At 39.7% G+C, this 53,932-nt stretch overlaps 1 protein-coding gene across 1 annotated transcript; it reads right to left on the bottom strand.

Moving 5' to 3' along the window:
* Positions 1–12,962: 12,962 nt before the first annotated feature.
* OBFC1 (oligonucleotide/oligosaccharide-binding fold containing 1) lies at positions 12,963–38,683 on the bottom strand. The gene is given in 9 exon segments (XM_009700895.1): positions 12,963–13,120; positions 17,152–17,224; positions 17,824–17,940; positions 24,926–25,088; positions 25,828–25,975; positions 27,264–27,425; positions 29,203–29,274; positions 33,798–33,893; positions 38,551–38,683. Coding segments are annotated over 9 exon segments (1,122 nt in total).
* Positions 38,684–53,932: the final 15,249 nt, after the last annotated feature.

The raw sequence follows: 53,932 nt of genomic DNA, 5'->3' as shown, positions 1-53,932 counted from the left end.
CCGAAGCATCCCCTCCGAGCGGCCGGCCAAGGTCACGCCGGAAACCTGCGAGCGAGCGGGGCCGACCCTGCAGCCCCCCAGGCTCCAGCTGGGAGCTCAAGGCCGGCCACTGCCTGGGGAGGTCTGCGCTGTCCTGGCCCGCGGGGCCACAGAAGGGTGAAAGCTGGAGGAAGGTCACACAGACTCTCTGTCGTGTGGGCTTTTACAGCGATAAACCCGTTTCAGCTTTGTGTATACATACATAGATAAATGAGCATCATCTCCAGTCACGCTGCAAGAAGAGTTTGCCCTAGAAATTTCAGGGTTTGGGTTTTGTTTTTTTTTTTTTTCAATAACACATCATTACTTTGCATATGATTATTTGAAAGCTGCATCAGAAATGGGAACTTACGTGTGATCTTCCAGCCCTCAGCTCATTTCATGACACTCATTAGCTATTCACCAAATTAACTGAAGTCACTAAGATCTCTTATTCCTCTGAAGCCTCTTCAACAACAGCCCATGCAGATTTTCCAGTAAGCTTCCAGAGTGCTGCTGACAGCTCCAGACCTGCAAGCCTAGGAGCGCAGAAATGTCCCAGCTCCTGGCCAAAAAGCCCCGTATTTACAGTGAGAACAGTCAATCTCAATGTGATTTCACTATATGCACTACAGGCACTGTTTCTGAATCACAGCTTTTACAAGCACTATTAGCCCAGCAACAGTGAACATGAGATAGACAACTGGAGCCACAATGCTTTAAATACTTGAGCCTGAACGCTGACATTCGAAAGTGGTTGGTTTCAAACCATAGCGGGTTTCCACAGACAGCTTAAAAAAAGAAGGAAAACCGGGAGCAGCACCATCAGCACGAAGCTACCGACTGCTGCCAGGTGGGAACCAGGTACCTGCTGCATAATGCCAGGGAAAGATGCTCTGAGCCAGCCTTCTCCTCCCTCCTCAGCTGCTACACACAGTTTACCAAAACCAGTGAACTGACACAAAATGCTAAAATCCTGGCATCGCACCCTGGGATGTGCAGAGGTATATACGGGACCAACTTTTGGTGACGGGGAAGGCAACAGAGGGGAGAAGCTGATGTGCCCACCTCTGTTGTCACTTTTCAGGCTTGTCTTTTCTCCTTCAGCGCACCCTCTTCCTTCCTCTTCTTTCTGGGACTTCCCACCTCTAATCCTCATGCATGACAGGAGGCAGCAGAGCAATTATTTACATTAGAAACCTTTACTGTTTAGACTGGCCAAGAAGTCCCTGGTGTGCAGAGCAAACAAAGAGGATTCTTCCTTGAAAATGTAAATATTCAAATAACCCATTGATAAAAATATGCCTGGCGTGGCCAGTCTTTTGGTCTTGGATGCCTCTTCCCTGTGAGCTGTCATCAATATACATCACACATTCCATCCCCTTCTCCTATCACCCAGTCCAAAAAAGAATAAAGTGTCCCCTCCATTGTTAAAAACACTCAGGGTTTGTTTTAAATCAGCTTTCAAAACATGTCATTGTTTTTTTTTACAAAATACAGCATTCTCCAAACACTCTGCCCCATCCTTCCTGACATTCTTACTAATTGCCATCTTGTTAGGGGTACTCTTCTCATCTGCTCTTGTAAGGAAGGAGTTGCTATCTTCAGTCAAGCTCAAGACTGGTGCTTTGGGGTTTGTGCTCCCTTTGTCTCTACCCCATACTTTCACAGCATCTGGTCCACGGCTCACCTTTCCTTTCTTCCAGACAACTTGATTCTCCACTGCTCTAGACAACCTTCTCCATCTGCGAAGCCTGCCCAGCCCTTGTACAGCTCTGGCTCCCCTCCTCCTCTGTCATCTGACGGTTTTTTGCTCACCACCACCTTCTGCTCTCCTTGTTTGTTTGCTGCATCCCTCCATCTACATAGGAAAAATGTATGTTGCTAGGGGCATGGATTGTTCTTTTAAAATATGCATAACGCCCAGTCTAGTGGGAGTCCAATCCCAGGCTACTGCAAGGCTGGCAGAAAAATAACTGAAACCCCTTATTATGCTGCAGGCTTGGGAAAATCTGCTCCTCTCTTAGGCAGCAGCTGGGAAAATGAAGCTGATGGCGCTTCCCAGCCCTGTGCTGGAGAGCCAAGCTCCGGCTGCTGGGACGGAGTGAAAGAAAGACTCCGTACGCAGTGAAGAGCACGGCAGGCGTGGGCTACTGCAAGGCTGGCAGAAAAATAACTGAAACCCCTTATTATGCTGCAGGCTTGGGAAAATCTGCTCCTCTCTTAGGCAGCAGCTGGGAAAATGAAGCTGATGGCGCTTCCCAGCCCTGTGCTGGAGAGCCAAGCTCCGGCTGCTGGGACGGAGTGAAAGAAAGACTCCGTACGCAGTGAAGAGCACGGCAGGCGTGTTGCATGACCGACCCCACGGGTAGAAAAGCCTGTACCTGACTAGGACCATGAACACACAGGCTGAAGCACCGCAAATTTGTAGGAAAATAACTAGCTCTAAGGATCTTAATCCTAAATTTTCTAGTATATATAGTTTTTTCTTAAAGTCTCCATTACTGAAGTCCTATCTTTACATGGGAATATCACTGCTAGTAGTAACAATTTGAATACATATATTAATATCAATATTAACAGCTGATTTAATAATTCACCTTTACTGACTCATGTTTTCAATAAAATTCACCTGAGGAATATCCTGGGAAATTCAGACTTCTGAAGACTTGAGATAAACTAGCTATTCTAAAAAGTTTTTTTCCTACTCATTTGCTAGGTTGGTACTTGGGCAAAGAATTTATTTTTCTTTTTTTGACCAGACAGGTAATCACATTAGCCTCACAGGTCTCACACAGCTACAGCCCGGCAACCTAGACTCTGCTCCAGTTAGAGCAAAAGCTGATGTGTGACAGAACATGTGTGTGACGGTCTCAGAGCTGGAGCACAGCTTGAGTTTTCATATTTCCAGAGAAATTTGTCATGCTGGCAAATTTTTTGGTAAATAAGCATTTGAGTTGTAAATTGAAAACACTTGGATCGTGAAATCGGTGAGAAAATAAAACAACGGACAGGCTTTTCTGTGCTCCATTAGGGCCATTTCTAATGCCTCTTATTAATTCATGGCATATCACTGTAGACAAGTAAACCCCCATGAATATTAACCTTAGCATGATCTAACAGCCCTGTCTGTTGTGGCTGGAGTTGTTAAAGATGATTTTTCTTTCTGGTTTTTGCTCTTCTGTTTTCTGGCTGGACAGCTAGGTCGAACAGAATGTTTGTCCTGCTAACTAGGAGAGGCTCTAAGGGTGCTCAGCACCCCGGAGGAAAGCAAAGTGCCCCGTGAGCTCAGCCCCTTGGGGGAAGGGGAGTGGAGCGTTGCAGTGCTCTGCATGACAGATTAGCCACACAACTCATTACTGGCAACTAGAGTTGCATGCATAATCTGCTAGGCATGGTACTAGAGATGTGCCCCTTAGGGTTTTTTTGGCTCTGATGTGCAACAGCACAACACAGAGCCTTTGTTACACTCCCATCTCAGCTTCTGTACGTACAAAACCTCAGCTTCTTAAAAGGGCTGCTTTCCATGCAGTCCTTCCACTTCAGGGTTTCAACATACGCGTCTTTTGATAGGAACGACAAGAATAGTACAGCCTGTCTGGCATTCAAATCTCAAACTCTGAAACACAAAGCACGATGTGATCTTTTATTCCTATTTTTTAAAAGCCAATTACGTTTAATCTTCTTGGGAGATTACTGCTCTTCAAATGAAATTCACTCTGGAGATAAATAGGTCCAGCTAATGTGGTAGAAGGGAGCCGAAGAAACCAGCTGCAGGCCTGGAAGAGCAGCCCCCCTGCCCGAGCACAGTAGCCTGCCCCTTCCCCTCCCAGCCTCCTCACCAGAGAGTGCTGCTTTATCAGCCCCTGTGTGCAATCTAGTATAATGGAAAAAACAAAATAATCATTCCCCCTGCTAGCAGCGTACATGTTTTCCCAACGGCATAACTGCTTTTACTGACGTTATGAAAGAGCTGCTTCACTCTCTTGACTTAAATTATAGATTATCCTTTTCTTGAAGAAGCTATCTTACAATTTAACCCTTCCATGACTAACGTTATTCTTCAGTCCTCTCTTACCAGATGTGGATGAAGGCTTTCCAACCACAGTAGTGCACTGCATGCCCCGTTTAGGGTAGTAGCAGCAAATTGCAGACTGCTTTTCATTCATGTACACCTTTTACTTTTCCATTGTTACAAAGGCTTTGTAGATGTCTGTTGACATGGTAAAAAAAAAATAAAGCAAGCCCAAACCACACTTTATGTATTATATACATGTCAGGCTTACATTCGAAACAGCTGAAGTTTATCAAACTGATCACAGATTTGGATTGGGATTCCCCAGGTTTCTTCCTGGATGCTGTCCCTGACTTCAGTCGCTCTCGCTGTTCTCAAAATAGACCATTTTGAGTTTGGCTTCTGCCTCATCCTCTGCAAAAAACTAGTCAATCCATTATTGAAAATGCAGGCTTGCTACAAGTAAAGGCGACCTAGGAAGAAATAGTCTCTCTTTGCATTTTCTTCGCATGTTACCTCTAAGTATATACATGGACACCAAGTCCTCCATATTAACAGAATTAAAATTTCCATAAAGCCCTTTTAAAACTTTAATTTCCTTGTTCACTATTTTTACTCATTTAACACCTTCTGAAACCAAACAGTAATTTTATTTGGTTGCACATCCCCTAGAGAGAGAAGAGTTTATCTGCCAATATCCAAACCAGACAACATTTGACTGAAGGACTGTGAATTATAAAACTGTATCAATAAAACCTTATGAAAAGTTAGTCATGGAACTCCAGTTAGACCATAGATGACAAAAGCACAAGCTTGACACTGTAAGGAGAAATCTGTAACATGCAACCTCTACTAATCAGCAGGGGAGTGCATTGATTTTTATTTTTTTTTAAAGTTACCTTCATGCAAAGGCAAAGTGGTTTTCCCAGCAGAGACAGTTCTTAAGGAGGAGCACTTTTGGACTTCCTCAGAAGCAACATCATCCCATGGCTAGACACAAAGAGTAATTTTTCCCATCATTCCCAGGTTAGACTTTGTAGGGCAGTAGCAGAGGTGCTTGGAAAACCAAATGCCATGTAGGATGTTTGTTTGGAAAAAGGAGTAAGACAATCCCAAACCAGAAAACATCCCATGGAAAGTAGAGCTATAGTTTCTCTAACAGGGCCTGGTGTAGGTGTCCTTTTCAGTTTGGAGCAGTGAACACACAATCCACATAATTCCAGGCATTTATTTGGATCCAGGCATCTGATAAGCTATGGCCATGCAGCACCAGGGATGCAATCCTAAAGGCCATTTCACTAACAGAAGTCTTTCTCAGCCACTGGTCTAGTGACTGAGGGACAGAGAGACCACCTACAAGACAAGGGCAGCTTCTCCTTCAGGACCATTTCCATCAGTTAGCAACAGCATCTGGGTAAGTGACAATTACATTGCCCTGAACATTTTGATCTTCAAAGGCATTTTGGTTGCCAGCTCTTACTTTAGCATCTAACTTTGAGCACCCAAGGCATTGGTCTTTCAGAAAGGACAAAATAACCTGTAGAACAGAGGAACTGTTAAAGGACAGTACAAGGAAGGCAGAGGAGGAGCATATAAATATTACTGTGCTTTATATAAGTTTGTCCAGCTGTTTATGGCAAATGTTCTTTCACTCCATTTTTTCCTGCCTTCATTTCCTCTCCTGATTTCTAATTGCAGAAAATAAAATAGTACAAGTCCTTGCTTTCATTACATCCCACACCTGCTGCCTGTTCTGAAACAGATGTCTAAAGCATCATTAGGCAATTATTTCTTTAGCCTTTTTCAATGGGACTAATTTCAAACATCTTTCTGCTAAATCCTCCTCCCTCAGCTTCCTCTGTATTTCTCATCCTTTCCCACCTTCAAAGTTCCAACAAAAACTCCTCTCTGTATCAGTCTGCTCTTGTTACGTTTGTCCTGGATCACTGTACTCACAGAAGGACAAAACCAGAGACTACAACTACTTTGAACCAGGAATTAAGTTCAAGAGATTTTACTGTGGAAGAAAAGACAAGGTGAGGGAATAAAACAATGAGAGTATTAGTCAGTAGAGTAGGCAGTAGTTTCAGAACATCAGCTGGCTGCTTGTACAGCTATGGGTTTTTTTGTGGACATGACAGCAAAGAAGTTTCACATGCACGCAACGACAACTCCTGCGCTCTCAATGTGAATGTCTTAAATTTTGGCAATAGGAGAAAACCCCAGCTCCAAGCACCCTTTTTATTTCCCTACCGCCTTTGTACCCGGCCAAGAAAATCACGTTAGAACCAGGTAGGCCTGCAGGGCTATTGTTGGGGAAGACATTTGAGGTAACTGATTCCTCCCTCCTATTTCCAAGTATCACTGTAATATTTGGATGAGGTCTCCACTCCTGGGAAGAACCATGAGCTTTCCAGGTCAATAACAGACTTAGCACATGCTTCATTTAATGACATTGGCTGTTATGCAGTGACATACATTTGCGATTTACCTTACCTTATTCACAGCAGCAGTGGGATGACTTTCCTGTCTGCTTTACTTTTAACTTGGGGAAATTAAAAAGAACAAAAGGACTACATGTCTCAGCCTAAAGTTTCTAGGGAAGCAGTGGCTTAGCTGCAGCCACTCCTCCAGTTTTCAAGCAAGATGAGCAGATGTTTTGGCCTTTACAGGTTTGTAGATTCATAGCTTGTTCATCACAGGTTAAGGTGGCAGAGAGCTCCAGTTCCAGCTGGTAGGGAAGGAGCGTTCATTCCTCCAATCAATAACAAAAAGCAAGCTAAAACAAGAGCTGTAGGACATGCTGTGCCAGGTTAATTGGCACCGCACTGTTCAGTGACTCAACACTTGCTGAAAATTGTTCCTTTAGGTTATTTCTTTCACTAGCAAATTCCTGGTTATGTTATGCTCAGGCAATCTTGTTAATCTGGGCTGGTTTCAACTTGTAAATTACTGTGACTTGATTTAAAAGATACTAGTGGGAATAGGCTGGTGGCATCCCTAACAATCAGTTACTCAGCTTTGTACCCTGAGGTAGATGCTATAACTTTACCAGATTTTAACGGTCTGATTTGCAGTTTCCCATCATGAATGTCTGCCTTGAGGTGACCTCTATGAGCAAACTTCAAGAAAAACAGTCCAGGCATTTCTTAAAAGAGCAGTGCAGAACAAGTACTTCTGGTGGCAGCTGAAGTTACAAAAATGGGTTCCTTGGGACTGCCTCGTGTGCGGTTTCTCTAGTGTTATATGACTGAGTTTCTCCCCCTTAATGAAGGCACTGATTTGGGCTTCCCTCTTCTATTGGTGCATCCATTTTCTAAAAACGTGCAAGACCGTAACAGCTCAGGGTCCTTCACCCCTCTTAACTAGCCAACAGATTACAGAGTCACTTGTGGAGGTGGGACAGAAGTTGGTAAATGCCCAGACACACAGTATAATTCATCAGAGTATAATCACACTTTCTCAGGAAAAACAGGCTGAAAGGAGACACACTAACTGGTAGACACACAAACTAAAAGTCCACATCAACTTTATAGATCATGCATGCAATGAAATCTGCAAGGACAGGAGGGTGGCATGCAGAGGCAGGTTGCTTCTGTAAGGGGCGTGACTTGTGCTTGCTCAGGTTTGGGCAAGCCAGAAGTGTTTTATTTTTTAATTCTATTTATTTTGTACTTGGATACCTGCAAGAAAACCACCACTAGAATCTTTGAGGGTGCTACTGGGTCTTTGGGAGGGTGTGGTGGAGAAAGCGTTGCTTTCCTGAATTTGCAGCTCTTTCCTGCTGCAAACTACATTCTTCCCAAAAGCTCAAGAGTGAAGTGGATGGTATCTGCCTCTTCTGGTGCCTAGACAAGGAGTGAAGCCCAGCCTGCTGGAATCAGAACAGGCTGTGAACAGTGCCAGGTCAGTTAGGCAAGGGGATTATACCAAAACTTTCAATTGCCAGATGCTGACAAGGATATTTCAGTTACGAAAGAAAAAGGAAACCACCATAGAGAGGAAGGAGGTTTGACCAAGATCGGTGGTGCAGAGATGAACCATGAGACTGTGAATGAAATGAAGGGCCTGAGAAATGGCAGTTAGGTGTGAGAATGGAGAGCAGAAATAGATGAAAGAAATTAGGTGGGAAGTCTGTGTGCCTGACAGGGCATACTGCTGGGAATGAAACCCAAGATCCCTGGCTCAGCATTTCCCTGCTGCCAACAAACATCCATAAAAATGTTTCTGTAACGCTGGAGCTCCTGAAGGATGGTAACCAATTATTATGACTATTCTTTTATCTTTGCGGCTGAACTTTTGTTTGCTCACTAGCCTGTAGGGTCGGGGCAAGAGGGCTGGAGACTACACTGAAAGATGGCAATAAAGAACGTAGCACCGCACTGACAGGAAATTTCAAAATTCACATTGCCCATGGGATCTGAACTTGCTCCCTTCCCATTTAGAAGTAAGTATAAAGATACAAATCTTTGCTAGGCACATCTTTTCCCCACAGGATCGTCTTACTCCCAAAGTAAACCAAACTGCACCTCTTTGACAAGCAGATTTTCGATACTTTGTCTCGTAATTCTCCATGTGGCTCCATGCCTCACTGGCTGCTCACTGATGAATTTTCATTCTGAATAATGAATTAGCAACTCCGTCTGTTTATGGTGTTCATCACCGGATTACACAAGTATGGACAGATCCACAAAAGTAACAGTTTTCAGTCATGTAGCCAGTCTTTAAATTTTTCATTTATTACTTTGAAAAAAAAGCTTCATTTCCCAGGTAGCTTGTGTAAAATACATATCCTCATGGGTACAAATTTACAATCCAAGGATTTGAGAACAAGAACACTCAGAAGTCATTTATCTGGATTTCTATTTTTAAGAAGTCATAAGAAGGAAGAGGATTCCAGGAAAAATATTTGATACAAATAAAAACAGGGAGACCATCATTGCTTCATAGGACCTAGAGAGCAAAAAGACAAGACAGGCAAAGCAATATGCATGAAAATAGAGGCAGAGAAAGATAAAGCTTAAAGAAAGATTAGCAAAAGTGGGGCTTGGATTAGAACTAAGTCCCACTCCAGCATCTATCTATTCACCCTTTCCCACATAGCCACAGAGTTCTTCTCTAACTCCCACTGAGAGATCTCAAGAGCTTTTAATGACTAACATTAAGAAAAATTGAGGCTTATGCCCTACACAGGGAGCTGTATTATCCCCAATTTACAAAAGAGGGAAACCAAGGCATGAAGCAACTACATGTCTTCTGCCACCTAAGCAGATGGAAGAGACTGAAGGTAGAGTTGTTCCTACATTTCCTCACCAGAAAAACAATCACCTTACATTTTGCTAGAATAGAGTTTTAAGATTCTTTGGTAATTTTTGTTCTCAGATGCTGCATTTCTATGGAAACGTACCTTTTTAGGGTAACATAAAAACGCTGACTGCTTTTTAAAACTTGATTTTACTTACCTGCCTTTTACTGCCATAACTGTTTCTATGGAAACTGGAACTGGCCATGAAGCAGTCCTACAACATGAATTCTCACTTGTAAGTTTAACATTAAAGTGCCACCTTCAAAGTCCTTTAATACGCCAGTAATAATTGTGTTGCCTAATGAGTTTTCAAATTAAACAAACCAAGAAAGCGTGCTTTCACTGAATGTTCCTCACAATATTTTGTAGGTGTGGTCTAAGTCTAAGAATTTTAACAGTGTGCATGATATGACTCTCTTGGTTAAGGATATGATCTTTAAACAGAGAGACAGTTTATTAGCAGTAAAAGCCCTAGTGTGTGTAGTTAGACTTACATAAAGGTGACTTATACCAATATGGGTATGTCTAGACTGCTGTCACAGAAGCATACTGTAGAGATAGAGTAAATGGGTAAATCAACCTACAGTGAGCTCTGTGCTCCCACAGCTAGCTGGGGTACTCCTGTGCAGGCATATGCATATGGTATTCCCTGTAGATACAAGAGAGGGAATGCACTCAACCAGAGCAAGTGTTAGTCTGTGTTGGGTGGCTACTGTGGAAAAAATAAAGCATGAAAGCTTAAGGCACACCTATTCTGTACAGTTACTGAGAATTAGAATCTGTGTAACTTAAATCTAGGCTCCTCCATTAACTCTACCTTAACCTTTCCCCTTGTAAAAAATGTAGGCTCCCTTGTCTTCATTCATATTATTTCTCTGAGTTAACTCAAGTGAGAATAATCCATTTTCACAGAATGCACCCTCCATCACAAGAGTCCAGCATTGCCAGCAAGGAGCAACTTAAAAACTTCCAAGGACTTCTTTTCAGAGTGACTTACCTGTCTTTCCCAAGATAAGTTCCTCCCACCTCATCTCTGAGGCTTTGCAGTTGATCAGTGCTTTTAAGTTGCAACAGGGGCAGGACAGAGACACTTTGTGTCTGCACCAACCTCCAATGCACAGAAAATAGGTGGCCAAGCGTTTTAGGCAGACTTTACACACAGAAATACATCTAAAACACCAGAAGTGCAGCATCAAAGCTGGAGGCAACAGAACCTATTAGAAGCTGCATATATGACTATACAAGCTGCAAAGGACAAAGATGTAATCCTATTTTGGTATGAATTTATTTTAAAGAGACCCTAAAGAGCAACATGATCTCCAGATTATCTTTTCCTCCAATATTTAGCTGAGCAAAGCTCCTCCCAAAACTCAGCCAGCCCACACACTTGGCTGACACCCCCAGGAGAAGCAGGGTCTTTCTTTCTTTTAACCTAAGAGAAGAGAGATCACCTTTCCCACTGAGCTAGCAGTGTTCTTTTAACCATTTCCCAGCAAAATCAGCTTCTGCTAATACAGAACATTTCAAGAAAATGGCCAAGCGAGTCTCTTAAATTCGATGCCATGCTCTTCCATATGGTTCAAGACACCACATACTTTCCTTTAAAATATCCTCAAACTCATGCCAAGCAGACAACTTGTCCATAATCAAGCAGTAACATATGGTTAACTCCTCAAGTGAGTCTGAATTTAGGAATCAGTATTCCGAACTACTTCTTCCACGGATAGCCTTCGTTTTTAAGCATCACTTCAAACTGATCAGGAATCAGAGCAGGAATCTGAAAAGCAAATCTCCCCTGGGGCCAACTAGACCTTTTTGTAGGCATAAATTAAAGCTTCAATTCCCCTCAGTACCACTGCACTCAGAATCTGAACTTATTTCCCTGATTTCCAGAGACATTGGGGGGGAGGGGGAAAGACTTCTACAATTCTTCCTTAATCCTCTTTTATCTCTTTCTGCACGGGTACATCCTTTCAGCACCTGTTCAGGCCCATATTAAGATCTGACTAGAAGGTACCCAACTCAGAACAGAACAGCAACGCTAGGAGTAGGGCAGCCTGCAGGGAAACCAACTATTGAGCCCTGCAGCAAGTAGGGAATTTACAGCAAAAGAATGATTCATACATAGTTTTCCACTACAGACAAATGCACCATCTCTTTAAGGCCAAAGTTTTCCACAGGCCTCTGAATGCAAATGCCAAATATTTTGTCATGCCTTTCTCTTAGCCTATACCTCACTGCAGCCAGGGCTTGGAATGAGGCATATAATATAACAACAAACCAGAGACCTGGCACACATGGGGCTACTCACTGGCTTTCCTCATGCATATGGTTTATTTTTCCCTGCTATGTCAATCCTTATAGGGTTTTACCACTACATCTGCCTCCTGGGAGTCTGCTGTTTCAACTGTTATAGGGAAGGTGCAGAGGAAAGAGGAAGGATACATTCAATCCTTTCTACTCTTTTCAAATTAAAGACCTCGCCTCCACACCATTAATTAAACAGATTAATTAAATAGACAAGCCCCTGCAGCAGCAAGCCCTCTCTAAGGACAAATACTCAACAGCTCTGGGCTTTGAACTGTGGCACATAACAGAGTTGTGATTATTCCAGATCAAATGTCTTGCATGGTAACCTTCTTTAGGCCAATGTTATTTCATCAATGTCTTGTGTTCCTCTGCAAAGCACAGATATGGACAGTATTTTTCTCCAAAGGTGACAAGGAATAGAAGATACAAAAGGCAACAGAGAGCATGGAGATTACAGTGGATCTTGCTGGCTTTCGTATTTTCTTTTCCAAAGCATCTGATTTATGGTTTACCATTTGTGATATAGGAAGCAATTTAAAAATAAACAGCAAAACGGTGGCTGATTTTGAGAATTCTGCTCTGAACAGAATCCACAACAACATGCACCAGTAGCACACATGGTAGCCAGGGGAATCCAGCCATGCTTGACAAGCAGTGGGCAAGGCTGCAGTATGGGGAAGGGATGCAAGATCCCATTCCTGAATATCACTTTTCAGAGAAAAGCGAGGACTGTTTTAGTAGTGGGAAAGCTGTGCACATTCAGGAATACTTATATACAGACAAGGGTACACCAACACTGCCAGGAAGGACAGGCAAATCTTTTGATTGTTTGCTTGCATGTCCTTTCTCTAGCTATTATAAAGTATACATAAAAAGAAAGATCCACAGCTATTACCGTATGGAAAGATAACAAGATCAGTCTTTAAGCCAGAAAACCGAGTCCTGACATGACCACTGCTGTAAGCAGCACTCTTTAGCAGTGACTTCTCTTTAGGGCTCACTGGATGTAAATGTGAGGATGGCCATGTCACATCTTACTGCAAGGAAACAGCCCAGTTTCTTTTCCAGCTCCCCTGATGTATTAGGATGTCCAGAATCAGTTTGACTAGGAACAGCAAGGAAGTCAGTAAGAATTTTAAAACAAGTATTTGAACAACTTCTCTGGAGCTGGTCAAAACCAGCATTTGGAGAATCAGAATGCTCTTTTTCTCCCCCATCTAGATCATATCAGGTATTAGCAGCTTTTCAGAGTCACCCAACCTCTCCTTCTTCCCTCCTGAATGGATCAGAACGAATGTATCTTATCTTCTCTCTTTAAAATGCCATATAATATCCTTCCATAGTGCTGACAATATCACTGCTACACTCCAGCAGTTCCAAGACGCGGTGCATCACCACTTCAGCCAGAGAGGGGTTGTAGCTCTGACGAACACAGCTCAGGATGTGAAGGAAATGGCAGCCTTTTTCAGCATCTGCAGAAAAAAAGGAAAATGCAGCCAGGCATGGAGGAATGACTTCAGTCTAACTGCCTCTTTTAAACTAGGAAATCCAGATTAGTCATGAAAAACCCCACAGCTGTTGGAGAGGAAGAATGCCCTAGGTACTAAAGCAGAGATGCATATATTCAGAAGGAAGAGATCCAGTCTGTGCCTACAGTTCTCCAATTATAAACTGTTCCCACTGACTTTTCTGGGGAGTGTCAGGACTGTAATATCAGTCATGAGGGTGAAAGATAATCAGTCTTGTGAACCCTAGTATACAGGGCTTATTCAGTACAACCTGATGATGAAGTTAATAAACTTAAGGGTACTTCCACTGTCCACCTATACAAATTTCTGCAACTACAGAAGAAATAAAATGAAAATCCTTTTGCTCATACCCAACTTCAAAACACGCCTAGGACAGAAGGGAGGTCCGTGGCCAGGACCTGTAGCTGCTTGCCCAATGCTGGCATCTTGTGGAACAACTGCTACAGTGCAACTTTCGTTCACCCAGCAATGCAATCCCATCCCCGCACTTCAGACTACTCAGACAATTACAGGAGTAGAAAGTCACAGAACACCAGTATCAAATTTTATCTTCTTTTAAGAAGAATGAACCCTGAAAAAGTACAAGAGAACAGAAATGTAAAAATAATCCCTCTTCCTAGAGGATAGGCCAGAGACAAAGGTCCTTAATGGCTGCAGTATTGTACGCAGCTACTGCATGCCTGGTGGAGCCATCATTTGAAGTTCAGCTGTCCCAGTCAACATTTCCTCCAACAGACCCTGTAAACCCACTAATCATCAGTGCTGCAGGCTCCCAGTCTCCCCAAGTGCTGAACTCCACAAGAGATTTCTTTCTTCTCTGTGGCTAACAATGGAAAATTAGCATAAATGGGACATATCAGCACAAAGAACTTTCCTGCCCCTCAGCTCACATGATGTAAAGTAAGTTTGATAAGGGTATCGAGCACCAGAACTGCCTTAGAAGCTGCTGAGAAGCCACTGGTAGATAGGAGGCAACGTAGAGTGCTGGTAAATAAACAGTTCGGTCTAATTCCTATTAGGCTGTGAATCCAGCAAAGATACTTCTAAAGAAGTCAGTGATCCAGCATGATAAAAGACCTTTGAGGATGCTAGCCAAAAAATGCGTCCACCACCCTAGGATGGATAAGTGCAGAGAACAGAACAATGCCTCTACCTGGTCATTGTGCCTGTTGTTGCAAACAAAGTGGGTAGCTGCATTTTACATTAGTCATAGGTTTGTCATAAGAAGGTCAAAGTGCCCATCCCTGATCTACAGTAACTTGGCTTAAGTCTCGATGAATTAGATTAGTCACTCGAGTGTTACCCAATAGTACAATACATATTTTCCTTTTAGATGCTGGTAGAAAATGGCATTTTGGGGTAGTTGCAGGTGTGTCCAATCATTAAGTAATGCAGAAACACTCCTAGTCTACGGCCCAACTTTGAGGGAATATGCTCCTTGCAGTGGAGTGATGCTGTCCCTCTTTCATTGAAATACTGGGCTCTAGCTTTTGTTTACCAGCTGAGGTAAGCCAGGCTGTGTTTAACTGTCTTGCCTGATTACCAATATCAAAGAGGACAGAGTTATCTAACAACTACCATTTGCCTGCTGTGGACATCTCACGCAGGGTCCATTCTGACATATTAAATTTAACTTCAAGTGATTCTGTTTTTTTCCCTCTCTACTATTTGCCTCATCTAAGCCTAAAACCAGAGCAAATTTGTCAAAAAAACCCAAACCAAAACAAAACCAACCAAATCTGGACTAAGTCTAGTATTTTGCAGTTCAGTCTGGAGTCAAAGTGATGTACCGTCATCCTTTTCTGGCTATCTTAAGCCCCTAGATAGACCCACAGTGGCCTCGCATGACGGCATTTAAGATCGGCTGTTTGGAATTACAGTTGGAGCCAAGGACCAGGATTGTCATGTAGGCATATTACAGATCAGGGTTTGTGGAGCTCTGACTAAGCACACTAAGGATTTTTTTTATTTGTACAATAGTTCCAGGCAGCGGGGTTGGGCCTGAGAACGTGTCACAACTAAAGCAATGGGGTGAGGCATTGCCTTGAAAACAGACAGAGAACTCACTCATTGGAGAGAAGAGTTTGGTTTATCATAAATCAGTCTTCCTGTCATGGAAGATTAATATTACTCTTGAAGGAAAATGGGTAGGAATTTCCTGCAATAAACAAGAAAAAGCCTTTGCGGTATTACCAGTTCTTATTTTCTCACTACGAGCCTGCTCCCTAGTCAAGGTCAAGCAGTGGCTCAGGCTGCCATCCCACCAGCAGAGGGGGGCCCAACAGTTACATTGAGCTCTGCGCTCTTGCATCATTCAGCGACAAAATAACCGCAGTACCCTGTTGGTTTTGATGGAAGCTTTTTGCTTTTCTTCTCAAAATATTCTATTCCTAGTGACCAGGACATTGAAATGGTCCTTCTGAAAACTAGCAAAGAGACACTGACCTGGAAATTGTCCTCTTTACAAGTATGTGGAAAGCTTCAAGGAGAATAAGAGACTATGCAAAGCAGTTGCTATTTTTAACCTGCTCAGTATGGAAAATACGGGTTTGAGGACTCAGGACTCAAAGTCTTTTCTGTGGCTGATCTACAAGTTTCTCTCTGCTGTTGACTCCTGCTGACAGGGAGAAAGAACTTGCCAACCTCTCATGCAGCACAGAATATGTTACCGGTGTGATAACGCACAGGAGGGGAGTTAAATACCAGGCAGTTGCTCAGTGCGCTGTGTCAACTGTATACAGGTTCTGGCTTTTATAGTTGCACAATTATTAAAAAAAAATAGGGTTCCTAGGAGAACTAGCAGATGTATAAAATGGGCAGAGGAATGATTTGACTCTTACAGAGAAGATGTTTGTATTTGTTAATTGGATAAAAGACAAGAAAACAATGTCATATGGTAACTTGTTGCATTGAAACAGCCTCAGGCAAATAAGCCCATCTTCACACCTGCATGCCTGGTAACATCCATTCCCTCCATCCCCCAAAGACACAGAACTTTTACCTCCACCTACAACCTTGTCTAACAATTGTATCACTGCTTAAGGCAGCCAGTTGAAAACTCAAAAATAATACTACTTTAATACTACTTAGCTTTTTTTCACTGCAGGATAACCATCGTATACTAGGCCCCGCAAGCACTATCATAGTTATGATAGTATAAGGATATGAGCAATTTGAGATTATATGGCTTATGTTCTAGTCAGTCATTTATTCCGTACAAAAGTGCATTCGACCCCACAAATAGCTGCACTCCTGCATCTGCTGACACATTCTGCCCAATGGATTGAATGAAACTCTGTAGCAATGTACCTGTGTAATTAGCAGACATTCAAGTCAAGCACAAGCTATTACTATGGCAGTAAGACACAACAGGCTTGAGGGACAGTGATAACTCAGAAGACACATGAGGTACGTGATCTGAAAAGAAGTGGATTTTGTTAGACTGAAATCCCCACCTGCAAAGAACAACCACCTCAGCTCTACCTGAGTTTAAAATCTACAGAGAATATCCTACTGACTTAAGTAAGTTTTATTATTGACTTAATGGAGGTGGGGATTTCACCTTTCTGTACGGTCACTTTTGTGTCAACTCCCCTGTAGGAACTGAACTAGCAAGATTTGCTACTTATCTAGAATGCAAAGCAACAGCTGCTAGGTGCTAACCTAACTTCATTACATTTGATTCCTTGCAAAATCTAAGTATTCTCAAAAGATATAGATCTAAGATAATGGCTGTTTATTTCAGATATGAGAAGTTTGCTTCCTGCTGGGCACACCTGGTCCTTCTCTCTCCATGCTCATAGGAAGCTGCTGTTGCACTCCTGCTTTTAGCTATACTGATTAGCTACACCAGCAACTTAGCTGCAAATTCAAGGGTAAGGACAAGAAGCGTATCTAATCCAGCAGCAGGAGGAGATATTGTCATCAATATATCAGCATCAGCTCATCAGAGCCCTGATCACGCTGCTACTTACGCCTGGGTTTTCGACAGTCTTCTTTAATCACATCAAGGGTCACTTTAAGCAGCTCCTTATCATGGTCAGTCACCTGGAGAAAACAGAAGAAACTGGCAATGTCTAGCAGTCTATTTCACAGTACATGGCATGGCTGTTGAAAAGCAATCCAAGGCTATGACGTATTCTAAACTAACACTGTCGTAACTACAGTCTGCATTATATACTGCCTCCAAGACTAATAACGAACATTAAATGTTCAGTTATTAGTTTTAGTACCATTAGCAGCATCCATGAGTTAGGCAACGAACAGGATATAACAGAATTCAACCTGAAGGAGGGTGACCACTTTAGCAGAACACCAAGTTTCAATTCACTTCGATAAAGCGAACTGTCCCAGGTCCCAGGCTTCGGTGTGCTCAGCTGCATCAGCGCACAGTTTGGGAACCCAGTGAACACAGACTGTGCTTGGAACAGCAGCAGTGCTTAAGTCTGGTGCTGAGTTACAAAAAGATCAAATCAGTGGATGATACAGAGATAAAAGCAACAGTGAAGTAAGCTGCAGATAAGACTTTTGAGTAAACAGACAGCACTTGGAAGTCCAGCTTCTCTTTCTGAAACATTTCTACCGCTTCTGCTGACTATCAAAGTCATCCCCATGAACTTATTTGCAACCACAGCTCAGTTCCTTACATGGTATAAGTCCTTGGAGCTACTAGGTTTCTGGAAAACCACCCCTTTTTCTTGTAGCATCCTTATTGCTTCCTTAAAAACACTGTGAATCCTTTTGGAACTGGAGTTACTTTTTGACTTCACCTAGATGGGAATAAAGGAATGAAACAGATTGTGAGAAATCTCAGCTCAACTAAAGTTACCAGCAAAAGCTCCAGATGCTTTCAAGAGCAAGAGGACTTCAGGTGATTTTGTTACACATTTTTCTTCATTTAGTAATTCACAAATCATATCTGTTATGTATGAACTAACCAACATCCCATAGCTTTTAAAACAAACAAACATACATACACCAGAAGCTTGTACTATTCTTAAGGAACCACAATCTCCTAACTCAATCTCCTAACTGCCATCTTTGTATCTAGGAGCTATTTGATTATGTACTGAGAACTCTCTTCTGGAATAGGCTTGTGATGCTCACAGAGCATTTGACTGTTTAGCTAATCAAGCTTTGCTCATATTTGGAGTTTTCCCGGTAATAAGTGTGGGAAGATAGGGAGATCAGTGCTTTGTACGGTGATATTCAGGAGGAATCCAAGTGCTGGGGATTGGGTTCCTATCTCCCAATTTGAAACTGAGGAAGTGTCCAAGGAAAAGGAAGAAACTGGCAAGCACAGTATTTGTTTCTTGACCCCTTCATTCTCAAATATTTACACACATTCTGGTCATGCTCTCCAGACTTTCTCCACAGCCTAATGAAATAAAAGGTTGAAGAGCAAGCAAGAAATTAAGACAGGTATATGAGATAAAGGAACAAAGGATTCAGTTTTGAGGGCAGGTGGGAAACAGTCTCTTGTGAAATGAGAACAATTTGCCTGGAAGTCCATAACTGAGGAGGTTATTTAGAACAAAGGGTTCTGTGTTTGGGACACATCTAACAGAGCAGGAAGGAAGGAAGGGGAGAAAACAGGGAAAAGCAGGGTTTGTTTGGAAGTAGAACAGAGCTAAGACAGTGGAATGACAGCTAGGGAAGTGGAAGGAAATAAAGAATCAGTTGCGGAGAGGAGAAAGTATGGGTAGATAAAAGCAAGACCATGACCTACTCTTCACCATCTCTATCTGTCCTACTATATCTTTCAGCCTCCCCTTTATCTACACAGACCGCTTCAATTCCCCAGTTATTGATTCCTCATCTGTTGGGAGCACACTGTGCTCCCTGTGGTTTTCTTTGAGAACAGAGCTAAACTGCTTCCCACAAACTAACATATGATAACTAAAACCACACCAGAGCAACCAAAGCAGGATTTGCCAAACCATTTCTTCAACTATCACTGTAAATGCTCCCATCCTGTTCTGAACAAAAGCATCAAACTTCACATATCCTACTTCACTCACCAGATGCCCTCACAGAAGCCTTGGGAGTGAGACAGGCAACCACCTTGCACAAGAATGAAATCACATGAATATGTGAAACAAACACCACATTAGCAATGGAAGAATATCTTTTCACAAGACATTAATTCAATCCCTTTGCAAGTCTCAGGTGAAACGCCAACTGTTTCTAAGCCTGGAAGCTGATGTGTCTAACTGGGAATAGTTCAGAGATCCAATAGGGATATTAGCATTAGCATGCATCACAAGTTTCTCCATCTCCTTCCTCCAGCTAATCCTCAATATTTCAACAGGCCATAGTCACATCTCCTCTCTTTCTGTCCTACAACAGCTAACTATCTTCTTCCTCTCAAATCAACAGTGAAAAATAATTGCCTAATAGTTCAAGATAATTAACACAGAACAATGGCTATTATTCTCAGTTCAGTTTTATTCTTCTGTTCCAGACTGAAGGACTTCAAGGCCTGAACGTTTGTCTGTACCCCGTTCACCACAGCTATATCAGTTTGGATAACAACAGACACTGCTTCTAATTACAAACTTGACCATACATCTGGACATCATTCCAGTCACGGCGTTAATTCCACTATTGTATTTCTCTTCATAGTGCCTCTTCTGATGAACTGAAGAAACAAACAAAAAGTAGCAGGAAGGGTTAAGTGAATAGTGAATGTTTTCTCATGGAAAAGCACATTCTCATACCCAAATGTAAAATGAAGAGACGTTGCCTCTCACTCAAATGCAGTAATAAGTCCTGAAGAATCTAAGAAACTGCTAACAAAGCAACCACCTCAAGACTCTAATCAATTTTTAATGTGAAAGCAAACATTTCGGGAGAAAAAAAGATAAAAATATCTCCAAAGAAGCATAATAATTATTCAGTTTGGCTTAACACTGAGATCCTGTCAGAAAAGGGAGATAATTAAAAACAGACTCTGTGGGAACTGACACTCAGCTCAGCCTGGATGGATACTGAAACAGAACCACTAAGAATGCAAGTCGAGACATTGACAGAGCGATGGCAGAGGGGCAGGCCTGGGAGCGAGAAAATAAGCAAGCAGCTGCTACATATCAGCACCCTCATACGTGCTGCAGAGTCCAAGGGAAAGGGCTCCATGGCAGAAGGACCATTCCTGAAGAACAAATGAGGGCTCCTGCCCTCTTCAGGGGCTTTAATATTACCCTGAAGTGACAAGAAAAGTTTGGGGTTTTTCCCTAGTGTGTTCTAGAACACACTTCCTCCTCTCCATCCCTCCAAGTAAAGCAACAATTGAGGAGTTTCGTTGTGAACATAATCTAAAATTACTTAATCTGTTCTTCTGGTCCACCCAACATATCTCCAAAATCTCATCCTGCAAATTCCTAAGTCAAGAGTACTTTTTCCCAATATCTTATCACTTTCTTTTATGCCAAACCAGGCCCTTATTTCCTCTGGACTTGGATCTCCCCTTAAAGGCAATGTACACCTAAGCTTGTGATTTAGTCTACTGAGCAGAAATCTGCAGGAGACTGAATATGGGGCTATACACAGAAAGAAGAAATCTAGGAATATGAAATCCTATGTGATTTCACATCCCTGCTTTTGTTTCAGGAGGAGATTGAAAAATGCTTGCATTTCAACAGTTATAAAGATGTATTGTAGCTGTTAACGTAGTTTCTTCTGAGTCACAGTTTATTAGCCATCACTTCACTTCTACAAAGCTTTTCATCTAAGAAATTCAGATATTAAGTAGTTTAACTGCTTATCCAAAACACCAGCAAGATGTGAATCTGGATTTTGAATTCACCTCTCAATGTTCACATCTCAATTTGCAAAGTGTCCCGCTTTGGCACGCCTTAGTTTCAGGGTGCACAATTTCAGGTTCCCTGAAGTGCTAACAGCAGGGGTTCCCCCATTCTCCCAAATCAGGTCCTTTGCAAATAAATGAAGCTGTTCATCCAAACACAGGAGCATTCAAATATCATTCATTACTTCTGCAAAACATGTTTCTCCCCTGCCCCAGAGAGAGAAGCAACTATTAAATAACAATTTTACCATCACTACCCTCCCTCCCAAGATGAGCCAAGGACTCTGTAGCAAAGCCAACAGAAGAATCCATGTCTCCAGAATTAAGTTGGTATTTTAATCAATATATTCCATCTGATGGGTTTCATACAGCTTAGTGGGCTGGTGCTGTGCAACTAGTTATTCTCAGATCTTTAAAACAAGACAAACTCTCTGTACAATCAATAACAGGTCAAAGAATGAAGTGGTACAAGAATTAGTCAGTCTGTTCAAACCATTGAAAGTATGTAACCTTTGGCTCATTATGAATCACAACACACCCTGATGGTGTTAAAAGTTTCCTGGTATAACCACACACGTGATTCTACTCATGGAATTGCCCTTTGCAATTTCTCATGCAATGTTTAATCCTTAGCTTAGACAGGTGACAACTTTAGTAATAGTGATTCTGAACATTTCAGTCCTGAAGTCCTATAATAAGCTTTGCAATATACCTATTTAAAGTAGCAGTGAAGCTTCTACCAGAGGCAGGAAAACAAGCACATAGCATCAAGAATGTATAATGCACTATTTTATACCTGCAGTACAATGTACAGGGTATATACAGTAAGCATGAACAACACTGTAAAACTCCCTGCTTGTCATTGCTAACCTTGAGGTAATATTCAAATCAAAAGAAGTACAAACAGCAGAGTCTGGAAAGCACAACCCCAGTTATGTGTCGAAGCTAGTGACATATACAAACTGGAACGGTAATACTAAAATAGCACACACTATAGCTTATGCATGGAAGAAGTGCATAAAAATGGTTAATCAACATTGGCTGGTTGCAAGTAGTATTTAATCCAGTTGAGAAACTGGATGGATCAAGTTCACATGTAGTTTTCTTTTAAAAAAAAAAAGGAACTAAAGGCTTGTCCATTTGCCAAACATAATTGCCTAAGTCCAGCAAGTATACTCTTTAGGTTCTCCAAGCACAAGATTACTCTTCCTGTTTTTTGCTTGTAGTCTTCCTTGTGGTACCCACCCCTCCAGTTTGAAAAGTAACTTGTTTTAAGGAATAAGAGTAAGGCTACAGCTGAGGGACAGAGGGGGCACTGGTTGTGTGAAATAAAGCTCCACTGGTTTTAAAAAATCATGACAGATTTGTTAATTTTTAAGTACTTTTAAAAACAGTAAGCCTTACAAATCTCTTACCCATTCTCTATACACTATAAAATTAAATGTTCTCTAATATATGTCTCAGCAGAGGACATGATTGGAGTTCTGCCATGTGCATCTGCTAGACGGAAATTTATTCTGGAGAGTGAGAAGACTGCACTGCTGGGGAGCCATTAGAACTGGAACTAGGTATTGTAGGACATGTATGGATTGTGGACAGGGCTCAGGTGCAGTAATGCTGAAAAGAAATAGAGAGATGCTGCCTCCCTCAAGCTATCCCAGCTACCACTGCCAGTGACTCCATAGCAGTTTACCACCTCGCAGGAGAAAATATTCCATGGGCAGATACCCTCCCACTACGATGAACACTGTGCAAGTACTTTAAAAGTTGGGAAAGAGATGAATGTGGTGCACCACATCTCCTAAGATCAACAGGGAACGGAAAAGAGAGGCAAGAAAAGAGTTTAATAGCAACAGTGCTCTGGAACACTGGAATCAGGGTAAAAAAAAAAAAAAAAAAAAAAAGAAAAAAGTTACACATCCAAATAACTCATCCTTTCACATCAAGGAAAAGTACAAGAAATGAACAAATGTGTATATTGTGGTGTGGCCTAATTAGTTTGGTCCACTCATCTAGCTTCTGCCTTGCCAAATAGGCATGAAATAACATCTTTCCACATTAGCTGCATCCTTTATCCTTTGGGATTGAGGTCAATGCAAAACAGAAATCTACAGAGGGGGAAAAGAAAGGAAGAGGGACAGAAATCAGATCTATTACACTTATTTTTGTGGATCAAACTGAGTACTTGACTCTTTGCTAATTATGAGGAGTGACACCTTCAAGAGACAGAGCAGAGGAACAATGAAATGCATTTCCAGAGCATTACTAGGCATTCCTCTTAAGGCATTCAGGTCACTTGACAACTGCAGGTTCTTTCTTACGCAAAGACGTATAAGCCTCTTTGCACGGAATTAACACCAAAGGGCAATAGGGAGAACTGCAATTTCTAAATGAGCATCTGTGTGCCCAAATTCCTGGGACATATACTCACACCCTTGCATCAGGGTCAAGAGCAACTATTAATTATTATGATAGCTCCTCATGACTGCTAACTATGCTGATGCTGCATTGTTTTTGTTGGTTTGGGTTTTTTGGTTATGGGGTTTTTTTTGTGCCTAAGTTCTGCACCAGTTCCTACTTTAAATGGCTTTGCAAGTTATTATCTTCATCTTTCTATAAATGCTGAAACTTCAAAGATGGAAGTTTCCAGTATTAGTCACAATGACCGCTACTTCCTTTAATGTAAAGTGTTTGGGAACTTTTAATACTGTTCCAGATAGTTTAGAAAAAATACCCTGTCCCATGTTGGATATTCTAGTATCAAATTTTTCTGTCAAAAATGAGACTAGCTCCTGTTATTGTTTATATCCATGCTTGCTTTACAGAAAAAAAAAAAAAGTCTTTAATAAAAATAAAAGAAACAGCTATCAAGAAGCAGCTATCAGAAGCAGTTCAATGAGGCCATCAAGAATAGAGCTACTTTTCATTACTATTTGACCTCATCTACAAGGGACTGTTTTTTGTGGGGGGTGTTTTTTTTTTTTCTTAAATTAAACAAACATCATATGTTAACATAACATAGCACCTAACTTTACAGTGCATATCAGAATCAGGCAGTGAAAATGACTGCCATGGATTTACTTCTGTACAGAAAACCAAAAAGTAAACAAGTGAGTCACAACACTAGTTTAAGTTTCAGTTGCCATTGGTAACATGTTAAAAGCCATAACTCCATTACTTTTGCAGAAATTTACCACTTCATACTAGTCAAGAATCTGGTTTGTAATTTATCCAAATGACACAGAGTAATAAGAAGCCATTTTGTTCAACAAATGTCTTTGTTCTATTTCCCATTCTGCAGTTGATTAAGAGTATATTATATCACTGGAAAGTTTCTTAACAGTTTGGTTACATGCAATTGCATGTAAACTGATTTCAGTTAAATCCCACCTTCTGACCCTTTCAATCATGGCCTTTCACGACTACGGATTTCCAACAAGAGAAACATGTAGCAGGGAGCACTGTTCATCCACTCATTATAATCTCCTTCTGAAAGCTGCATCTCTATTAATATATTGAGCTTCAAATGACAAATAAGACAAAGACTTTGTGCTCCTTTCTCCTGATCGAATTCAGAATTTCAAACATTTGTCCCAAACAGCTCAAGCACCTTAAAGGCATCTCCTTTGCCGATGCTGCCACTATTTACAGCTCTAGGTAAGTTAGTGCCTGTTGTAGACTGTAAGATTACTTAGCCCTAATATAAGATTACCCTTAACAACAGAATTCTCTCATATGGCTTTGTTCAGTTCAGTTTTATATGTCTCAAATGACAAGGTTTCCTCAAGCTCTGTAAATAATTCATGCATTAAACTAAAGCTAAAGCACTTGTGTGTTTTGAATCCTCTGAAGTCACCAGTCTCTCATGTGGTTGTTTATGCTTGAAAAAAGTACATGGTATTATTTCCCCCAACTAAAACCTTGAAACATTTACATTCACTCACCTCCTGACAGCTGGGACTGGGGAGATGCACACCAGCCAGCGATACCAGAGTATCAATTGTTTCCAACTCCTGTTGGTAAAAGGTCTGAATTTTGTTTTCTAATAGAAAGCCTTTCACCTTCTCATGCAGCATATTGATTGAGAAATTCTGACTCTCCAGGTCACTACAAAGATACATAGGACATGTCAAAAGGCAAGAAATATACTACTAACATTTTTTAGAACAATGCTAGACTTTTTTAGAACCAGCCTGCTAGACTGGTTTTCAAAGGTCAAAAGGTATTTTACTGTCCTTAAAGAATCTGAATTTAAACTCTTAATTAAAACAGACCATTTTTATATGCAATAAACATTCGACTGTTCCTCTTCAAACATTTGCTGTAACAGTGTTGTGATTTTAAGACCTGCAATGTCTGAAAACACACTACATGCATCAGACCTGGTAATAAGCATCCCGCTACCCTTAAACAGAATACAGGAATGGGTGTTTGACTCAGTTTATTGAGGTTATGTATTTGTGATTTGACAATGACAAGGGCAGCAGAAGTTGAGAACATTTCGATGGAATAGCTCCTTAACGTCACACATAAAATAAGGCAAGGACACTACTCCATCTAATTTGTCAACCTCATCCACAAATCTTGCTCAAAACCCCAGCTTTTTTTACTAGATGCAAGAGGTCTGTACACAGTATTTTACTACCTTCCCAATGTTGACTTTGGTTCAGCATTATATTTCTTTTCTCAGATTATGGACAGGTATGTCATCTGTAAGGATCATTGATTATTTGGGAGAAAAGCAGGCTGCTGCTGTATGCCTGTGCAGTCTAAATCACAGCTCGGCCCCATTCTAACTTTCTCCACAGTTATTACAATAACAAATAAATAATAATAAAAATCCCACATCTTGCCCCAAGACCAGTCTGGATACTGCATTTACCTCTGTCCCTCCTCGGGGCCTCGGAAAGTTTTATCATAAACTTCTCTATAGAGAAAGGGCAGCTCCAGCATTCTTGAAATCTGAACATCACACACAGGATCATCCACTTTATCTGGAGCGGCAAAAAGAACACACATACTTGGCCAGGACTGCCATACCAATCTTTCAAGCAAGCATACCTGAGGCAGCACAACAGAGCTTCACATGCCAGTACTAAATTGGCAAATTTTGTTCGCTATTGTTTTCATAAAAACAAAACCACAAAGGCCACTCCCGCTTTTACAGTTTACAAGAAGTAAATGACCTATTGTGGTGCATTGCAGATTATGCTTTTGTCTGACAACTTAATTAACTGGAATTTATGATCTCTGTTTTACCTTTCAGCAGTCTTTATCCATTAGATGAATTTAACACATAGTAAGGAGCTTTATTTGGACCAAAGTGAAAGCAAATTAGAGGCTATTTGAATTGCGTGGCTCTCCTTTAATGAAACAATGGTATTATTGCCAGCCTTTGAGTGGATTATATATTCATAAATCTTCTGTCTGGATAGAAGGGTTGAATTCCCTCTCAGATTTTAGCTAGAGCTGAAAAATCTAGGCTTTTTATCTGAGTTGCACAGGGTTTTTAAAAGACAGGATTCCCTCCACCAAAGGAATCATTTCAGTATTGTCTCTGAAAGATTTCACTGGGGAAAACCAACTCTTACACAACAGCACAGACAGGGAGGAGAGAAGAAGTTACATAACTGGCATCTCCTAGGGTGTAAAGAGTGGGACTGCAGAACCCTGCTGCCCAAAGATCTGTCAGACACATCTGCATGCAGATCTGTGCCCAGCTGACTGAAGATGAGGAACACTTCTCAGTCATTCTTCAGAGCCAGAGAGTTAAGAGAATCTGGGCTTCAGTGCTGCAATGTGCTTATACTCTGCTGTCTGCCCATGGAATGGATCACAGAAACTGCAGCAAACAGCAACATTTTCTCCAGAGCAGCTAACACACTTCTGTGTAACATACTGTGTAACAAGTGTAACATAAAAGGTCACCAACTCCCTTTCCATGGGCTTTGGCTGTTCTACTTCAACACAAAGAAAACGGAAGAGCAAGTCACTCCCACAGATACCCAACCACAGTATCTGCATAGTATTCTTGTATGTGTGCTAGTCAACTTTTATAGATTTTCCAGGAATGTCTCATTGACAGGCAATCTAATGCCACACATTAAGTAGTGTGTCTTCTTACCTTACACTGCTAAAATTGAAATACATACAGATTAAAATCTCTTTAGAAAAATGAGATGCCAGAAAATAAAGTGGAAATTATTCAATGAATTACATATAGCTTAGATCTCACAAATTCAGACAACTAAGTTATGTACATCACAGATCCATAACACTCACAGAAACATGAAGCCTGGATTTCTCTTTGTTGCCTATAGGTTCGGATGTGACCTCTAACCCTGACAACATCCCCGATCTCCAGCTTGGTTTTCTGGCTCACCATTTCTTGGAGTTTCTTCATCTGTTCAAGCACAGTAAGACTGTTGGGTGTGCTTGGACGACCTGTAAGAAGTGAGGGAAAGGAGATCAGGCCAAGAGGACTGTCCTTTTGCATTCAACCAAACACCTAAGCATCACAGGAGTCATTATTAAAAAAGGGGTAAGGTCCCAGGCACCATGTGTCCTGGGTAGCAAAACTTTTGAGTGACAAAGTTAGTTTACAGTATTAGATTTATTTAAACAGTTCACCTGGGGAAAGCGTAAAAGGGAGGAGATACTGGTTTACCACTGAAAATGTCATAGATGAGTTGCAAAATGGAAATTTTAATTTGAAATGGGTTTCTTCGTTTTCTGATTTTGTCATGATAAGATGGATGAGAGGGGAAAAGAAAGGTCAGCTGAACTTTTTACATAAAAGAAGAATGAGTCATCTGAGGTGGGGCCAAAGTATTCATGTGATGCAATTTGATGTCTACATTGAGGTGAATGCAACTTGACAGAACTTCACATTTACATAACACACCTTTGCAGAAGAGTAAATTCTTCATAATTTAAAACCTGAATAATGATCAAAGTATCCCTGGTTACAATTACAAAAGGCTGGAAGAGAGTCTCCTGTGCCCCCTAGGAGCTGTTTTCTTTAGCAGGTATAAATTAATTAATTTCCATTCATAACAGAGTGTCCATTCAAGCACTACTGATGTACATGTAAAATAAGAACGCAAGGCTGAAACAAGCATTCTCAATCCTCATTCTATTTCAAGCAGTATTTAATGCAATTTCTTTAATGAATTTAAGTTCCTCATAAAAAACTGATTTGACTGTGGGTCACCATTATTTTTTTGGAAAGCTGTGCCACAGCATCACCTCTCTAAAAGCAAGAGCTGTCTTCTAGATTCCTGTTCCAGTTAGGATCATCTATACCACTTGTCATATCATTGTTAAATGTAAGTAAGTATGAATTATCTATCTGTATAAATGGACTTGTTATACAGACATCAGTTTTAACTTTTACATCAAGTTTTCCTTTCCTCATTCTATACGTACGTAACCCTAACACTGGCAGATGATAGTAATAATATTTATTTCATTAGGGTTTGAACAGCTCCATATCAGGGTTGTAACCTACTACTTGAGCTTTCAAGAAGGTCCAAAATATTCCATACTTTGACCTATGAGAGATGGTGGGAGAAAAAGCAAAGAGAAAGCCAGACACGAGTGAGTTCTGTTACTGAACACAATAATAGATTCATTTCAAATGCACAATTTCTGCACATTTAGAACTTTCCCAAACAGAGGATGACTGCTGGCATACTGCCACTGTGTTTTAAGCTACTTTCAAGTTCATCACTGACAGTACATGCATGAGCAGGAGGAGAATATGAATGCAAACAAAGAAGAGAAGATGAATCCTGAAACCACTGTATCACAAGGGTGGGGAACATATACCAGGTTGCTGGTCAATGGATTGACTTTGGAAACAGAAGTTGTGGCATGTGGCAGATTTCCAGCATAGTTTCTCACTAGATGAAGTCACAAAAAGAACATTAAGAGGATTCTCTGAATAATGTCACAGCACAGAATTGAAATACCATATTACTCAGGTAAGGAAAAGGCATGACAGGTCATAACGGAGTGGGTTTATTGGCATCAACATTGGATGCAACACAAAAAGTAATACGCAACTCCCAAAATGTCCCAAGCTGTAGAATATGACAGTTTAAAATTTTACAAGTTGAATTTGCTCTTCCACAAGTTTGATCATTTACTAAATTATGTAAGACAGATATGGCAAAAGTGTTATACAGTCAAAAGGGGAATTATTTATTTGATAAATTACCTGATAAAGATATTTGTGCTACCATAGGATTTTTCCAGCAGACACAATTTATGACTCCAGTACTATCATCCACTGTAAAAAAAAAAAAATATGCAAGAATTACAGAGTAAGAAAGCAGGTAGTGATATTCCAAGAAGTGAAGATACACAGATATGCAGGGAGATAACTGCCAAGCATATCTCGTTCCAACGAGTACGAAAGGGAAAGTGGGTACTCAACCCCTACTTATACCTCTGAAATAATCTCCACAGTCGTTTCAGTCACGGAAGTAGCTTAGCATCAGATACCATGCTTATGTGCATGGTCAGCAAAGTAACAGGTATATTCTCAAAAAAAGATCAAGTGCTAATTTAAATTATGAGGCTTCAGTACATATATTGGATACTAAAGGGTTTTAATCTCATTGACAAAGTCAGAAGAAGAATCAGTGTCGAAAGCTGAAGCCAGACAAATTAAAACAGGAAACCAGACACAAAACACAGAAGCATTACTGTAACAGTGAGAAAACAGCACTTCAACACTGAGGGCTACAGTCATGTGAATAGACTAGGAGTGCTGCTACCTCCAGCTGCATTGGTTTCCATGCTAATATTGTACACGAAGTCTGCTGGCCTTTTCTGTACAAGAAGATGTCCCAGAGAACAGAAAGGCAGCTTCTCCAGGCAGGAAGGACAGAGGACATACTTGTGGTTCTGCTCTACGCCAGGAAGTATCAACTTAAAGTATACACACCAGTGGCATGCAAGCCACTTCCATTGCCAGAAAAGCTTAATACCTTCTCCCGAGCACGGGAGCTATCTAGCTTTTCCTGTTTTGCAGGACCCAAGCAAAATAAGTTTTGCAATTTCTGTCCCAGGCACTGCATTGTCAAGGACAGCAGAAAAAGATAAAACCCAAAGAAAACTAAGAAACTAATCAGAAGAATCAATTGTTCTACAGATCAAGAGACTGTATATAGATGGCACATCCAACAAACACTCTCTAAATAAAAAGGTACTAAATGTCTGTCAAACCACAGCGAGGACCACATTTCATATCCAGCTAACACTCCAAGCACCTTGCTCCTTGAATGTAACCATCTCCAAGACTCAGCTTCCTCTCTTCACAGACTGGAATCTGCAATTTTCTTCTGCTCCTTAAACCAGATCCATGACTACAAAAGTAACAGTAATGTTTACCAGGAAGGTGCTGATTGGTACCTTCAGTCGTTTCCTTTGGGAACCATAGCATCAAAGCAAAATGCCTTTGCATTGTCTCACATGTTTTGAAACAATTTCCCTATTTGGGGGGTCCAATTTTAAATTATTTTCTTGCCTTCCTGTTTCCCGGTAGCTTAGCTGCACATTCATAATAACAAACTTACAGCATTTATAAGATGCAGGCAATTCCAAATTCCATCACAAAAGTATGCTCATCTCATTGCTATCCCCATTTTGAGCCGCTGTGTCTGCAACTATTTCAGCAGCTTTAATTTTGTACCAAAGCACAGATAATGATCTAGCTGGTAGGATTTCCCTTCCTTGGTATAGACAAAAAGCAACTATTTCAGTAGGAGTCAGAGCCCCTATATACCATGCCAAGCCATTCATGCAAGCCAGCAATGGCAATAAGAAACAGGGCAGATGATATTTCACTATTACAGTACTGCAGCTTCTAGATGTTCCAGCTTGCGACTGGCTGTGGCACCAACTGTGACAGATATGCTTCCTAAGAAGGGCTTAGAAACAAAACCAACAAGACTGAAGGATTAGGAGACCAAACGCCTCCTCATTGATGTAACAGCTGAAAATGGAGTCCTGGAGAGATTGACCTGTTCTTGACCACACAGGGAATCTGGTAGCACAGCAAGGCTCTGTAAGTTTTTCCAGTTCACCAATAAAAGCTTTGAGCAAAAAGACAAATAACTCCTGAAGCACAGATGAATGAGAACTCCTAAAATTGTACTCTAATTAGACAGGAGAATGTCAATCTATTTAAAATGCACTCAAGGGGCCTACAAGCTTTTGAAAACTTCCTGTGCTCCCCTTCCTCATCTCCTTGGGTTTAAACTTTTGTTCGTTTGGTTTTTCATGGGTTTGTTTTTTGGGTTTTTCTGTGGTTTTTTGGGGGTTTGGGGTTGGTTTTTGTGTGTATGTGTGTGTGTGGGGGGGTTGTGTGTGTTTGTTTTTGTCTCTTACATTAACTGTTTGAGTGGTAGCACTCTCAAAGCGACCTGGTAAATGAGATAATTGTGTTCATTTTTATTTCTTTATGACAAAAAGGGTATGGTTCTTGTAGGGCCTGCATGAGCCGACTGAGATCCTGGTGAGATTTGTTTCATTTGTTTTTAAGGCAAGTGCCTTTCAAAACAGTTCTGGAGTATAAGGAAAACTACATGTGATGTTGGGTTTTGTTAAAAAGAAAAGGAAATAAAAAAAGAGGTCAGAAAGGTGCATTAGCTAAAATATGAGCTTGTTCAAAGCTACTTTAATTAGATATCCTTCTCCCAACTGATCATAGTAGCAGCAATAAACAATCAAATCAAAATGTCAAAATCAGGTTTTACATAGCATGTAATTTTTATTTTTTTTTTAAGCCAGGAAAGAGTCAATTCACCATCTTTTACAATTATTATTTTGTCACCAGTTCTGGCTGTATGGTTTTCAGCACAGAGAGGACCTAAGATTGTCTTAAAATGAGCAGTGTGTATTCTGAAGTAGACAGATAGGAAATGAGGGAGGGAGATGGTGGCAGTGACACAAAGGCATTTCAGTTCTCTATCAGAGAAAAAGTACAAAGGGGGAATTGCTTTGTAAGTCACTTTTAAGCAGATGGAGTAAAGTGAGCAAGTACCAAGCAGTGTGCGTCACTCCAACTGATGCAACGCCTGCTCTGTGACTCACCAACCAGAGTCTGTTGAACTGAGAGATGCAAGAAGTTACAAGCAGGAAACTGTCTAAGAAGTTAGAATTTTATGCTGGCAGAGTCAGCCTGCCTGAAAGGGAGGGCAGGCTGGGGAGCGGCACCCTGGCAGGTAGCCTGAAAGCTCAAACCAGGAACTGCTGGAACAAAGAGTGGAGTTGGATGTGAAAGGACAGCAGGAAGCCAGGCTCACTGAGAGCTGTACTTCAAGGTCATCTGATCATAACACTAAGGCCTTAATTCCACTGCTCTGCAGTTTCTTTTCATTTCTATTCCTCCATTTTCTGCCCCAATCAAACATTTTCAAAAAGTTTACATCCAAACTAATGCTGAGAGCAGCGTGGGAAACCCTTGCCCATAGAATTGTTTTTGCCCTGGTCATTTTGATTCTGCCTTCCTCTGTTCTCATAAAACGAGAACTGCATTTGCACACTAGTGCAATAAAAGAATAATAGCTGACATTCAGCTTGTATTTCAACACTTCATTACATCGTCAATTACATCTCCACCTCTTAACCTAGGTGCTTGTTTAGCCTGTGCTACTTCAAGTGCCAGAGAAACTTGTGCTTCAGAATATTTACTGTCAACTCATTATTTAGCATAACGGCAGGGGAATAACAAACATTCAGAAGTTAGACTTAAAAAAATCTAGAAAATGTCCATTCTAAAAAACTTGCAGGGACATTTCTATGGAGCACAGCCACGCCCAGTGCAGGGCATGCTATATGCACTAGCAGTTAATGCTACTCTGCAGCAGTATGACGCAACTGCAGGTGTTGTGGAAGCTGGGACCTAGTTAAGTTGTCAACAGTATCTTCGCAATACTCCTGTGAGTCAGGGAATTGCTACTGACTCAATTTTGTAAGTGAGGGAATAGGGTAAGAAGAGGCACTCCGTGACTTACCTCTATGAGGTGGAAACCCATGGCAGATGAAGACATTGGACATGAGTCCTTCAAGTGCTTCAATAGGATCTATGCATTTAGCTCCCTCTTCCTACTGTGAGATGACCTCCCCCACCTTTTGAAACTTGTCACATCACCACTACTGCACTCTGCTTTTTCTCCAAATGAAAGAGACAGTTGAACAAAATGACAATCACAAGTTTCCATGCTAATAAAATAGTCTGAACATTGGGAAAAGCAACAGGGAGGAGACAACTCCCAGCTAGTGTAGGCAAGGACTGGTACTATGATGCTTGAGTTAGATTTGCTAAGACTCTTGTGTATCTAAATATAAACAAGCTCCTGACTGCTATTAAAAGCTGGCTCCAAGATATGACAAAACATAAAAAGTCAGAAGGGATTTCTAAGGTTTAAAAAAAAGGAAGAAGTGACTTCCCCTTTGCAGGTGCTGTTAAATCCATTTATATCTGACCAAAGGAACTGCATATATATATTTATGAGAAGAAGATGGTGGAGTCCAGCGGCAAAGCAATAACCAAAACTAAGATTTGCTAGATTATCCCAAATGAGTCAGTTACTGTTTTAACTATTTCTTTCTCTACTTTTGAAGTAAACAGTAGCTTCCCTAAGTCTGCTACATAATCTGAACTGCAGATATACATTATATTAGTACAAGAGCACAGTTGTTTCAAGAACAGACAATGATCAAATAAGGCGACCTTTAAGTTCTAACGGTAACTAAGATTAGAAGGCCGATAAGTGCAAGGAGAAAGAAACAAACTTTTCTTACCTCCATAATTGTAAAAGGCATCTCGCTCTTTCGTTTGAACTACTATCCCGACAACATCCACCTGTCTCACTGGATGACCGTTATAAAAGAATATACCTAGACACAGAACAGTCTTAAGTGTAACTATTTCTTTCAACATCCTACACTACATAGTCACATTTGTCAGTAAAAAACCCACACTTTCTTACATATTTAATAGATCTTAAATTATACAATGCCTAGTTACGTGAAAAATACCCTGGATCAGTGCGGACTCAGAATACTAGAAGGAAGAAGTATCAGTACTAGTTAGGATACTAAAAGTTTGCTTTTGTAGAGTGTCAGAACTTTATTAACCTCTTGCTTTCTTGCACATTTGGATCTGAAAAAGTTTGTTTGCTGCAGGCATTAGGGTTTTTTTTTTAGTTTTTGTTTTGTTTCATTTTGGTTTGGGTTTTCTTGGCGGAGTTTTTTTTTGTTGTTTTTTTTATTTTTTTTTTTTTTTTTTTACATCTTCAGCAGGCTTCAGAATAAATAATAGAACACAATGGAAGCAGTCTAAGCTTCTCACAATGCAGCTGTTCCCGATTAAGGCAGACCCTCCAAAAGGAAAACTAACATAATTCTGTCTTTCATTTCTAAAAGAACAGGAGCCACGGGGGGTGAAGGGAGAGAAACAACCCTCTTAGACTGTGGAGTACGCTATGCAGTCATTGTGGACAGCATCCTGAACTTCAGTTTCTGAAATAACACGTTCTAAAAACATCCCTTCAAAGGTATTTTTGTGCATCTATAAAGATGACTTGAATAAGAATAACATGCAAAAACATGCCCAGGAAACAGTGAGGAATCAGAGCCCACTGGACTTAGAGCATGTGGCAACCTCAGTGCTGTCAAATCCCTTTCAAGAGATTGACAAAATGTTGTTAACAAAACACCAACGTAAACATATTACACTGAAGCTTCACAGTCCACTAACAGGAGGATAATAGGGCAATAAGATCCAGATATATCCTGGACTGGCTAATTTTCAGTCAATGTGTTTTCTTCAGTTTTCAAATACTGCTGCTTTACTGAAATATGCCATCTGGGATGTTCAATAATTGTCTTCTAAAAACTGGATAACTCGAGGGACTCAGAAGGGAACATTTGGCTCCATACGCTGTGGCAAGTTTTATTCTTACAAAAGGAAAGAGAAACACCACAGCAGCAACGGAGTCAGAAAAATATTCTGCATTTTTTAAAAAAAAAAAAAGAAAACCAAAATCCAAAAATAACTTGTCCTACATAGCTGGCAGCCTTAAATGAGCCTGGAATTAACTTCCTTCACATAAGACAGACAAAACCCCCAAAGTTTCAGAAGAAATCACAGGTGATCAGCCAAGCAGCTCATAAACAGAAGTTCTGCTCATAAAAATCCACTGCAATATTTTGAGGATGCATCTATCACTGTCATCTTAGAGCTGGCTATACTAATGGTGCAATCACTGGCCAGGTCTGGTGTAGAGAATGTTTAGCAGGTCTGTCCACTTTTCTCTCATTCCATTTACCAGGACACCAATAAACACTGCAATAGAAATTCTCAGTGGAGATGCTCCTGGTCCTTTCTTACTAAACCTTACAAAAATCTATATAAAAATGGTCTGGGCCAGTTTCAGGGTAAGTGTGTGCAGCAGAAACTCCAAGCTCTTGACTGTGCAAACAAGCAACATGTTATTACGTTAGTAAGGTGAGTTTTGGCAAACGACAGAGACCAGATAAAACTGGTTCTCTCTATCCCCATAAACTCACATAGAACTCCACCCTTACTCTCCGAGAAACTACCTGAATTCATTTGCAAGATGAAATTACATTTATACTATTAGAAGCTGTTGAACTTGACGACTTCAAGGTGTAAATTGTTTCTCCTGCCAGCTTATTTGTTCAAATTATGTTCATATTGGTAGTAATAAAAATGCACTAAACATTTGAAGCTATGTGCAAGCACATTTAGCCAAGCTCCTAGTAACCCAGTAAATAACATGTACATTAATATGCTGTTACCACAACAGGAAGCCACAGCAGCAGTTTAGGGGCTATAGATACAGAGCTCTCTAGGGCAAGTTCTGGTCATGTCTTTACCAGCATTACTGAGCACTGAGCTGTTTGCCATCGCTTTAATTATTATTACCTCCTTTTATGCTATTTGTATCTTCTCTTGCTTGTTGATAAGCTGTCACAATGCAGTGGTGCATGATAACTCTGAGAAAAGCTCACTTCCATGATGTGATTATGTGTTACAACTGAGTTTGACACCCACTCTCATTTCAAGGCCTCTAAGACAACACAATTGCTGTTTTTTATCTGGGAGGTTTTCCAGCCTTCTTGTCACCATTTATAGCAGTAGAGTAATTGGCCAGGTTTACTGCTTTCCTCTGTGTTGTTTTAAGGGATTAGTCATTGTGGCATCAAATCTTAATGCTTAAAAATGGAAAGAAAAAAAAACTTATTAGGTCATTCAGTCCATTTCCTCAGGGCCGATGCAAGACCATTGCGTACAGTAAATTCCTGGCAATCTGTACAGTCAGGATATAAACAAACCCAGTGAAGGGCATCCCACCTTTTTCCTGGGAAGGCTGCTCCACAGTTTAGCAGACGTCATTCTAAGGATGTTTTTCCTGACATTCAGTCTGTGTTTCTTTCCATTCCTCCTAGTTACAACTCTCTGTTTTGCACTCATTCATCCTTAATTACCATTACTTAATGACTGATTTATAGCCAATCATATACTTAGATTCAGCTGGTCTTTAACAAACCCATTAAAGGCAGGAAACATTGACAGCAAACACCTATCTTCTTCCTTCCCAAAAAGATATTTTTTTTTTTAACTGTTTCTGCTGTGCTATCACTTGTTGCCAATAAATAAGATACACTGAAAGATGTCTGGTTTCGTATATACACAGCACCAGGAGAATGAACAAAATTCAGGATGTTTGTTCTATGAAATTTCATTTTATTTTTAAAGCTTGGTTTAGAGAATTATACAGGATTGCAAGCAAACTTAGTTGTGCAAAACGCCAGGTGCACAGGAAGTGGAGAAAGCTCGCATGCACCAATTTTAAAGGCTGACATCTTGACTTGACAGATACCACTTCCTTAGGATCATCTTAGAAAAAAAATACTAATAACAAAACTGAACCAGTTCCTGAAGCAGAAGGCAACTCACTTAAGTAAAAGAACAGGAAGGGAAGTGAGAAGGGAAATTCAGGTAATTTAGAGGTAAAAAAAAGAGAGCAGGATTGTACTTTCTAGGACTGTTCCTACTCTTGTGAAAATGTTTATAAGTTTAATTCTTCTGAATATATTTTTGCATGTATATGTACTAATGTCCAAGTCCAAACTACAATCCTATTCTGCTGACAGTGAATTGTTTTGTATCTTGTTTGAAAACCATTAAAATGTCTCTAATTGAAGCAGGAATAGTTTCTACCAGATGCATTTGCTAGACTAGTACTACTATAAGACAGCACACTTAAAAAAGGCCTCTAAGTACTACTCACTTTAGGACAAACATGAACAACAGACTGTAGCCTAATTCTTGCAGTGGATTTAAGAAAAAAGTCTCCCATCATGTTAAATAACAGAGGTACATATACTGGGCTTTGCAGTTTGTGAAGTCCCTACGTACATAAAAATGGTTGTGATTGGAGCAAAAAACCCACCAGTCCTTCACTTCCGCAAGAATAGCACTGCTGTTATCATTGCTGTTAAATAAAAATAAATAAGAATAACAAAAGCTACAAGGCAGAGCACATTCAAAGAGCCAAACAGATGTACCTTGTCTCTGCGAAGGGGGAAAAAAAAAAACCAAAACCAAAAACCAAACAACCAAACCCAAACTAAAAAAACACACACTCTGCTTAGGGTTTACTGCTTTTCCTCATTAATTTTAAGTTCCTCAGGCTCCTCCCTGATAATCTTGCACCTTGTCAAGCTTCAGCTTGGAGTAATGAACCCTTATACTGCAGAAAACATACTGCAGTCTATTTAAAGTCTTTGTAGTGAAAATAAATTCAAGGTCAGATCCATGTTGCTTTAGACAACATATGCATGTGGGTGATATTGGCTGAAGACCAGCAGGAAATGGAGTGCAAAGCATACAATTTCCAACAATGGTTAGGCAATAAAAGGTGTGGTATACGATTCAGCAGATACCAGAATTTAAAATAAGGTTGTTCAAATGTATGGAGAATGCCATATGTCTATCATATCTACAAATTAAGCTAACAACACCTCAAAACCTCTATCTGGTTTATAATATATTAACATCCAGAGGAAAAAGCAAAATACATACACCCAGCAATGTCATCAACAGTCAAAATTTTGCAACAAACAGAAGAGGCATAAAATCCTTCCTAAATGTTGTAAGAGGCAGTGGAAAGATACAACACATATAGCTGGAAAGGACCAGCATTTTTAGAATTAACTTTATCAGAATATAACAAGCACTAGCACATAGAGGAGACACAACTTTACCTTAATGTAAAACAGGTTCTGTATCTCTCTATATATATAATGAGAGAAAAGCCATTAGAACAAACACATTTTATTTCTCACATGTATTTCACATACAACCTGTTGTTCTTAGAAATGCTAAAGATACTAATGTCACTTAGCTTAGGGGCATGGAAAACTACTGGTGTTCGTGAAGCATTCAGCAATCCCTCAATAAAGAGCACAACATAAATCAATTCTAATTCTGTGTGCATCATAATCAGCACATATAAGTACATACCTGGCACTTGCTTAGATTCTCTCATTTCTTTTATATCTTTAATATAGAGTCTTGCAAATGCAGAAAATATGGGATCCATCCCCCAGTGCAGAGAAGGTGTCTCTTCTTCATACTTCTTGGACTCAGACTGCATTCAAAACCTGTGAACACAGAAGAACTTGCAACTATTTTCTACATGGGTAAAAAGCTGTTCATATGCATTCCAAGTGAATGAAAAAATAGCTTGTGATTTTACACACAGTAACACAGCAGAGATAATGAAGAGACACAGGAACTTATCTAAGACAATGTTATCTTTCTGTCACGACATGCAATAGTCAAAGTATCAATACTAACTAATTTACTCAAAGTACTGAGACTTGATAGCAACTGCATTTTGCCCAGCTTTTTAAAATTAAATAGAATTTCAGGGATTTCTCCTCTACAGAAAACCAAATACAACTCTTCTTTAAAAGAACAGGATTGTGGGATACTAATTGGTTACTTTCTGTACACTTGATTATTTCTTCCCCTCTGTCATTATCTTTCCCTTCCATAAGATATTCTCCTCAATGTTCATCCTGTGGTTTTTCGCGGTGGTGGGGAAGGCTTATTTTATATAAAACAAAAGCAGCCAGCCCTCCTTTATTCTGGGCATACAGTCTCAAATAACTTTGTAATTGTTACTTTCCCCTTTTACCTCTTCAGATTTCCCTGTTTAACTCCTAGTGTCTTCTGCCATTACCAGAAACAGTTCTCTGCTTATCATAGAGTTGATGTCAAAAAAACCCAGCACTCAATTCAGTAAGAAACCTTGTAGAGATCTGGAAGCTGAATATACTTCTTATTAGTTTCTCCTATATGGATAGCAAAATTGTTCCCATAAAGATTTCCAGGTCACCCTCGAATGGGTGTCAGCCACTTACAGCTGTAGGGCAAAGGTTGTAAGTGGACTGGTTTTGAATAGTGTGTAATAAGGCTGAGATTTGGCAGCTACAGTCTCCTGAGAGGGAGCAGCTCCCTGCTACGGGTTGCCAGTGATCTCTGTAGTCTGCAGGAGACACTTCTAGCTACTGATGTAGAGGTAACACACCATGAATATCATGATAGCATCTTGCTACTGTGATAAACAACAGAGCTTGGATTCCGTATGATTTCTGTTTTCACACTTAAGCTTTAATTTGGGGCAGAAAAACAGACTGTAGCAAAACATGCTACAGCGTTGCTGACACCTGCTCTACACTGTGAAAAGAACTGCAGACAACAATTATATTCATTTCCAAATTTATTTTTTTTTTAAAAAACAACAAAAGGTTAGTGATACTTTGACCTTTCTTAGACTGGTCATTTGTTTTGTGAGGTGCTGAAAGTATTCAATTTAGTCAGTTCCACCAGTGACTTCACCTTTGAGTAACAAACTACTTTTGTTCACACCTGGATTTATGCCTCTCTCCCCGCTACAGGCAGCTTTTCCCAACCTATCCCTTTTGCACATGTAATGTCTACTCAAAACGCCTCACCACCCTTCTCACTCAAGCCTCCCCATGAAGTACACTTTTTCTGCTGCTGAACTGCAGACACTGCTCAGTAGAAATTTATAAACTAAGTTAACTGTATGATCTTAATAACGCCAAGCTGCTATTCCTCCATATGGCAGTTCTCCGGTTGCTTGCTATAGTCTATGTCAAATTTAGACCATAAACTTTCTCAAGCAAACACATGGTTTGAACCTGTATTTTACTTAGCATGCTCATTTTCGTAACAAAATTAGTCTTTCCCATCCCTCTTTTTTTGCTTGCAGTCTCTAGTACAAAGTTGCCTGCATTGTCCCTATGCTACTGTGCTTTTATAGCTTCTATTAAAAAAAAGTAGAGGGAAAAAAAAATAAAGAAAAAATAAATTTAGCCCAACAAAAAGTCATGGCAAATGAGAAGAATGGGCACATCAATCGATAAACATACACACTATAGTCAATAAAGGTTAACACATAATGAGTTGGCATAAAGAAAAGCACTACTGATCAGTGTCATCCTGCCTCCCATCCGCTAACAGCAACTTTTAAGATACAATTTTGTCCTTAAGGGTACTACAGTCACCCAACTATTCACTTTCAGTGGCACTTCTCCCCTGACAAGAAACATGGATACAATCACAGCCTTGTTCTCCAAGATCATCCTTTATACAAAGTAATATTCCTTTCTGCACCATGCCCCTCAACTTAGACTGCATGGTTACAAAGTCTGTCATAGCTCAGCATCCGTTTTTTCTCCTAGACAGATGGCAGACTGAGCTAATAAGCCAAAAAGAGAGAATCAGGTAACAAGCCCATCTAACTTTTCATATTTCGCGTGAACAGTCATTCATTGGAGTAAAAAGCAGAAGTCACCCCTGCACATGTTTACATCTGAGGGGAAATCAATGAAGCAGCACCACTGGAGACTAAAAATATCTGCATTTTGCTATTTCAGCAAACAGTTGTCAAGTCTGAAATGCTGAAATGTTAACAGATCACTAGCCAGAGGTCCAAACAACACTTCTAGCTCAAATGAAGCATCTGCCCAAATCTTTTACTACTTCCCTGTCCTGAAGGGAGAAGGATTTCTACAGCAAAAGCTCTTTCTCTCTAACTCAGAAACTACTGGGGGGTAAATCTCAAATTCCGGAGCTTCCTTCTAGCTCCCAGGCTTTGTTACAGCTCTTCACTGGAGAAATTTACACCCATCACATCTATCATCACGTACAGAACCATGCTCCTTGTTCAAGTCTGCTACAGACACACCAAGTTTAACCTTACAGATCTAACAAAGATTCCCCCACACTATAAAAGCATCACAAGATTTCTTGAAGTCCACATGACAGACACTCCAACCACAGCAGGCTGGGACAGTGAAACCATACTCCAGCCACTCACTCACTTCCAACAATGTCTGACAGAAAAGCATTCTGCAGGGCAGTTTCCCCTTGCCTCTTCATGACCCCAACAGCCCTCCCAACCCCTGCCATCACCCAAAACGAAGCTAATTTTCTTTCTTCCCTCCCAAGTGGCCACTTGGTAGGTACATTTGAACGATGACCTATTTAAAGTCAAAAGCTTGTGGCCTGCTGGGAGGAAAAGATATTTACTGCCTCCCGTACTGCTTGCTTCCACACACTCCTATTACAAGTCCATTCCTCTCGTGGTGTTAACAGCAGCTGCCTTCTTGCTCCTATAGCAAAGGAAGATGTTAAGTCAGGGAAGCAATGCTTTCCGAAGTATCTATTTTTCAGTTAGTTTCTAAGCTTCTTTCAGGTAGATTGACAGTATTAGAAAACATAATTCTTACAAGGCAGATAAAATTCTTCCAACCAATTTCTCTTTTGCTATATAATAGCATCTTCCTGTAACTTTTTCTTAAGTTGGCACAGGAAACCTCTCCATCCCAGGCAGAATATCCCAGGGGTTAATTAATTAGTGAGTCATCTTGGCGAAAGTGGAACTTTCCATTATGCTGGAAGTGTTTTCAGCTCTTAACTGGTACCATTGGTGATATGCTATCAGCAAGGAAGATAACAGCTACTGCGTACAATGAAGATCCAAGGAGCAAATAGCAGGCATTGTAGAGATGCACAGCATTATAATCGAGGAGAACACAGATAGCTAACAATAGACAATTCTGAAGAGATACCATATGTATAAATGTTTAAGGATTAAACTGGCTTTTGCTGAAAGATGGTGATAAGGTTTAGCAATACAAACAATACAGAGTCCTAGCAAAAGGTCATCCCTTTCTGCATTTTGTTTTAAATGCAGTGTAATGCCTTTAGGGTTGCTGTAGTGCAAGGAATTCAATCCTGCTACAAGGAAAAAAAGGCAACAGAAGCATCTGGTCCACATGTTTATTAGATATAAGATATAATAACTCCAAACAAAGGCTATAAAGACATAACTCTATTTTTGGTTTTGATTAAGTTCTGCTATTTGGACCACTTCTTGTGGAAACAATTCTGTTTCAAAGGCAAAAATCTAAAGTTTACACAGTAGTTATCTAAATACAAATAAACAAAAGCCTCAATTTGAGATTGTTCTAGACACTAACCTATTAAAATTAGGCTCTTTCACCTACTGCTATCAGTGTTAGCTTTCATGACTATAGTGAGGATTAAAACAAGTCCATAATCCTCGGAGTTATCTTGTGAGCTCAACAAGGTATTATCCTAAAACGGAAAAAAAGGAAAACCAAGGAAAACTGGCAGCCTTCTCAACACCACCACCACTCAAAACCAAGCCCATTTTCTTTCTTCCCTCCCAAGCAGCCTACCTGGTAGCCTTGTTAGAATAGCTCCCCATATAACACCCGAGTGATTTGTTCAAGAGAATCAGCCCTGGCCAATAAATTTATTGGCTCCTATTCCTATGCTCACCACATATTTTTTCCAAAAAATGGTAAATAATTAAGAATTGGTCTTCTTCCAATCCCAATGAAATGGAAACCCCAAAGAAGAGTATCTGTTTTAATGTTTCTTGCTGTCTTTTCTCCAGATGTGATTAACAACCAAAGCTCTTGCAGAAAATTGCCTTAGTTTAAGATGAATCATTTGGAGCCATAGAAGAGGTATCTTGCCAACAGTTGTCTGCAACTGCTGGCAGATCTCTGAAAAGATTCTTTCTCGAGTTAGCTGTTTATCAGAAGCAAAGAATATTTACCCATTAATACAGGCAGCTTAAACATCCTACTAGGCATTCACTCTTCTCCAAAGATTGCCACTACTATACTAGCACTGATGATTTACACAGGAAGCAGCTCCTAAGCTGTTAGAGTTGCCAACCCAGTGCATTAAAACAACTTAAAGTCACCATTAGTTTACTTGAATAAATCAGGCTACAAAATGTGGTTGTTAAAGAATTGCTTCATGGGTCAGCCATCCCTGCCACAGGGAAAGCAACTTGTGGAAAGAGGAGCAGAGTCAACAGCTGGGTTTTATAACAACCTCTGTCATCTGAATTGAACTCATCTGTGTTTGAGTCAACATCCTACGTGACAAATGAGTATTATTCAATTCTTCATGCTCAACAGAGGCAATTCCAGCATGATACAGTTAAAAACACCATATTTCAAGAAATGTTTTTAATTACCCAAGGTCACATACAATATTTTAAATTAAAAACAAACAAACCCAATATCTTATTGTATAAGTAGATCTTAGCGAGCTGGAAAGTAAAGCCTTTGGTTACAAATAATATGGAGTAAAGATTCTAAAAATTAAACTCAGCCATAGACTTATTTTTAAAAATATATAATTAAAAGAAAGTTTTCAACACCAGTAACAACATGAAAACCATCACAGAGACCAAAATACAACACTGAAAGACAAAAAAGGCTCCTGAAAAAATATGTATTGATATCAACTTTACAGCAATTAGAAAACTGTCAAACAGTAAGATAAGGCCAGTTTGGATCCACTTCCTACCTGGTGATTCTATTAAAAAAATCCAAGTAGGATAAACACTTTCAGTCTTTCCTAATCAACTACCTTCTGCTGCTCATGTGAAGTCCTGTAAGTTTAGATGCTACATGTTGCAACACGTCAGTAAGACCTACATGTCCTGTAGGTCTTATACACAAGGCAAGCACAATTCCAGTTTAAAAAAAAACAGTTTTGAAACAAAATTGAGAGTTAAAACTCCTCTGAACTTCCAGAAGTTTAGCAGTTCCTGATATGTTACTTGTACAAGTGTTAACATCTAACTTTCTGAGATAACATATTTACCAAAAAGAAAGAATTACAGAATTTTTCTTAAAGATACTGCTTGAAATTTTACACATCATATGCCTTTTAATTATATTAGATTATATTACAATACACTTCCCTGGCAAGGGAAGATGGTGAGAGACAAAAGACCCATCACCGCAAACTTTAGCCAGTAGGGAATCTATCAACACCACCAAAAGGTACCGCCCACCATGTCTGTGGTAATCAGGATATAGATAGGAGTAAAAAAGCCTTGTTTATCAGTCAGCTGACACCACTACTGTGTAACAGTCTTCCAGTGGAGTTAATGTCTCCATGTTGTAACTTGTAATGGATTTCCCTCTCTCTGTTTTTTCGTTTCCACAGTGCTGCCTAGAAATCCTTCTGGACAGACAGATGTGGCTGCAGGAGACCAAGACAGACTGACTTCTCCAACATCAACAGTCTTGGAAGGAAGGGGGACAAAGCTTGCAGTTCTAGATTGCCACCTTTGGCATTGCAACTTGTTTTGTATGCAAGTTAAACCTTGTAACAAGGTTTTGGCACCCAATTTTCCAAAAGCATGATCCTGGAAAAATAACAAGGAAGTGTGCAATAAAATAAACAGTAGAAGTAGCTCCTTCTGATCCTTGTTCCATGCATTAGTCACAAGATATTTTCCTATGTATCAAGAAATCAGCAAACCACTCAACAGACCAATAAACTAGCTCTGTGTGTTTATTTGTTATGGACAGCTGTAAGCTTACCATAAACAAGGTAGCAGTAGTCACTACTGATAGTCAGAAAGCTTCACTTGCTATTTGTATTTTAAAGCTATTGGATAATCATGCTGAAGCACCTTCTTCAACTAGTTCTCTAACCTGTCGCGAGTGAGGGCAGGAAGAAGTCTATGAAGATAATTAATTCTCTCTGAAACCTCTTAATCACTCACAATGCTGCCAGAATGAGCTGAGCTGCTGAAAAGACATTCTTTCACTAGGAGAGAAGGTTCTCAGTTATTAGGGTGAAATAAAAACAAACAAAACTAAAAATAAATTACTTGTTATAAATAATAAGCTTGCTGCTTGGAAAAATAGCATTATGGAAGCTTTGATAGCAAGAGGATTCCAAACAGGTTCTTGGCAGAGGAAATTTTTTTTGACAGATACACGTAATTTACTAATCCAACATAAAGGAATTTAACTCATTCAAGTTAACTAACCTGCAAGTTAACTGACCTACAAAACAAAAAGTTTTAGAAATGCCAAAGGTGTGTAGATATTTCTTGATTCCTTAAGACAAATTGTTCTGTGCAATATCTTACACTGCATTCTATGAACTTTGAATGATCTGAAGAGTAGTTTCTTCTCAGCTAAGGCTCATCATCCTTTGTCTTCAGCTGCATTACTCTATTAGGATCTGTTAAAAATCCAGAGATTTTGTCATCTATTAACTTTTGGGTTAGCAATTTTTGTAATTCTCTCAGGATGTTCTGAAATAATGAATATCTTACAGATGCTCCCTCTGAGGCCTGTCTAAATCTCATCACTGAGAGTTGATACAGGACTGCAACAGAACAAACTCAAACTGTTCAGGCATACCTGTCCCGCAATATGAGTATCTTCTGAACAGCTTTCCTCCCTACTGAGCAAAGATAGTGATGATTTTTGCCCACCTACAAAAACTTTTTCTGAATCCAATAGGAAGGCACCAAACAGACATAACACTATTAAGATTCTTGAAAGAAAATACCTCACTGACAACTGTGGCTGCAAGTTCTTACATTCCCTACAGAAATCACTGTCACAGCTAACATGATAAAGTCACTACTATCTCCAACTTCCTGGTACGTAAAAGAAACAGCCAGCCTTTCATAAACAGATTTAAGTGTCTCCTTAATTGCATTTGAATTTAAACAGATATCACTCCCTACTTCACGCTTCTGAAAGGAAGTCACTCCTGTATACTGCATCCAGAACGATATACTATAGCTCAGCCAGAAGCCACAGGAATTATTTTTCCTATAGGTAATTTTATTTCCTCCTATAGAAAATTCAGTCTACTTAATGTAATGGGCTTTTTTGGCTTAATCCATAAATATCGCATGGCATACAACAAAATATGATTTTGTTGATTAGAGATTAGATTAAAGGTCCCTTCTGTTAAAAAAAAAAAAAAAAGAGAGAACATTCCAGGGCACTCATAGACAAAAAGCACATCACATCACAATACTCTGTTTTCTCACAAGCAGGTCCTAATGCCCAAAGTTTGCATATATTATTGTTGAACACACAATAGCTGCTGTTTGCCTTAACAATTGACACATTATTACAGCTCCACACATTGCTGCTGTACCAAAAAGAGATCCTACATAAAAACAAATTCTACTTTATAACACATAGTAAACTATTTTTTGCCTCAAAAATTAGTATTACACAATAGCTTACAAAAATCTAGGTAAAAAGAGAAGAACATTACACATACAGAAACTATTTTAAACATAGCTGGAATAGAAAAATAACATTTTTCAGTGAAAAACTATGCTGTTTTTCCAGCAAAACCAGTTTGTATTTTAAAGTCTAGCTTTGCATTAATAAATAGTTGGTATCTCACATTCTAAAAGTTATTTTCCCTCTTTGCTAGTAAACACATCTGCAATATTGTACCACTGCAATGTCTCTCTTTAGGATATTACTAAAGAATCAGTAGTTTTCAGTGCTATCTTTTTGTCAGATTGTCCTTTTTTTGTGTGCGTGTGTGTGAAACGTTCCCTACTTTTCAGTATGGTAAATTTTTAATAATAGTTGTAGAAGATATAATAAACTTCCTGCTTATGCTTACTACATAACCAGGACTGGGTTTGCTGGCTGGTTGGCCAGCCATAATAAAAACCAGATTTTAAAATAACTCATTTTCGTATTACAGAACAAGTTATTCAGTCCCAAGATTCCAGAGCTGATCAGGATCACAAGAGAACATAATGTCCATTCTGGAAAAAAGGTTCTTGGGAAACAGAGGAAGAAATTCAGGATTTGCAGAAAGAAAAGCAGTAATACATGTGGGATTTTTGTTCAGACATTTTTTGTGCCAGTACTGACTGAAAGCAATATTGAGATGCAAAGCTATCTTTATCCCTTAATAAATTTCTAATCCTAGCTGCTATGTGAACTAAAGCAAATTTGAAAGCCACAAACAAAAAGAGCAAATCAGCTCGTGACTGCTATGCAAGAGGAAAAGGTCTAATTACCGTCTGGAGGAAAGACAAACATGGTGAAGCATTTGTAATACATACTTTCATGTGACTTAACTAAAGCTGCTAATATCCATCAGATGGAGAGGTCTCTGTAATTTTTAAATATTTTGCATTGTGTTCATGTAGTTTTGATCAAATAGATTTTGCTTGAAATTAAATATAATCTCAAATTATTAAAACGGTTAGAAAGAATACAGCATTATATCTAAGAGTACTAGTATTTTAATTGTATATTATTTTAAGAGAAACCAATACTCTAGATAGACTTATTCTTGTGTAGTTCTGTGAAAGATTGTTATAGTCATCAAGACACGGAGGGAAAGAATTTTTATTAGAGTAACTACTGTATTAAAAAAATGCAGCCATCCACCAATGCAGTTCACTATTTTAATATTACCTGAAAATTCCTATAAAAGGAGTTATTCAGTTCAATACAAACCAAAAAGTGTCCAAATTTCTGGAAAAATTTTATCATGAAAGAGGATCTGAAGTTTTTAATTGCATTAGTCAGTTAATCAATAAAGAGAATCAGCTATGTAAGTTTCAAGTTGTTGACATTTCCCATTAAATCTGAGGTTTGCTTCTCACTCAAATAAGTATAAAAGCATAACTTACCCCTCCAATTATATACAACTATGTCTCTGAATATCAGTCTTGAAGGTGGTTTTATTGTCTTGCAGGCCAACTAGAAGCAATAAGAAAAACATTTCTTTTTTGCAATAACTTCAGTGAAGTTAACACACTAAAGCTTAAACACCTTTGACCCGATATGTTTCCAAGAAATATTCTTGTACTGTTTGTTGAAATATCTGATCCTTATTCAAGATTTCTATATTTATATTATTGCTTTTTCTTCTCACATTGATAAAGCCTATTCAATAAAACATCATCAGTTTACTTGGAAACATCCGAGTAATTTGGCAACTTTTATATTTGCACTGCCGTAATTCCCAGAGGCGTTGCCTGATATCAAGAGAACTGCACTCCAAGAGTTCTGCTGGCAGTGGTATCTCCACAGGTAGCAAGAAGAACCCCCATCACACATTTCCAGGACAACTCGCCTCACACAGTCAAATACTGTGTGATAAAGATAAGTATCCAAAATGGGAAAGGGTGAATTGCCCTCTGAATATACCTTTCCCCACTGACTACTGGAAAAGCTAGGCCAACTTAGACTAAACACACAGATTTTTCTGAAGCCAAAATTAGATCAATCCTATTCCTAAACATTTTAACACTCAAATTTTTTTACTGCAAACATCAAGTAATACCATTATGTGTTGAAGCTTCCAAATGCCGCATGTTTCTATGGCAATTCTCAGATTAACTGGTCCTAGAGTAATGCATCCAAAAAAAAAAAAAAAAAAAACAAAAAAAAAAGAAAAAGAAAAAGAAGTCATGTAATGTATAGTTTCCAGGTTATTGATAGGAGCCTGAGCATTGATTCTGGCTAATGAGATATGGGCAAGCTCTTGAGTGGCTAACCTCTGGTATTATATATAATACAAACAGGAAAAAAATATGACTAAATTATTCCTGTTATTCATATCAGAAAGGCTTATAAAATATCAAGTACAAAACTGAGTCTCTTTTTTGTTCCTTTATGAAGACAGCTTTAAATTTCAAATGCAGAACAGAAACACAAGTCTCTAAGTTACAGATCTCTCAACTATATGTGTAATAGAAGGGCTTTAAGAGTGCTATATACAATATGGTCTCCTCTCTCAAGGCTTCCAATAAATGGGTAACATGACTTTATGCTCCTTGGAGGAAAACATACAGCCTTTTAGGCCATCCTTTTACATCATAAAGAAATAAAAAGATTTTTTTTTTAATCCTTTTTTGTATTTCCTTCTTCATCTTGTCATAAACATGGGTTATTAACTAATGATACTACTAGCTTCTCTGTACTTACAACCATTAATTAGAGCTTTAGGACACAGGAGTCAGGTACAGCACACCAAGCATAGAGGCGTTCCAGAAAAAGGACAAAAAGTTAAAAACTTAGCATGTACACAAAGAAGATGGAAATGTCATAGAGGGAAGAAAAGGACTATCTTTAAGATCAATACACAAGATTGAAAGAGACTGAAAACACCCTGGTATTTAAAATGCACTGAACTGAGGTGCTCCTATGAGAAGGCAACCCATTCAGAACAGTAGGAAAGGGAAAATGACTGTTGATGAATGGGAGAAGGGAGAATAAGGTCAGGTATGGGACAGTCACCAAAAATTTCTCATAAAGCTTGAAGGACTGAGGAAATTTAGTAAAGCTATGGTGGTACAAGGCAAAGCATCAGAACTTCATTCCATAAATTGCCAAAGTCCAAGGAAAAAGGAGTCAGATTCAGAGGGAAGCAAGGCAGCTTTTGGAAATAACTTCAGATACAGAGGCTGGATACATGAGATCTTGGCAAAAACCAAGAACACAAGAAGGAGGAGGTTAAAAAGGAAGGTAGTGGATTAACCAGAAAGATCTAGAAGTTATAATGGGTTAACTAGAAGGATTTACAAGTTACAGCGGTGCTTAGAACTGAAATGAGTCCAATATAGCATGAAACATTAACTTCAAGAACAGAACAGAGTAGAAATGATAAAGTCTGTGGAAAACCACTGCCATATAATTGGAAAATAACAATGAAAACACCACATACATCAAGTAAAGAAAACAGAAGGGTCAGTGTTGAGTGCCAAAGGTGACAGACAGATTAAGACAGATGAAACAAGAATTATGGCTCAGATTTAACCATGAACAAGCCACCTGTGACCTTACAGCAGTTCAATGAACTCAAACATCAGAAAGGAGATTGGAGGAGATCAGTGAAAGCATGGGTGGACAGAAAAGTCAAGAAAATATAAAAATATACCATTAAATATTTTGAAAGCACTGAAGACAGGATGTAAGACTCCAGTGAAAGGGCAGTATATGCTCTGAAGAACACGTTTCAAATTAAATTTCTGAAGCAAGTGTTTATTTTCAGTGAAGAGAAACTGAAGCAGAGCAGTTTAAATGAAACGGAAGTAGCACTTAAAGAGGATGTTAGGAACAGTAGCAAGTGTAAGCAATTAAGTCAATGGGGAAGGATGGTGATATTAAGCAGCAGAAAGTATAAAGGAGACTTCTAAATCTCAGAGATGAAAGAGATTGCAGTAAAGAGTTACAGCTATTTTTAAACCAGTACATTTGATACAAAACCAAGATAGTTCTTTAACATCTTTACTCTGACTTTTTAAGCAAGCATTGAATTTTCAAAATGCATTGCAATAAATTCCTGAAGGAGAAATTTTAATATCCTTATAACTTACTTTTACCTTTTTATCCTTACCATCTGGAAACATTTACAGTTGCTAAAAACTCCTACTAGGAAAAAAAAAAAACAAACCCACCAACCACACACAAAAAAACAGGCTTTATACAGCCTCCTCTGTACCAGGAAGTCAATGCAAACTGGGAAGGATTTGCTACTAGCACTTAACCTTCACCTTACTGAGTTTATTTATAGGATTGAGTGGTGAGCTGTAACTCTAGAGTGAAAGAATAAGGGAAAATTGAGACTGAGCTGCAGTTTTCCTTGTCAGATATAATGTTTTTATCTTGAATTACTTTTTAAAGGATAAGCAAAAAAAAATAGAAGTTAATCTAGTGATAAAAGTTTTGCTTTTAATTGCTCCTTTCTTGTGCCAACCTTTCATCTTATATTTTCAACATATGAATTAAAAGATCTCTGGAACAGGAAGACTGTCTTTATAAAAGTCTAAAGAAACACATCTATAGTAGCTAATAACATTTAGTCATTGGTAGGATGACACTACTGTCCCTGTTCTGCTCTGAGTGAACCTGTTTTATCACACACATATTCAAAGCAAACTGATACATTATATAGATTCTGTACATGAACTACTTACAGTCAAAAGTTCTTTTATTGATAGAGCTGAGGAAAAAATGGGCCCTGGTATCCCAGTCCTATAACTGTCAGCTTTATTAAGGCAGCAAGCTCACATGCATTTTTTCACATATAGCTCAAGAAATTTTCTTTTAGTTTTGTATTTATTTCTAGTTATTATTACAAACTCTGACATACACCCTCCTCCCCAGCTGCCCTATGACATTAACCTTGAGGCTAAAGAAAAGCTAATCCTGCCTAGACACAAGGATTTCGTGCTATGGCTTTGGATTCCATTTTTTCCCCATCCTCTATCAATTAGTTCAAATAAACAGATGGAAATTATTCCCAAAGCACTTTTTATCCAAGAGAAAGCAAGGTAAAATAAAAATATTCATTTTAAAAACTAAAAGAAAATTATTTTTAAAGCCATCACTGTATTTTAACATCCAAATCAAAGCTATCATCCCACCTGAAGGGACACAAAAAAAAAAAAAAAGGGGGGATTACAGAGAGGAAAAAGAAACTGATTTTCAAAAATTAAGATTCCAGAAGCTAAATTGCTGCCGGTAACACTGGAGAAATTTTATCAATCACTTACTTTGTTATTGTATTTAACCCAAACTATCTGCCTGAAACTTGCAAATTAAGTTAACAGGTGCAGCCAGCCATACAGATCATACAGAAAGGGAATCGTTCATTTGGATTGCAGTTGTTTCTTGGTATTACCCTTACACACATGAGCAGTCTTGGCTTTAACACCACCCTCAACAGTTTTACATTTTGTGGCCAAGCTGTCAGTACAAAGGAACCACAAAGCCCAATATCATTTTTGAACAACAAATGCTGATTATTACAACAAATCAGGACTGCTATCAGGTTAGCAAGAGTACTTGAAAGGCTCTGTATTCATATTGTAGTACTACCCTTGAACCTGACTTTATACAGATTAAAAAAATTAACCCATGACACAACATTGTTGAGTCATAAACTCTGTGGCAAGGGCCATCTCCTTCTTCTGTGGCAGGACAGTGCCTAGCACATAAATACTATTAGAACCACTAATTACTCAACTTACAACGCCAACGTAGTCTTCTAAGGCTTCTACTGAGCATGCTTCAGCTAAAAAAGCATCATTAAAAGATGATGCAAAGTTCAGTTCCAGGCTAATTCTATGCCCTTACTTCCTTCTGAACCGCCTTTCTAATCTTCATTACTACAAACACTTGTACTATTAGACAACTTCTTTGATGAAATCCCTTTCTTGACTCAGCCCAGCACTCTCTATTCCTTAAAGTCATGCTTCTTCTAAGCAGACTGTTGAGGTTGCCATATGATCCCCATAATGGGTGCATCTCAATGCCTCATTATTATTACTGAGTTTAGACACAGACTATCCTCCTTAGATAGCAAACAACTGTCATGCTAATAAAATGGTCTGTGGAATGACATACACCAGAGGCTTGATCTTTAGAAGCTTATAATGCAGTTTAAATTACTGCTAACTGCAGGCACTCAGGTTTATATGAGAATAAGGCGTTACATGATTTTCACTGGGTGTTTGTCTCATTGTCAGATCTCTTTTAGGCCTCACAGCATTGCCTTAACTACATCGACTTCCTGCCTCCCATCACAGTCTAAACTTTGTCTCAAAAAAACCTTTGTCTGCCAAATGCCCTTTATCCAGGCAGTGGGAACACCTCTTGCTTTCAAGTGAAGAAATACCACACATTTGGTGGCATGTAAACAACACAATATTAAAATACAATCATACTTCAGGCTGATAAAGGAATCACTTGTGGCAAGAGAAAGTTGTAAGATAAGGAAATTCAAGCCTGTGCCACTGATTAAACCTCACAAGCATGTGCAGCACGTTAACATGAGACCGTGCTGTGACTGAATCCTGTGACAAACCAGTAGCAGGTCTAGAAACAGCACGGGCCCACAAACACAAGAAAGTCTTCCAACGTTGCCTTTTTCTACCAATACCTTCCTCAAACAACCACTCCCAAGCTGAAACTCTCCAGGAGGCACCACCTGCCATCACAATCCTCCTGGCAAAGAGGGCCTCACACAGCTCCCACAACCAGACCTGGGAGCAACGTGGAGGGAGGAGAGAGTCTGCCTGTGCTCAAAGGAGGAACCCAAGGTACCCAGCCAGCCCTGAAAGTAAGCCGTCCCTCTACCTAGGAAACATCACCCTCTGCCACCAGACTCGGGAGACCTTCCCCACACAGGACAGCTGAGAAGAAATAGGAGAGGAGCAGAGTGTCCTTCAGCACAAGCAACTCAGCAGGGGGTAAAGGATTCCTTTTCCACACAACTCCCAACGGCGACCAGAGGACGAAACGGAAAAGCCACTTTCCTCTCCCTCCAGCTAGCAGTACGCAGCCTACCCACAAGGAAAAACAGGAGGAAAGGACGAGAACTCGCCCACCCCAAACGCTGCCTCTCAGGCCTTGAGGAAAGGGAGGGGAAGGGGGCACTCCCCTCCATCTTGGGCCAGACACAACTTACCCGCCGGAGGCCTCGGTGCGCTCCTATTGGCTCGCGCCCC

This window comes from Cariama cristata, unplaced genomic scaffold, assembly GCF_000690535.1.
Source record: "Cariama cristata isolate BGI_N322 unplaced genomic scaffold, ASM69053v1 scaffold6840, whole genome shotgun sequence".
NCBI lineage: Eukaryota > Metazoa > Chordata > Aves > Cariamiformes > Cariamidae > Cariama > Cariama cristata.
Note: the sequence above shows the minus strand (reverse complement) of the source record. Positions and strands in the feature narration are given on the sequence as shown.